Source organism: Chelonia mydas, chromosome 1, assembly GCF_015237465.2.
Source record: "Chelonia mydas isolate rCheMyd1 chromosome 1, rCheMyd1.pri.v2, whole genome shotgun sequence".
Lineage (NCBI taxonomy): Eukaryota > Metazoa > Chordata > Testudines > Cheloniidae > Chelonia > Chelonia mydas.
The window spans coordinates 113,339,288-113,411,376 of NC_057849.1; the positions used below are offsets into that span (position 1 = coordinate 113,339,288).

The window sequence follows — 72,089 nt, forward strand, 5'->3', positions numbered from 1 at the left end:
CTCATAAGAGCCATTACCAGTCTATTCAGCTGACAAAGAGCAGATTGGGCTGGCTGTAAAGTTCCCCTGTGAGGTGGTGGTGAAGGGGATCTAGTGCTAGATTGGAATGTAGACATGAGTCTTGTAACTTGATGCAGCCCAGTAAAGATCCAGGTGTTCATAAGTATATGAGACAGGTTGGCCAAGGGGGAAGATATGGAGTTCACTCCCTCTTTGAGCTTTCACGTCCAGGGTAGTGAAACTCAGCCCTCAACTCCATCTCAAGTGTCTACTGGCCTGAATACTTAGAACTCAGGGAACAAACTAGTGAAACCTTACTACTGCCCTCTGAACCTGAGGACTAGAATGACTAATGCTGCCGCAGCCTGCCCATATGCTGTCTCCGGTCAGTACCGCTGAGGTGCTCAGTATCAGTGTATGGCCAGCCATCGGTACTGAAGGATGTACCTTTATTACTGCAAATAGTGAGGAATCTGGTAGATATCAGTAGGTCTCTGGACTCTATATAGGATTTCGGTACCGAATCAGTTGGTGCTGAAGTCAGACAGGAGGATAGCATTGGTACCAGAGTTGACAGTAGTGGGGATCTTAGTGCTGGGCAACTTTCGCAGTACCAAGAAGTCGGTTTAGAGGCATGGTGACTGCTACCTTTCTGTATGCCAATGGGACCCTTTTGGAACCTTGTACTACCTCTTTCAGATGAGGACTGAAAGGATTTGTGGCTCCTAGAGGAAGGACTTGGTGAAAAACTTAGATTTCTTCTTTTTGTGTACTCGGTGCTCTTTCCTTCCCATCCCCCGAGATTTTATTGGACAAGGAGGATAGATTTTTAGGAGCAACTCTTTTTACATCCCAAGTACAAGAGCTAGCAGGGATGCTTTTTGATGAGAGCTTAGAAGTTTCTGCCCCAGGCATTCTGGGGTGTAAAGAGGGATGCATTGATCTCTCCATCAGGAACATTTTCAGAGAAGACTCAGTAGCTCTCTGGATTCTCTTAGAAAAGGATCTACATACGGCATCTCTCTCTGTTATGTTTCAGAGTAACAGCCACGTTAGTCTGTATCCGCAAAAAGAACAGCTGTAGCCCACGAAAGCTTATGCTCAAATAAATTTGTTAGTCTTGAAGGTGCCACAAGTACTCCTGTTCCCTCTGTTATGTGCTCCACACCCAGGCAAAGTAAGCATCTGGTATGTCCATCATTAAGGGTATGTCTACACAGCAGCTGGGAGCTGTAATTATTTTGGCCTTAAAGTTTCATTTTAGACTCTCAGTTCAGATAAAAAACTTCACAGTTTGCAACTTTTAAAATTTTTTAACAAGTGACTACAACTTAAAAGAAATTAATTTTTTAAAAGAGGAAAACCACAATAATTAGAAACAAAAAAAATTACCAGATATATTTACACAACAGTGATTGTAAAGAAATCATACAGTTGGTGATGTTTTGAAACTGTTGTAACGCATAACTTATAACATCTGCTCCAGTTAGACTTAGCGTTTTTTCCAGGTGAACTTCCTGCGGGCTCCTTCCTGACCAGGCTTCTTTCGTTCCCTGATACGTGGATCAGCTGTCAGTAGTCCAGCTACAGGACAACATGAAGAGAGTCATTTTATGAAGTACAGCATTCACTAATATATTTTGTGAGAGTGTTTTTTTGAGAGAGAGAGAAAGAGAGAGAGAGAGAGAGAAAGAGAGAGAGAGAGAGAGAGAGAGAGAAAGAGAGAGAGAGAGAGAAAGAGAGAGAGAGAGAGAAAGAAAGAAAGAAAAAAGTGGGCTTCACAACAATTGGTGACTTTGCATACCACATGAACTGCAACATCTAGGCCCAAAAGGAGGACAAAGGTACAGCTTGAAACCAACAAAAGGGAATTTAGTCAAACCCCACAGAATTTTAACACTGTTACAGTATTTGAATTTTGTACATTACAATACATTACAAATCTTAAAAAAATCACCCCAGTGATGTAAAGGACATGTTATTTGTTCAAATATTTGAATTCACTTTTAGATAGCTATAAAAATAATATATAACAAATGGAAGAAAGAGGAAAGTTGATAGTAATGAATATAAATCAGAAGTTAGGAACTGTAAAAAACGGGAAAGGGAAGCAAAGGGACACAAGGAGAAATCTATGGCTAGCAGAGTTAAGGACAATAAGAATGAGCTTTTAAATATTTTAGGAACAAAAAGAATCCTGACAACAGTATTGGTCCACTACTAGATGGTATTGGGAGAATTATCAATAATAATATAGAAAAGGCAGAAGTGTTCAATAAATATTTCTGTTCCGTATTTGGAGAAAAACGGATGATGTAGTCTCATCATATAATGATAATACTCCTTCCATTCCACTAGCATCTCTGGAGGATGTTAAACAGAAGCTACTAAAGTTAGACATGTTTACATTAGCAGGTCCAGATAACACGTATCCAAGAGTTTTAAAAGAGCTGGATGAAGAGCTCACTGTACCCCATTAATGTTAATTTTCAATAAGTCTTGGAGAAATGGGGAAGTTCCAGAATACTGGAAGAAAGCTAATGTGTCAATTTTTAAAAAGGGTAAATGGAATGACCTGGATAATTGTAGGCCTGTAAGTTTGACATAGATCCCGGGCAAGATAATAGAGTTGGTGATACGGGACTGGATTAATAAAGAATTAAAGGAGGGTAATGTAATTAATGCAAATCAACATGGGTTTATGAAAACAGATCCTGTCAAACTAACTTGACATCTTTTTTTGATGAGATTACAAGTTTGGCTGATAAAGGCAATAGTGATGATGTAAAATACTTAGACTTCTGTAAGGCGTTTGACTTGGTATCACATGACATTCTGATTAAAAAAACTAGAAGGATGTAAAATTAACATGGCACACATTAAAAGAATTAAAAACTGACTAACTAATAGGTCTCAAAATGTAATTGTAAGTGGGGAATGGTCATTAGGTCGGTATATTTCCAGTGGGGTCCTGTAGGGATTGGTTCGTGGCCCTACACATTTTAATGTTTTTATCAATAACCTGGAAGAAAACAAAATCATCTCTGATAAAAAGTTTGCACACGACAAAAATTGTGGAGTGGTAAATAACGAAGAGGACAATTCACTGATACAGAGAGATTGGGATTGCTTGGAAACCTGGGTGTAAGCAAGCAATATGCATTTTAATATGGCTAAACGTATGTGTATACGTCGAGGAACAAAGAATGCAGGCTGTAGTTAGAGAATGGGGGACTAACCTAGGAAGCAGTGACTTTCACAAACGCCGACTCCGTGGGTGCTCTGGGGCTGGAGCAACCATGGGGAAAAAATGGTGGGTGCCCAGCAGTCGCCCTATCAGAACCTCCCACCAGCGCCTCCTGCCAGCTAGCGGGCCCTGCTGATCAGCACCAACCCCTCCCTCCTTGCGCCTCCCACCTGCTGCAGTCAGCTGTTTCGTGGCACATGGGAGGTGGGGGGGGGGGGGAAGGAGGATGAGTGAGGATGTGGTACGCTCGAGGAAGGGGGCAGAATGGGGCAGGAAGAGGCGGTTGGGGTCTGGGGCAGAGCTGGGGGATCCAGCGCCCCCCCGGCACATTGAAAAGTTGGTACTAGTGGTGACTCAAAAATATTTGGGAGCCATGGGGGATAATCAGCTGAACATGACCTTCCAATGTAATGTTCTGGCCAAAAGAGCTAATGCAATCCTGGGATATATAAACAGGGGTTTCTTGAGTAGGAGTAGAGAGGTTATTTATTTTACCTCTGTATTTGGCACTGGTGAAACCACTGCTGGAATAGTGTCCAGTTCTGATACCCACAATTCAAAAAGGATGTCGATTAATTAGAGAGGGTTCATAGAAGAGCCGTGAGAAAGATTTAAGGATAAGAAAACATGCCTTCTCATGGTAGACTCAAATAGCACAATCTATTTAGCTTAACAAAGAGAAGATTAAGGGGTGACTTGATTACAGTCTGTAAGTACCTACATGGGGAACAAATATTTAACACTGGGCTCTTCAATCTGGCAAAGAAAAGTGTAGCACAATCCAATGGCTGGAAGCTGAAGCTAGACACATTCAGACTGGAAATAAAAGGATAAATTTTTAATGATGGGGGTAATTAACCATGGGAACAATTTATCACGGTTGTGGTTGATTCTCCATCACTGACATTTTTAAAATCAAGATTGGATGTTTTTCTAAAAGAGATGTTCTAGGAATTATTTTGAGGAAGTTTTGTGGCCCGTATTATACAGAGGGTCAAACTAGGTAATCCAAATGGTCCTTTCTGGGTTTAGGAATCTATGAATAAGTAATTCAAAAGTATGTTAAGCAGAGACAAAAGCTTGCTTAGAATTATGCTGCCTTCATTATCAGTAGGAGTTTTCAACATATTTCCCTCCAGTCTATTTAAAAACTCAATGTTTCTAATTCTGCATTGTTGCAATAGTGTGGTATCTTCTACATATAGGAAAATATCAGTTACTGCAGCTACCTAGGGTGGTGGTTGTTTTACTGGTGCCTTCTGAATAAGGGAAAGAGGAGGAACCTCTAATCTGGCCTATTTAAAGTAACCTACTTATACTTATGCTCCTTGTCATCCCTTCAGATCAAGTTGAAATTAATCTACTGGTAGCCCCAACATTTTGGTGATTGAATGCAGGAACAAGAACCTTTAGAATATATGAGATTTGTTTCTATTCAACTGATTAGCAATCTTGGAATCTTTTCCTCCCACAAAATTTGAACTCAAGGTTTTTCTCCGACTTGATATATTACTACATGTTGTGTTTCTGCACTGTTTCTGCACTAAGCAGGGGTTCTCAGGCTGGGATTGTGACCCTAACATCTCATGAACAGGTGCAGAGGCTATTCAAAGAGGAAATACAGTTGGGCCATTTGAAAGATGTCAGGAAGACTGACTATTAAAACTATTCATGACTAAAGTCTGGGTCCTGAAAACACTTATGCACATGAGTAGTCCCACTGATTTCAATGGAACTACTCACTTCTGTGTTTTTGGATAGTCAGGCCCTTAACAATCTTATTAATCTCAGTCAGTTACTGGAAAAGTGTGGAAACACATATTACTGTTGGAATTATGCATTCTTTCCTGCTCATACCTTGCCTCATAAATTCCACTTCATTTTCAGTGATGAAACTACACAGGGCTCTCGCAGAGGCTAAACGGATTGCTCCAGCCTGTGAGGACCTCCCTCCACCAGAGACGGTACAGACCATATCATGTTTTCCAAGTCTATCAAGGAACTGGAAAGGGAACATTAACTGTTCTCTGGAAAAAGATAAGATACACACAGTATTTAATTTTTATAAATTGCAGATTATATACATTGCTAGTTTATTAGAGAGAGTTAAACGATGACCTGACATACATAATCTAAAGAAATGCAAGCTTCCCTGTACTGCTTTGTCAATACGTTAAACCCAGATGTGAAAGGACTATTCTGCATTTAGATTATTGTAATATACAAGGTGTTTGAATTGTATAGTCAACAGGATGAATAAAATAAACCCACATTGGCTTGTTCTAAGGAAACTTTTTATAACTTATGCTCAGAAATCTTGCCAGTGTAACATGAACTGAAATTGTGTGTGCAGTCTGAAATTTTAGGTGAAGTGTCTTGAATTACATTGTTTGTTTGTATGCTACTGATATATGCTGGAGTACGACTGCATGACTACTGCCCCTGGGACTCTCAGGAAACAGATGTATTTCAGGAGTGTACTCCACTAAACCCAAGAGTTTCTCTGATCTGAGCAGATCCCATAACTAAAGAACCAAAATGATCTATGTTCTTATTCTTTGGAACTCTCCTTGAAAAAAGGCAGATGACAGACAGCTCTCAGCCCATACACCTTGAGTTCTTATGATCATGAAGAAAAATGGAAACAAGGTGAAGTCTTCTTAAACTAGATACTTATAAAGGAACAGGAGAATATGTCAGCTTCATAGAACTAAAAGATCCATGCAGAAACATCAAGAAAAAAATCAAGTTACAATAAATAATAATAATTATTAATAATAATCTTAGCCCTTTTTGATGCTTTCAATACCTGAAATGCTCTACCAAAGCATGATGGTTTCTGTTTACGTTGTTAATGTTAAAACAGATACATGGTGCTCTCACCTGTCTTGCATCACTGGAAAATAACATAAATAATCTACTCCGTTCACTGTAATTTTTCCGCTTCCATTGTCATAAACTACTGCAGATGCTCGCGAAGTCTTTCTTTTGCCTTAAAATAAACAAAGCAACCTTTTGTTATTGTGGGTTCATTATTTTTCAGCGTATCAAATGCAAAAAAAGCTAATCAGATCTTTTATTTTCATACAGCAGCAATGATTTTCTTTTTGGAGGTAAAAAAGGGTGTGGGTGTAAAATATAAGCAACATTCAGCATGCTACTGCACTAAATAGATTTGATCATTTTGCTAATGTTCATGGAAATAAGAGAAAAAGGACAAAACCATCAGTATAGCCCATACAGTACGACTTTGAACAGTTTTACTTGAGAAGATGAGAAGCAATATTCTGAACTAAAAAGTAACTGTGAAAGATGATTGAATGCAGTAATGATACATGGAGGTACTAAAGCAGTTTGTCACACTTGTGCATGTTCCGTATCTACCATCTCACATGAAGCATCATCGCAGGAGCTAATAATAAACATATTTTGTGAAAAAAATTAAGATACTTTGTTACAAAAAATGTACAACAGAACATCAGTTTAATAAAGAATGTTCATATGAATCTGTACATACAAATTAATTATACTGGTACGAACAGTGCTGCTACAATTTTTTGTCCACCTTTAGTAAGATTTCATCGTAAACTATCTACAGTTTTATATCTCTGTGAAAACATTAGCTCTGACCTAAAATATGACATACAAAATCTCAGCCCAGAAGAAATAGTCTGGTTTACAACTCTGAGCTCTGGTAATGTTAAAAAGGTTGTTTGATAAATGATTTTTGAAACCTGTTAGACTGTGAAATAGATCTGTGCTTTTGTGTATTTAAAGGGAAAATAAGATAGTTACTGAACTTATGAAAACTGGCTATAATGCCTTTTCTTAAGCAATGTCGAGTACCCATATCTACTAATTTCAACAACTAGTGATTTACTATTATTTTGAAGGCTCTTTTGTAGATCATGTAGATCATTAGATGATGGCATTTGTGCCATACACTTCCATTTCGATACCAAGACATCCATGAAAGAATTGTAAAATATCAGTACAAGTGTATGAAATAAAGAAATGCACCAACCAATACAAGACTTTGCTGAGTGTTGGGGTTACAAAAGAAATTTTGGAGTCTCAGCTGGAGACCTTCACCACTTCAACCAGACAGACAAACTTGAAATTATTACCTTCCCCAGTGCTGAAGGCCACTCCTTGGTCATCATATTGCAGGGGCTCAATCACCACCTTTTTTAATTGTATAGCTAGCTCTTTGCGAAACTTTAGCACATACTCTTCTTCGATGCCACAACATGACAACGTCACTAATCTTTCTAGCAGCTGAATACACATCGAATACTGTAGACAATAAAAATTCATTAAGAGATGCAGGTGAAATTGCATTTGCTAAAACATTCTATTTTTATACACTTGATCTTTCCTTCTTTGCTTTTATTGATGATTTTTGACAAGATGACACTTTTGCATCCACATGCTGCTTCAAAAACAGCATGCAAATGCATCATTTTCTCTGTGACTAAAGACATCTAATCCTTTCTTCAGGCAACAATTAATCTTGAATTCAGACTACACTCAACCTCTTTGTAATACAGGATTATTATATTAGAATTAAGTTCATCTCAATTTTAAAAGAAAACTTCTACTGGGCCTTGGATCTGAATTTTTTTATTAGAATAGAGGAAAAAAAGCTTTCACACTCATTTCCAATATGTCTATATATATTAGAGAGAGAGAGAGAGAAAAAATGGAAATAATTGTATTTTACTAAACTGTACCTCGATGATTATATTTCATAATACATATGGGAAACATATCTCTTCGGCTGTTCAAGCTGAGTTACTTTAATGTTTATGATTTCCTTTAAAACTGAACAATCAAGATATTTAAAAATTCAAGAGATACTTGACTTAAAGGGCAACCTCTTGAAATAAATTATCCTTTGCTCCTGTGTGCTTTTTTCCTAGTTCTTGAGCATGTGATTAGAAAGTAAACACCTCAGCATTAACCCCTTTGTGCTGAAAGCTGGGATCACCTGCTACAAGGCATTACTTGAAGGAGTTTTGAACCAGCAGTAACAAAGAAATATCAGGATGCCATTGTGTATAAGAAAATTTTTTTATACTTTTTTCCTACTCATAGGGTATTTTTAAAATTATTTTTGAGAATTCTTTTTACCTATGCTGTATTCCCAGCATCTTCTGCAGTGGGCTACTTTTTTACAAATAAATTAGCAGTATCAGCAGATATTTTGATATCACTCATAGAAATGCAATGTTTTATTTAAGTCCAATGCTCTAATGCAGATTTCTGTGGCAACGCTTTTTGGAAAAAAAATGACATTAGCATAACACGTATGTGCCAAATGCCTTTAAAAGTGTGTGTGTGTGGGGGGGGGGGGGGGAATCAAATTGTGGAAGCTGTAAATGAGGAAAACCTCCGAGACTTCTTGGAGTATGTAGAAGAAAAAAAAAATCAATTGCTTCCATTTTGTTTAGTACCCTTAATGCAAGCACCACAGAAAGCTTTGCTGCAACAACAAGAAAAGATAAATGGAGCAGGCAAAAGAGTACAGCTAATATCTAAAGGACTCAATACATGCAAACATTTCAATTTGTTTCCAGAGGCTGAGCCTTTGTGCTTTTTTGTATTTATTCACAGGCCAATCCCTAGTATGGTATTTTCTAGCCCACTGATATTTCATAGAAGTGTGAGGTACGGTAGAAAGGCAAGCTGTGAGGAACACTAAAATGTCTCGGTATGCTTGTGAATGCAGAACAATTCGTAGGGCTTTGGGAAAATAAACAGGAAAACCCATACCAACCATCATAGTATTACAAGAGATACTGAAACTGAGGACTGCTTCCATTGCTAGTGAGATGGTCTGTAGTCTGAATCTCTAAGGGATGGTGAAATACACAGCAATGAAGGATGTAGAGGATAAAATATCTAGAATACTTAGACAAAAGGTTGTCAGCCCTGTCTGGTGCAGCCCAATTCAAACTTCAAATTCCACTGGGAAATTAACGTTCCATAGGTAAGACATAACTTAGAGGGTCATACAGGCAGACTGGATCTGGATTTTTGGACCTCTGTTCTTATTTTGAAAACCTCAGTGTAGTTGAAACATCAGCATTATTTCTCACCCATGGAAACCAGATGCAATAGTGGGTTAACGGACTTGTTCTTGGAGATGCAAGCAGTAAGGTGCCAGATTCAGAGTTCTTCAGAATCAATTTCATATGATGCAAGAATATTGCAGATAATGGTCTGTCTTGTCTATAGTAGGCATCACATCAGTTCAACTTCATCAATAATAGTAACATTAGGAGCCCTATAGATGAGCCCTACTCAATGCCAATGGGGTTTTAAGCACTGTGTTAATGAGACCTTCTCTGAGCAGGGTTATATGGCACATCTACACAAGGGCTCCCAAGATGTTACCACTGATAGAAATGGATCATGGTAACAATGGTGGGAACTTTTTGTAGCATGCATAAGGACAGAGATAACACGCCAATATGGCAAACATTTACTGGGGGGGAGGGAGGGAAGGAGTTGGGGGGGGGAAAATGGACAATACTTAAAAAAAAAAAAGCACCTGCCTCCAAGACACACTTTTTCAGGATACTAAATGCAGCCGGAGTCTGTATTCTTAAGATACAGGTCCCTTAAATTAAAAAGATTAATTACTCACATCGTGATCTGACAGTTTTTCCACTAACATTTCTTCCAATTCCTCCTTAATCAGCCATCTGCTGCCAATCAGGTTTCTGTTTAAAATATCACATATATTCTCTTTTTAATTAACCATGCAATTAGAGTTATATCACAAAGGACCACACATACAGTCAGGCTTGGTTTGGAAATGTATTTTCTACTGCAAAACAGTATGATATTCACTACGTGAATGTGATCTATAATGTTTAAGTTAGTTATAAAAGCTCTTTCTTATGAAAGGAATGGTAACTACACTTATTAAATTCACTGCATCAAGAGTTAATTATGAATTTTACTTAAGTGTCACTCATTATTGCTACTGAAGTTAAAAGCCAATCAGCAGTTCCACGATAAGCTAATTTTCCTCAGATTTATAACTCAGTTCTAAAAAACCTGGCCCACACGGTTTCAGCAAAACAAAATGCACATAAAACTAGATTCAAGACAACAACAAGGCCTTGTCTATACTAGATCTTCCCCTGTTAATCCTTGCTCTTACTGGTGCAGCTCTGCTGCTGGCAGCAGTGGTGGGGGTGCTCATATAGGAAGGGAACTAGTAGCTACTGGCATTTTAACCATGTCATCTAGACCTACTCTGAGCTAGGTTAGACAACATGACAGTGCTGGACTCTGTATCAGCACTCCCACTGTCGTTACCAACGGAGGACGTGCGCTAGTGGTAGCAATGGTGGAAATTTTAAAGAAAACAGTCCAGTGTAGCGAAACATCCTTAAGGTCTGAATTAAGTTAAACCAATAAAAGAAAGAAAATTCAAAGCACTGTCCCAAACATGCCCTTTTCATGTAGGTATTATATAAAAAGTATCCAAACACTGGTTGATGAAACAGCATACTTCATATAGTAACGGGGGTGAGATTACAAGGTGACCTAAGGACAAGGCCTTAATTCTTATTTTTTTGCTTTTGTAGATTTGTTAGAAACAATAAATGTCAATTAATATTTTTCGTGGCAAAATTAAAGGCCCCAATTCCAGGAAGCAACATTATTCAGAGCTATACTTAAGCATATACTTAACTTTAGCACATGTTTAAGTGTTTTCCTGAATCCCCCCACTGCCTGACAACGTTACTGTTTTCACTGGCAGCTGAAGTGAGGATCCTGCAAAGATTTCAGTACATGCTTATCTTTATACATGAGTGGCCTCAATGAAGTCAATGGGATTACTCACATGTGTAAAGTTATGTATAACAGCCTGTTTTCAGATGCTCAATTCTCTGAAAAAAGTATTTCTTCATTTTAGAGTTAAACTATCTATGCTTGTCCCAGTGGAAGATAGGCACCTGTTTTTGGAAAACTTGAAAAAAAATCCTTCCAAGCACTTGGCTTTTAGAACATGAAAGAAATTTTGACCACCATTATTCACATGAGTAAATCAATTGACTAAATTTTGGAAGGAATCACATTAAATCAGATTATTTTTCAGCAGCATCCACTATGAACTCCAACCCCATTCTCCCCTTGCCTGCTCAGAAATTAAAGGTATAACTACACAGCATTTTGTAGCTAGCGGGAATGAGCCTTCTGGCCCGGATGGACACACATGGGATAGCAGGGATTCACGCTAGTGCTCTAAAAATAGCCATGTGGACAGTGCTTTGAAGTTGCAGCTTGGGTTGGAGCTTCATATTCCAAGCCACAACTTCAAAGCTTTGTCTACACGGCTATTTTTAGAACGCCAGCCTGATTCTGTCCACCTGGGCAGGAAGGCTCACTCCTGCAGGCTCCAAAAGGCTGTGCAGATATATCCTAAAGGGCCTCTCCTAGAAAGGTATGATGAATAAACTCTACACACCATAGGAAACTTTAATTGTAAAGGAACACGGACTTCAGTCAACTACGAAACCAAGATAAAAAACTGGTGTACCACTGCTAAAGACAAAAGTCTCATGCTAACACAACTGTCCCAGCTGCCAAAATAGAAGAGCATAGCAAGGTACACTGAAGTAGTTATAATCCCAAACCACAGTGCTGAAGAAAAAAAGATATAGGAAGCTATGCACTCTTCACTGCAATTTACCCATAAAAAAATCAACACACAAAATTAACATCTAAAATAGAAAAAATTGCAGATCATCATTATGGAGAATTAGAACACTACATAATGCTAGCTTGAAGACACATAGGAGGTGCATCATGAAAGAACTGCAGCCCTGAAAAAGCAACCATTTAACTGGGAGAAAAAGGAGTGGACCGTGAGAATATGACACAGATTTCTTGGTTTCAGTGGAACCTCTCCAACCTGACAAACCTTCTCTGAATCCTGACTGCCCACTCAGTGTATGGAGGAATTACTATAAAAAATTCTCAACACACAACTGGGCTACTGCATCCTAGTTTCTGGATTCCTCAAAGGAAGTAAACTTATAATATTGATTAATTTCAAAGACTGACAAGCAATCCTGACTGCAGCCATTAAAAAGGCTTGTTAACAGACAAATAACCATTATGGTCTTCCAGGAATTTTCCGTTGACCTTCAATAGAAATGAGTAACCCATAACCCAGTCAGTAAAATCCTCAAGGACAATGGCACTGAACACAGAACCATCTACTGTGAAAACCTTTTGTGGAAAAAAAAAAACTCAGAACACCTTCACCCAACAAGAATATTTAAATATTCTTCTCGATCTGCTTCTAGTCTCAGTTATGTGCTAACCAAAGGTCAGAAGCTAAGAGAGAGTAGAGGGAAATTGTTTCTATTCTTTTCCCTTTTGGAAGAGAAAGAAAAGGGGTAAGGGAAAGTAAAACTACCCAAATACGTTGGCACTGGGAAGAAAAAGAGGAGGATGTTAAAAATGGAATGGTTAATATAAACACAATAAGGAACCTATTAGATTCCTTGAGTGTTGAATTACTTATCCATTAGGAATTATGATCAGAAATGATTGGTCTTATGACTGAAATGTTAACTGTATTGCCAACTCTTATGAATTAATCATGAGTCATGGGATTTTGGCACCTGCAGGACAAGCTCTCATAATATGAGACGCTCCTCCATCCCTGCTATCTCCAGGGCTAAACTCAGAGGCAGAACCTAGTGCAAGAGCTTGTGGGGCTGAGGACACACACCTGGCCTTGCCATTGAGCTCTGCCTTCACAATTGGATGGGTCCCCCACCTCAGCAGCATCTCCTGTCTTTGTAGCTCATATAAATCTTTACTGAACAATAATAGAAACACTTGATCTACAATCAGAATGCTTTGTGTTTCTTGGATGTTCATTGCTTTGTGAGCTCCATTTTATACCCCTTGTACTGGAGGGAATATGCTGTGGAATGTGGGAAACTAAGAAGAAGAGAGACACTATTTTAGGAATGAGGAGAAGCTAAGTGGAGTTTCCATCTGAGCAGTCAGGGAGAGGTGTGCATTTTTTGTGACTTAAGGCTGACGTTCCAACTAGAAATTATGACACACACATTGGCAGAGAAGTGTAAAAAACAAAAAACAAACCAACCCCACCCCTAAAAAACACTTTTTTTTTTTTTAATCATCTCATGTTCTTTTGGGGTCTGACTAATGATTTTTGATCTCCTGAGGTTGGCAATACTGTGTTACTTCACAGGAATTATTTCAAAATGGCCTCTCCAAAAATCAAATAAAAAATGTTTGAAACCAAGATTGTAAGAAATGCTAAAATAATATATTAATGCAATTTAAGAAAATGGATACCAATATTAGTGCAAGCCGGAAACTCACATTTGTTTTCTGTTCTCAGCAAGCAAGCCTTGGCCTCTCAAGTGGTCTTGATATTTCTGAATGTCTAGCAGTTTCCCATATATTTCCTAAAATATATAGAAATATGCATTAAAAGGTACAGATATTTTATTGTTTACATGGTTTTAAATAACAAAATATTCAACCATTACTTATCTATGTAGTGTATTATCCAAACATCCTGAAGAATACAAAAAGATATAGGGATGATTGTAAAAATTGCTACAGTATTTAACAACAGTTACAAGTACATTGCAGGTTCAAAATGTATACAAGACCCTGATCCTGCACTCACTACTGCTCATGGCAGTAAAGTTAAACATGTGTGTAACTGTTTGAAGGATTGGTGCTTAAGTCATTCTCAAAACTAAAAAGGATGTGGACAATATATTTATATCTATATAAAGAACACAATTACTGCCTTGAATTTTGAACTGCCTTTTTAGAAAAAGTATTTATATAGTGTATTCTAAAAAAGTTTACTGCCATGCAACTCTGTTAATCTTGGTGATGATATTTATTATATTTGTATTACAGTAGCACTTAGAGGCCCCACCTGAGATCACGGCTTCCTTGTTCTTGGGGAAGTGCATAAACAAGTCTGCTTTTTAAAAATACTAGTCCGTCAAAAACTCAGCAAGCCACACATACAGTATAGCAAGTACATTTTTGTCACTGGTGTATTTTCAAATATGATGTGTAATAATGAATCTGTTAGAAGTTTAGGTTAGGTATTAATATATGCAAAAAACGGTTCAGTTTCAGTTACTATTTACATAGAATTGAGCCCTTTTGTTTGTTGGAATACTCTATGCTTATCTAGAGATTCCTTGCACAGATAAAATGAGGGATTGAGGATACACATTTAGATAGGTTTTTAACTTTCCTTAATTGATTTCTTACCCATTTAGTAAAACTTCTACATAAGCCCTGTCTACATTAGGAACATTTTGTAAAAAATTCCCACCACTGTTAACACTTGTTCACCTGCAGCAATAGATAGTTTGAGTCAGAGTCCCTTCTCCTTTCTCTCAGTGCATACCGATAGGAGCAGAGTAAAGGTTGCCATAACTGTGCATTTCCATACTTTCAAATGTTAGGGTTAACTTTAATTCTGAATTTCCTGAGTTTCTAGTGCCTGTTTTTTGATTATTATAACATTCTTGTAATTCTTTTTAAACCTAAGGTTATTGGTATGTACTCTCAATCTTAATTGTTTTCTTCAAGAATCTAGCTTTCTGATGAAGCTAAATTACCCACAAGTTTAGTGTTCATGCTAAAAAAACCCATCAAATGCTTTGAGTTACAGCAGCAACTTAATCCTAAGTAGAATAAGTGAAGACTTTGGGCAACAAGTAATATTTATAAGAAAAACAGAAGTGGTGGTACTACAACTAAATACTGCAAATTCCAAAGAACCCACTTAAATTAGCAAGTGCTGACAACAAAAGGCTTATTGATGAGCACTGTGTACTCGCGTCAATTATTTTATGAAATACAATGCGTGCTAATAAAAACCTCAACATTCACAGCCCCAGCTATCTGCAGCATCAACACTATCTTCCCATATTTAGAACAGGAGATACTATAGTGCTGCAATTACTGTGGAGTGGCAAGGATTAAATTTTTACATTTTATATACTACTTTACAAAAAGTACAAAGTTTAAAACAGTGAAACAGATGAAACATAGGAAAGCCTCTGAGCTTAGTAATAACCACTGTATAAAGTGCTAATTGTTAAAATACGTAATATCATAGTTTGAAATAAGTGAACAAAGATGCTGATGCAACACTTAAATATCATTTAACACTTAAAGAACTTCCTTACAGTAGTAAGCACCCACCAATCATGATTTTAAGTTTCTTTATCTATAAATATACATTCCCAGTAGGGTTGCAATAAAAATATACAGATATTTAAAAGTATCAGAATAAGTTAACCATAGGTTTACTGATTTTCTAAAGTAGTTGCACTCACAGCACTTAAATAAATGGTTGTGGAATCAGTTTAAAAGGAATCTGTGATGCAGGCTGGTGCTGAGATTTATAATAATGTAATGAGCAAAATAAATATTTTTGGAACAGCAACTCAAGTGTATAGAACCTCTGAAGTAAAAAAAACAAAAAACCAAGAAAACCCAAATTGGTTTACAAACAGCTCAGATCAGACTGAACTGTAGCGGTAAGCCTTCCAGTAACTTTTTAATTTTGGGTAGGCACAATAGAAATCAACTAAGTATGATCAAATCTGTGTAGAATTTTCTCCCAATCTGTGGCATTTGTGTGTGTCCACTTCTATATTTTAACATCTGATATCCTAAGACACAAGAAACATTATTGAAAGTATCTGTAAGACTAAAATAAACTGCTCCTACATCCCAATACCTTGTGAGATACCTCAGTGTGATTACCTGGTCTGGTCTCTCACTTTGTAGGCTAGTGAGGTATGGAAAATGCTACTCAGAGAGCAAGCATCTCACGTCACTCTGAAGCAACTCTTGCAGTTCAGTTAGGATCAGGGTTAAAAGGCAGTCACCTCAAGAAAAACATTCACAGAGTAGGGTTGGATGGTGTGAGGTTTACCTGAGAATAGATAGAAAATTTTTGCATCTATGGGGTAGAAGTGTCAGACAGAAGCAAGAAAGCTTAGGTTCTTCTCTGGGGCTAAATGTTTTCTTGATAGCAGGTCAGGTGACTGAGGATATCTCTACACTGCAAAGAAAAATGCATGGAACCAAGTCTCAGAGCTTGGGTCAATTGACTCACGGGGCTCAGGCTGTAGGGTTAAAAATAGCAATGTAGACATTCCTGCTTGGGCTGGAGCCCAGACTCCAAGACCCCCTCCCCTCCGCTAGATTCCAGAGCCCAGGCTGCAGCCGAAGTGGGAACATCTACACTGCTATAGCCTCACAGTCTAGGACCCAAGAGCCCAAGTCAATTGACCTGGGCTGTGAGACTCAATGCCATGGTGTTTTCTTTGCAGTGTAGACATACCTTATGAGGCTTGTCTCAATAGCACAGAGGACATGAAGAAGTGGGTTCCTATGAGTGGCTTAAGACTTCTAGAAGTGGAATGAGTAAAGTTGGCAATGCACAAGAGATTTTTGGCCATTGAAAGGTTTGACCTAGATAGAGCTTGGCAATTAGGAAAGGGGCTGGATTGGCAGCCCTTGTAAATATGTGGGAAGGCTGTTTGCTTGACTCCTGACCCGACAGCTTCTTCTCTTCTCCTGTATAGGCATACAGTACCATCTTCCTATCTGGTGAGAAAGCAGATGCACTGAGGCAGCTGGATCACCTATCTACCTCCCTTTCTATCTAATAGTCTGACTATTAGAGCACCACCAGGATTTGGAATGCCTTACTCACTTCACCCTAATGTGCACATAATTTATTGGGAAGGTTAGCAGCTAGTACTAGAATCCTATGCTAACTACAAAGACAATTGGGATGAGAGCTGCTGTAAGGAAAGAAAGGGAGGAAATACAGTTGTAAGTTTCTGTAAACTGGCCTTAGTCTGAAGCGATTTTAAATTGTAATTAAAATTGCTTTGGGTAATATGCAACAAGTGTAGAGGGAGACCTTGAATAGTCATTAGGCTCAGAAGCTCTACTAGGATGAATGGGTACAGTTCATATTTCTTTTGTTTCACTCTGCCTGTTTGTAGACTTGAAGCTCATGGTCACAACTAAAAATCTTTAAAAAAAAAAAAAAAAAGTTGTCTCTAAAGGAAACTTCAAATCTGCATTAAAAAGTAGGGTTTTCCTGAGAATTTTTGGAAATGCCAGTTCCCCTCAATGTAAGAGTTCCTATTTTCTGGAATGCTTTTATCAGAGTTACTTACTGTCTACATGAAAAAAATCTAGACTAGGGAAAAAGTGGAATGCCATAAAAAAAAGTACTTCTACAATCAGTGTACATCTTACGGTAGGAGAGGTCTTCTCATGAAATACAGGTGCCAATACGTTTCGGTTTTGCTTCCAACTTTCATTTCTCTCATGGGATGAAATTTAGGTGACAAAACTTTATGGATAGGAGTAGTTCTACTACTTCATGGGACTACTCATGCATAAAGGTAAGCACATGCATAAGACTTTGCAAGATTCAGGACTTAAGAGGGTAAGATGCAATCATGACGTTAAATGCTATTTTGCAAAATAATCATATATAATGCCAAACAATTACATCTAACAATCCTAATTTTCCCCAAATTATAGGAAACTACTGTAGAGACTCTCTCTTTTCAGAAGATTTTATTAATCACTTCAAGATGCAATAGTCAAACTCATGAATGTACACGTCTGTTGTCTTGTAAACTCAGATATTATGCAAACAAAATACCTGATTTTACAAGACACTAGGCAGCCATAAATGCTCCCATATCTAATGGAAGGATCAAATCCTTAATCTGCACTAGGATGCATTCTTTTAAGAAGGATTTATTCTTATTACTAAATAAATTGACAGGAATGAGTGAACTGGATCTTTGAAAAGTATCCTCAAAGTACAGAGCAGCTTATGAAAAAAAAAATCTAGCTGGGGGCGGGGGGGGGGGGGGGGGGGGGGAGGGGGAGAGCCACGTTTTAAAGGACTGGAGGACTCAGAACATCATGCATTAAAATTCTTTAGGTCACTTGGCTACCCTGAAAGTGAATATTTTTTTTACTTTAATTTATTATTTTTAGTTTTTTAATCAAAACACTCAATATACTTAGAATGCCCTGGGATGTAAATGATTTTCTTTGAATACAATTTTGATAAAGGTAGCATAAGGCCACAATGATGTTTCCATTCACTGAGAATTCTGGAAGAGAATAATAATCAGGACTACTACATAAGCTACAAAATTTGTCCAACAAAAAAAAGTATAAAATAGGCCACTTTGTCTTGTACATCACATTACAAAACCTGACTATATCACTTGCTAACAATACAATTTTCCATTTCGTATTCAAAGTGCAACATTTTGAATGAGATGAATAGCCACAACACATGTGAAGGGGTTAAATTCTCTCAATGTACGTTAGAGTTACATGCAACAAATCCCTTGCACATCAAGAGGTGAATAAACTGCCCCGTCCCCAAGACTAAACTATATTCAACAAGCAGAACAAAGAGAGCAATGTGAATACAAAGGATATTCAAGTTTTATAGAAGCCTTACTTAATATTCAAGTCATACATTCACATATAAGCTGCATCTTATAAGATGTAGGGTGAATGTATGTATTCACTACTTTTAACAGATGTCTAACATTTTTTATTAGCATTATCTAAACAAATGGCACTGCTGTGACTGGCTGTCTCAACTGCAATTAATAAAATCTGAGATCCCTGTCAGTAAATGCAGTTGTGACTGAAACATTTAGGCCAAATAATCATTTCTTTATCCTATTTATCACTCTTTATGTAGCAATTATTTTTTTAAAAAATCCATACAAAGTATTGTCATTCATGCAAATACTACATTAACATGCAATCTTTTCTTTCTCCCAGCTGTATGAATTACAGTTTTGGTAGTTTAAAAGAAATCAATCTATAATTCTTATAGAACATATTTAGCCTGATGAGAGATTAAAACAATGTTAAGCATTGTATACAGATTTCACCTTTTTTTGCAGCTGCTTAACTAAAAGGATGTTAAATCCTGTTTAATTAATTCTGCTTTATATAATTCTATTTAATGGACAAATTTAGAAATGTCCCAAGAACACTCAAGTACTTTAAAATACCCTACAGTAATGAAATTTGTTTGTCAAGCAGATTTCATTTGAAGAAGATTTAATCAAGTGGTATTGTAACAGGATACACACTATCCTTTGGAAGACTATTTCTTAGGCAATCTTACATACCTTTTTTTAAAAGGCTAGGAAGAGCTAAAAATAAAATTGTGCTCCTTGTAAAATTTGTAATTTCTTCATTATGATGGAATGCAACAAAACATCTTGCCCTTGGGTTGCTCTGTTTCAGCCAAAACAAATGCAAATGGCTTGTCAGATGACAGCTGTTTGATAAGGCTCCTCTACAAGACCTGCATGCTTTACTTTTTTCCGTGAAACTTGGGATGAAAGGCAGAAGGCAGGAAGAGAATTAATGTAGCATACAGTCTAAAGGCAATGCTACAACCGTGATTAAGTAGAAAAGTTAAAAGGCACAGATTTTCCACAGCCTCGCTGCGTGCAACCCATCCGTGTAACAAGTTGACAGGCCTAGCGCGTCAGCTCCATCATCCTCTCCGACAGCTAAAACGCAGCATTGCATCCCTTTTCAGAGAAAATTTGCGTCTGCACCATGAAGCGTTGTACATTATTTCTTAGCACTGCAGGGGGCTCAAGTCCATATGGAACCTTCACAAATATTACCACAGATCAAACCAGCGGCGTTTCGAGGCAGATTTGACATACCTATTTAAATGAACAGCAGGGGTCCTCGGGCTGCCTCAGGCTGTGCAGGAGAAAACCTCTGTGGAAAGCCTATGCTGCAGCTCCATTACTCAGCAAAGACACACTCTACATTTATCATTCATTTCATTTCTGCCAGGGCAAGAAGCTCATTTGCCCAAGGTCAACAAAAAACGAAAAAAGGGTTTTTTCCAAGAAATAAATGTACCTGACAGGTGGGGATTTTGTCCTTTGGGTTTGTAGAGCACAAATAAACACCAGATAATTCTCAAAAATAAAGAAAAGCTATGTACAGAATTTGATTTTTGGGAAAAGTCCAATAATGTTGTTATAACTTTTTCAAGAGTGCATAATGAGGAAAACAGAATCTGACAGGAGCATCAAATTGAAAGTATCTGACTACAAAAGTGGGTCTTTTCTGGTCTCACATAACCATGCATTAAAATACTACACATCTCTCTACAAGGCTCTTCTAGGCAGTCAAAGAATTTATGTGCTACCAATGGGCATATTTATAAAAGGGCTCTTCAGAACACACAATAAAGAAGTTGGGACTAGTAGTGTTCTATCAGATGTACCTTTTATCATAAAGGTAAATGGACAGAGATCTCATGGTCTTACAACCATACTAACCTAAGTGCACATTGTTTTTTCATGTAAACTTAATCTTCAAACATTTTAAAAAAATATAAATCTATTGAGCTACTTAATACAAATTTCCTTCACATTAAATGTCAGCACATTTCTGCAATTCTTCTCTTTAAGACGAAAAACATGTATTTTAAAAAGGACAATGAATAATCCTAAATCTGGTCATCTCTGTTGGATGGACATTCACCACCGCTAAGCGTTACTGATACTAAATTAAACTACAGTTTAAAATGAAAAATGTTCAGAATATTCAGACCTAATTCCAAACAAAACAAAAAAAAGGCAAACAAACCATTTGCTTTTAAATTAGGCAACAACTTCTCTCTAAATGAAAGAATAAATATTATGACTTAACAAAACACATTATGTTTCACCTCTAGTAGTGTTACGGTCCATTATGAAATCACTAGGTAAATTCAGAAGCTTCTGAAATGTAGTTCTGAGGTAATGTTTTACTTGGCTTAGAGTTAACATTATTTATCATAGACTATAACATACTTACATGCATTAATGAATAAAATGACTGCTTGCCAGTATAAAAGAGAAAGTGAAATGGACGGTGATCTTCTCCCCATTGGATTGCTAATGAAAAGCAAAATTAGACAAAAAAGCAATAATATACAGCAACTAGATAACTGTATTGAAATTGAAGTTATAAACCTCCTTTATAATACCAATTACCTTTTAAAATACCAGAGAGTAAAGACATTTCATGGGTATTCAACCAGTACGGAAAGCTAATATTTTAACATACCTTGTTATATCCCACCTCAATCTGCTAATATAACCAGATATTTTTAATACAGTATTCTAAATCTCTCATTACATAATGGAAGCCCTGCTGTATATCTTAAATAAAATCTCAAGGAATCTATGTAATAGCAATACAGCAAGAGGTGCCAAATTTAGACTAGACATAAATGCACACTAAAAGATAATTATAAGCTATACCATGATTATGAAAAGTGCCAGATTGACAGCTCCAGAAAATAAAGTCTTCTAGAAACAGCAGTACTATATGGGTAGCCGCTGAATAAACTTTATGACATTGCCCTGATAATATATCTCAACTATATTCCAGAGCGAACAGTGTGCAGAACACAGATATTTTTAGGCAAAACAGTTAAAACAATTTCTTCTGTCTAATCACAGGAGCCAAAACATTTATGTGATGCTTTAGCAATATAAAAATTATGAACAGATTTATAATTTAAAGGATACTTTCATCTAATAAAAATTTCCTTTATTTTAAAATTAAACTTTTCTGTCATTTTACCTCCTACAGTGACACGTCATCTGAATCTACAAATTGAATCTGAAGCAATTACCAGTGCCACTGCTGGGCAGAGAAGATGTACAGAAGATATTATAGTTAGGCTTGGAAGGATTAGATTTTTATGGGTAAATGTCGATTTCACAAACGAACAAAAATATTTTCTTCAAATTGGCAAAGTAAGGAAAATGCAGCCTCAGAACTTAGAGTTTGATTTAAAGATATTTACTTTGTATATTTTGATATGTGATATTGACAATTTGTATTTTAACTATTATAAAGCTTTAACTTTTTGACTCTGAAGGTCTACTTTCATTAAATACTTATTGTCCGACCCACCCATAATTACCTAGAATTGCAAAAATTTTAATAGATAAAAACTAAAAAAGAATGCTTAAAATCCATAATTTTGTGCAGCTGTGGAAAATCAGTCTTCTCCTGATTCAAGTGTCTTCTTAAGTAGCACAACACTATGCTAACTTTACAGAAGAGAACTAAAATGCGCAAGTAACAGGTTCAGAACTATAAGCAGCTTTAGAAAAAATATTTAGTAAAATGCATTTAGCAAATTATTTGTATTAAATTCTGCTGGTTTTAATAGTAGAAATTCAAATCTAACGTGTGTGTGTGTGTATATATATATATATGTGCTACATAGTGTTGTGCTACATATATATATATAGAGAGGGTGAAATCTTTCTAGAGTGGGAACACTCACTGACTTCAACGGAGCCAAGATTTCACTGATACCAAGTTCAAGCACTGACAATATTTATCAGTCATTTTGTGTCAAATATTCTTCAATAGGAGTACATTACTTAGTGAGTTGATTTATTTGAGGTATTAAACCCGGACACCAAAGCTATACCTGGTTTAGGAAACATATTAGATTAATTTAGTAAAGTCAAAGCCAGATTCTTGTAGACATTTGCACACATTACAAAACTTCCAAGTAATTTGGCATGCCCAGTCTATACTCAAAAGAGGCTAAGATGGGAAGCTGCAGATAAAACTGAGGTGAGTAGAAGCTTACTTAATGCTGGCCTGCAATAATAAATCCTATCTTATAAATGGAAACAGCTTTTTTGTTTTTGTTTCCCCTCTGCCCTCACCATGTACATAGAAAAAGCAGCAGGAATAGGAAACTGACATTACTTTTTTATGAATTGAAAAAGTTAATAAATCCCAACCATCTCATCGCCAATGAAGAAGAAACAGTCTGTAGAAGATCAGAGGCAGATGAAAACAAGTTCTGACAGACCTGATAAGCACAATATGCATTACAAAGAAGAGTTAAGGGAGGAAAATGGCAGAGGCACTAGTGGTAGGAAAAGACTAAGCTGGCAAAGACAGAAGGAACACTGGTAAAAACTGCCAAATTCAGACATCACATAAGCAACTGCAACTAAACCCATCAAGTGGCTTCTGTTTTCACCATGGTCAATTTCTTTTAAAACACAGTCAATGTGAGTTAGACTCAACTTTTATTAAAAGATGCAGTTATTGACCACATTTATGATAGCGTTTGTGTATTTCAGTCTGTAAAACTATGAAACTGAAGAAAAAAATAGGGTGAGAAGTAGATGTTCATGTTGCGGCCTGATACTATATTAGCTGGTAATGATATAGCTGCTCAGTGATGACTGCTCAAGGACCATTTTGAAGTACAAATTCGTATTTTTGCACTTCAAAGTTCTTAAAGACATAACTTTTAGAGAATTGAATGACTTCCTTGAAAAATGGTGATCATTACTGATAAGGCTGTTTTTGGCTATAAATACAAATACACCCCACAATCACTAGGATAAGACCAGCGTCTGAAAGAGTTCATAAGTCCTGAAAGCATATGTACTAGTAGCCTAGTGCTGACAATAGGAAATGGCCATCAGACTTTTGAATCACATTTATTATTACCATCTTGCTGCCTCTTCAATTGCAATATGATTTTAGCTTCTATTTCACAATGCACTGAAGTTAGAAATTAATGTTTTATACCATTTGAAAGCTGATGTTCCAAAATTTCAGATGATATAAAAAGTCGGTTTTTAGCTTTAAAGGTTTTCAGGACAGCAGCTGCTAATATATGAGCATTCATATAAGGGAGAAAATAAGATATTACTGAGGATCAGAACTGTGTTCTTTGGGGGACTCAGTGGTTCTGGGGATGCAGAACCTTTCCACACTACAGTGGAGTTGCATCTTACATGGGTGTTATGTTCTAAAGTCAGCGCATAAGGCGAAAATCATGCATAGTGAAAATTACCCTTGAAAATCTCTTACATCACCCATAAAGTACAGTATACTGTACATGGTTTTGTGTATACTGTACAACCCTGTACAGTAATATGTATAAATGTACAGTATATAATAAAGAGTATACATATGCAAAATATAATTACAGTATTTTTACTTACAGTATTTTTAATTACATAAAAGAGAGAAAAAGAATAAAAAAGGAAAACAGTAAACCTAACCACTCATCATTCATCCTGGATATTCTTGCTAGTCTACGACGACAATGATAATGGTGAAGTGGTTGGCTCTGGTTCAGCTCAGGAAGTTGATTGTGTAGGCTCATCTGCTCCTGGTTGTTTTTTCTTGAAAAATATGGTGATCGGCAACTGTCGCTGTTGTCTCTTGAGCTGCTCAAACATTTCTTGATACGGTCTCAAATAGTCCATAATACTATGTGTGATTTTGAGGCTTCGTTCACAGAGGGATCATATTCAGAAATTAAATCATTCAAGTGTTTTGCTGCTTGGAACACTTCAGCAAATTTTTGAAGATTCCAACTTGCTGGATCTTCCTGTTAGTCATCGTCATCTTCGTCTTCTGTAGACGATTTTATCAGTTCCTTTAACTTTTCATTAGTCAATGTTTCTCTATGGCCCTCAAATAATTCTTCAATTTCTTCATCACGGATGTCGACGAAGCCACCACCACCCACTTGCCTGGCCACCTGAATAATGCGTTTCACTTCTTTATCAATGGTCTGGATACCCTTAAAATCATTCACATATTCTTTCCATAGGTTTCACCAACATGCATTGACTGTTTCAGGCTTGACTGCATCCACCGCAAGTTTAATATAAGTGATGCAATCGGAGTGTTGGAAGTCCTTCAACACTGCCATCACATTAAGATTGGGATCAGCATCCATAGCGCTACGTATCCATGAGAACGTAAGCCTCGTGTATGTGGCCTTGAAACAGCGAATCACGCCTTGGTTGCGAGGTTGGTGGTGGTATTGGGGAGGAGAAAGACTATTTCAACGTCATTATGCGCAAACTGGAGTGCCTCAGGGTGGCCAGGAGCATTGTCTACGATCAGCAACACTTTAAATTGAAGTCCTTTCTCTTTGAGGTACTGCTTGACCTCCGGAATGAAACACTTGTAGAATCGATCCAGAAATAATGCTGCCATCACCCAAGCCTTTTTATTTGATTGCCAGAACACAGGCAGGAGATTTTTGTTCTTGCCTTTGAGGGCACAGGGATTTGCATCCCTGTAGAGCAAACCCGGCTTTATTAAATGTCCAGCCGCATTGCCACAAAACAACACAGCCACATCGTCTTTAGCTGCTTTGAAGCCAGGGGTCTATCTTTCTGATTTCGAAGTGTGAGTGTCGTTGGGCATTTTTTTTTTTTTTTTTTTTTTTCCCCAGAAGAGCCCAGTCTCGTCAGCATTAAAAACTTGTTCTGGAAGATAGCCCTTTTCTTCTGTGATTTTAATTGTTTGGGGTAGGCTTTTGCTGCCTCTTCATTGGCAGATGCAGCTTCATCAGTAGTCTGCACGTGTTTGTGATAGAAGCGGTTCCTAAAATTGTTAAGCCAACCTTGGCTGGCTTTGAATTCCTTCTCATCACAAGACTGTCCCTCTTCGGCAGGACGTTTGAACAGGGCGTAGAGGCTAAGAGCCTTTTCTTGCAACGTGTTGCCATCAATAGGCACACGTTTACGGTTCATGTCCTCCTGCCATAAGTTTAATGCTTTTTCAGTCTTCACTAAAGTCTTATCACGCACCTGGCTCATCACCTTATCAGTTACTGGAGCACTTGATGCCATGGCTTGACAAATTTCTCTCTCGAATCTTGATGACACGGATGCTAGATTCGTTGCAGCCATATTTACGCGCCACGTTGGAGACGGACAGACCATCTCTCAATAAGTCCAACACAGCCAGTTTTTCCTCCAGCGTTGGAACAGATTGCTGTTTCTTCGGTTGAGCACCAGATGAAGTAGTTAGCTTGCGTTTAGGGGCCATGTTGTACAAAAAATACAATACGTATCTTTAAACACCAGAATCACATTCAGCATGGCGAGATGCTCACACCATGAGAGGCACGCGGGAACTGAGACCGACTGAGGGAACAGCAGATTCACGTCTCCCATCTCACGCTCACTCCGGGGCATATGCTCATTGAGTAGAATGGTGGGCAGAATCGCCCGCATTACAGTATTTAAAATTGTTTTTTTCTTCTTTTTTGCCCAGCGCATATAGTTGAATTTGCGTAAGTTAAATGCGCATATGATGTGCCTCCACTGTAGTTCACTTCAAGCTTAGGACAGTAGCAACTAAAAGTTGTTGCAATGTTTGTTTAGTGTTCCATATAAAATGATTTTGGTAGTCTAAATTGTTTCCACTGAACAGATGTCCAACGAACAAAAACCGCTACTGGGAACAAGACCAAAGATTGCACAGGCAAAGAAACTGCAGAGTTGATCCTGCCAGATCAAGGGCAGATAACGGTGGAAAGCGTGCATAGTCTGCATGTTCTGTGCCCATGCTTTGGATAAAGAGATCACTTCAGTTTCCAAGGCTGTCAATCTGCTACTTTTCATAAGCACTGAGTTTACCTGAAAGTTTTGGTTTTTTTAATTATATTTTATACCAAATACTAATAAAAAAGTAATGCTTTATAGGTTGATCCAAAGCCAACTGAAGGACTCCCATGGACTTCAGTGGCTCTCGATCAGACTATGTTATTAGAAATGTTTCTCAATGGCAGAACATCTTTTCTTTAAAAAGATCATAGAATCATAGAATCATAGAATATCAGGGTTGGAAGGGACCCCAGAAGGTCATCTAGTCCAACCCCCTGCTCAAAGCAGGACCAAGTCCCAGTTATATCATCCCAGCCAGGGCTTTGTCAAGCCTGACCTTAAAAACCTGTAAGGAAGGAGATTCTACCACCTCCCTAGGTAACGCATTCCAGTGTTTCACCACCCTCTTAGTGAAAAAGTTTTTCCTAATATCCAATCTAAACCTCCCCCATTGCAACTTGAGACCATTACTCCTCGTTCTGTCATCTGCTACCATTGAGAACAGTCTAGAGCCATCCTCTTTGGAACCCCCTTTCAGGTAGTTGAAAGCAGCTATCAAATCCCCCCTCATTCTTCTCTTCTGCAGACTAAACAATCCCAGCTCCCTCAGCCTCTCCTCATAAGTCATGTGCTCTAGACCCCTAATCATTTTTGTTGCCCTTCGCTGGACTCTTTCCAATTTATCCACATCCTTCTTGTAGTGTGGGGCCCAAAACTGGACACAGTACTCCAGATGAGGCCTCACCAGTGTCGAATAGAGGGGAACGATCACGTCCCTCGATCTACTCGCTATGCCCCTACTTATACATCCCAAAATGCCATTGGCCTTCTTGGCAACAAGGGCACACTGCTGACTCATATCCAGCTTCTCGTCCACTGTCACCCCTAGGTCCTTTTCCGCAGAACTGCTGCCTAGCCATTCGGTCCCTAGTCTGTAGCGGTGCATTGGGTTCTTCCGTCCTAAGTGCAGGACCCTGCACTTATCCTTATTGAACCTCATCAGATTTCTTTTGGCCCAATCCTCCAATTTGTCTAGGTCCTTCTGTATCCTATCCCTCCCCTCCAGCGTATCTACCACTCCTCCCAGTTTAGTATCATCCGCAAATTTGCTGAGAGTGCAATCCACACCATCCTCCAGATCATTTATGAAGATATTGAACAAAACCGGCCCCAGGACCGACCCCTGGGGCACTCCACTTGACACCGGCTGCCAACTAGACATGGAGCCATTGATCACTACCCGTTGAGCCCGACAATCTAGCCAGCTTTCTACCCACCTTATAGTGCATTCATCCAGCCCATACTTCCTTAACTTGCTGACAAGAATGCTGTGGGAGACCGTGTCAAAAGCTTTGCTAAAGTCAAGAAACAATACATCCACTGCTTTCCCTTCATCCACAGAACCAGTAATCTCATCATAAAAGGCGATTAGATTAGTCAGGCATGACCTTCCCTTGGTGAATCCATGCTGACTGTTCCTGATCACTTTCCTCTCCTCTAAGTGCTTCAGGATTGATTCTTTGAGGACCTGCTCCATGATTTTTCCAGGGACTGAGGTGAGGCTGACTGGCCTGTAGTTCCCAGGATCCTCCTTCTTCCCTTTTTTAAAGATGGGCACTACATTAGCCTTTTTCCAGTCATCCGGGACTTCCCCCGTTCGCCACGAGTTTTCAAAGATAATGGCCAAGGGCTCTGCAATCACAGCCGCCAATTCCTTCAGCACTCTCGGATGCAATTCGTCCGGCCCCATGGACTTGTGCACGTCCAGCTTTTCTAAATAGTCCCTAACCACCTCTATCTCTACAGAGGGCTGGCCATCTCTTCCCCATTTTGTGATGCCCAGCGCAGCAGTCTGGGAGCTGACCTTGTTAGTGAAAACAGAGGCAAAAAAAGCATTGAGTACATTAGCTTTTTCCACATCCTCTGTCACTAGGTTGCCTCCCTCATTCAGTAAGGGGCCCACACTTTCCTTGGCTTTCTTCTTGTTGCCAACATACCTGAAGAAACCCTTCTTGTTACTCTTGACATCTCTTGCTAGCTGCAGCTCCAGGTGCGATTTGGCCCTCCTGATATCTTTCCTACATGCCCGAGCAATATTTTTATACTCTTCCCTGGTCATATGTCCAACCTTCCACTTCTTGTAAGCTTCTTTTTTATGTTTAAGATCCGCTAGGATTTCACCATTAAGCCAAGCTGGTCGCCTGATCACTGGTCCCCTGGGGTATGTCTACACGGCAATTAAAAATCCTTGGCCACAGACTTGGGCTCGTGCTATGGGGCTAACTGCAGTGTAAACATCCAGGCCTGAGCTGGAGCCCAGGCTCTGGAGGGTTCCAGAGCTCAGGCTGTAGTCCAAGTTGGAATGTCTACACTGCAATTCAACAGTGCTGCAGCCCGAGCCCAAGTCAGCTGGCACAGGCCAACCATCGGTTTCCAATTGCAATGTAGACATACCCTCACTCTAGCAGTACTTTTTGTCACTGGTGCAGGACCTCAGATCAATAAAATTTCATATTATATTTGAAAGGTTTGTGTTTTTATTACTCAGGTGCCTCATTAGCAGCTATAAAAATATTAATAAAGGAAATGTAAATGGGTTGCAGGAAAGAAAAACAACATAGAGGCTCATAATAAAAACTTTGATATAGCCTGGAAAAAATAGCTATGTACACTTACCTCTTTGTTTTGGAAAAATTTCAGTGGGATGCTATAGAAAAACAACAAAAAAAAAAGTTAGTATGCCATGCTAAAAGTACTCCGAAAATTCACTGAACATTGTTCTTACCTTCATTATAGGCCTGGCCCTTTTCTCAAATAAGCCAGAGGGAAAGAGGTAGGCAATAGCTTTCTGCAAACAAACACACAAAGATCAGATACATATTTGTTCTGTAACAACAACAAAATAATCAAATTCCTTACAGATATTTTTACTATGAGCATGCTATAAAAACCTAGACAGCACAGAGAGACAGACAAATCAACAAAAAACGGCATGTGCCTATATGATGTTCTGAGAATAAAAGCAGCTGTAAATATCTCAGGATTCTTTAGAGAGAATGAAAGAAGAAGAACCACCTAATTCTGAAGTCTGTAATCTAGTGGGTTTAGAATGAGTGAATTGTTTTCTTTACTTTAAAGATTAACTTTAAATTCAGACAGACAATTACAGGAAATACTCAGTTGCCAGGTTCAAGTAATATACAACCTCCATTTTATTTAATCTAAACACTGATTTTTAAAGAGTAATTCTCACTTATCTCCTCAAAAATACCTAATGCTGTAACTTAGAATGGATTTCACATTTCATTTATCATTTTTTAAATTTTCTTCCTGCAAATATTAGTGTTTGTGAAAGGTGCCTGCTTGACAGTTCTTGAGAATAAGTTCTCTATTTTTTCCAAAGATTACTACTCCTGGAGGAATTCTGCACCAAAAAATTAAAAATTCTGCATATTTTATTTGTCAAAATAATACAATACAATCACACCAGTTTCAATAATTTTGGTAATGTATTTCAAAATACCTGTCAGCAAGTATGTCTGTAACAATACAGACAATGAAAAAAATTCAGGAAATGTTTCTATCGAATAGATTCCTTACTAGGCACGTAAATACAGAACTTTGAGTAATTCATTTAAACTACTATACAGAAATATATTTCCTGCACCCCTCAGTGCAGGGCAAAGGCTTGGGGGAGTCAGGGTAAAGGAGGAGCTGAGGGAAAGGGAGGAGGGGAGGATCCTGGGAATGAACCTGGAGGGCTCTTGGATGTGGGTGGGAAAAATATGGAATAGGTTTTTTGAGGGGGCCAGAGAGGGATTGTTAGGGAGCCTCCCCCATGCAGACCCTGACTGACCCCAGCCTCTCCCATTTAGTCAGGTACACCTGTCCCCCTTTATCCCTGCACCCTCAGACACCCACTCCCCCCATTCCCATGTGTCCCTGCACATCCCCATCCACCTCCTCCCCCCATCCCCATGGGTTCCTCCACCTCCCTCCCCGTCCCCATGTTTCTCTGTGCCCCCACTCAGCCACCCCGATTCCCCCATGTGGCCCTGCACCCACTTCCCCAGTCCCCATGTGTGTCTGTGTCCCCTCAGTCACCCCTCTTTCCCCATCGCCATGTGGCCCAGCGCCTCCACTCCCATTCAGCTGCTGCCCCAGTCTGTCCCTCCCCAATAGCCATTAGGAACCCCAGTCTGTGACCCGCCAGCCCCATGCTGTCTGTCCCTACATATCCTGTCTCCTGACCAGGCCCCACAGGTACAGTACTGCCAGGCAGACCACCTCTTCCCTTTCTTATTGGCAGTTGGGGCTGCTCCCACCTGGGAGTGGCTGCTCTGTTTTAGTGTCACAGCAACCCCTCGTGGGCAAAAGGCGGAACTGCAGCAACTTTCTGGCAGAAGTTATTTTCTGCGGAAAAAAAATTGTGCGCGGCACATTAATTATGCGTGCACACAGTGGCGCAGAATTCCCCCACGAATAGAATACAGACAAAATGGACAGAGACAGCACAAGCTTCCCCACACTATTTTGCCACAGAGTACCAATCTGCACAGGAGATAACTATGGCTTTGCAGACCACTGAGAATCTCCATTCGACCTAGATCCAGCACTTTTTCAGGATTGTCAAGAGTGATGATTGTTGTCATGGAAATTTATATACAAAGGCTTCTGAACAACTATCACATGGGAACAACTGGTGGTCACTACAACCTAAGCTCAATTTGAACCAGCAACCTGTAGGTGAAAATCTCTATTCCAATTACTAAACCTTAAACAATGAAGTCTCCCTTTAAAAGTCTGTCAATAAGACACTTACGAGTTAGGAAACCATTAGAATGTGCATTTTTTCAAATGATGGTTTATCATCAAGATTATTGCTATATGCAGTACATGATACTTATTCTTCATCCACTCAACCAATATTTTAATGTGGTGTGTGTTCCCTGTTAATAACTAACATCATTTACTCTTGCAAACAGATTAAAGACTATAAACCATTTCTGGAATTACTGTAAGACACAGTAGCTTGTAGTAATAGTAAATCCAACCGGATGTAATTCCTATTCAGCAATTTATTACTATGGCATTTTTTTTCCAAAATGGTTGAAAAAATGTTGATTAATGAAGCAAAAATAATGTATTAGATCAGAAACCCAATTTTTCCAAATTAAAAAAAAAAAAATGTTTTGGTAAATGTGGCTCTAAATATGGCCAATTTCAGTCATGACACAAAATTAACAAAAGCATGAGCCTAGTGATTTTAGAAAGAGATACAATATATTTGTACAACAGCACTAATAACAGAACAAAATACTGCAGTAGACTTGCTTTCATTTTTAGTGGACAGAGAAGAAAAATGAAATTACAAGAATTTTAGTTAAAATCATCTCTCAAGAACTATGCTTCTTTTTTGGTTTGGTTACCTTTAGGCTATTACTTGCCGATAAACCAATCCATGTCCATGGAAAAAATTATCAGTGCTTCAACCTACTTAATATGCATGGAGTGTAAAAAGACCTAACCTATTATTTTCATTAATCCCCTACTGGTATTCCAAACAGAAATTTTGAGAATTCTGAAGCAAACAAAAGGATTAACTTGATTTTATGAAATGGTAATTTTGTTTCTCTTAGTGACTGCTGAATTCCCATTTGTTAGTCGATGGGCATTTTGTGCACACAGAGAGTAGGTGAACACCTATTTATGAACAAATGGGGATTAATTACAATGACAATAGAGAAATCTGCTGTGAGCCAACTGTGGTTAAACAAACACCTTATACTATAACATATTAAAGGAATATATTATGGACTACTGAGACTGAAAGTGTGTGTACTTAAAAGGTATCCTGTATCTTAGCTCTCAAAGATTTGATTCAACCAGTATTTATTAGTGTGACACTAAAAACCGCAATGTAAACGTGACATTCTGTCTTGCTGCAACTTCAGAGGTTTTGAAATTTGTTTTCCTTCTAATGTGAATAAAACCAATCCATGTTGCATGTTTTCATTAAAAATGGAATTAAGTCAGGGGGAAGATGTGTGTCTATCTCTATCACCTAGTAGTAGTAGTTAGGGTATTGGCCTGGGACAATGCTTGACTGAGAGCAGAATTTCTCATCACAGTTCAATCCAAATTAGACAGAGACCCAAACCTGAGTCTCCCACATCCCATGCCAGCATCCTAACCATCCAGCTACAGAATCTCTCACCCTCTCTGTAAGTTTCAAAAAACATCTTCACAAAATGTTTCAGTTTTGGTGAAACAGCATATTTTGGGGAAAATGTTCTGATCAGCTCTTGCTCTCAAATTCATATGTTATTAGTAACACAAACAGAAGGTGGACCAGCCTCTAGACCACCATGAGTAACAACTCTCTCTAAAAACTGAAACTAGAGCATTTTAGTGTAGTGCAAGAGAAGGCTTCATTAACTTAATATGGATTTCCTTCAAACTTCCAACACTGGATTTCAATGCAAGAATCCCTTCAGGAATCAGACCAAGATCTAGAAGACAATTATATTCGGTATATCCCTGAAAACATAAAAGCAAACCAATGACCTCTAAAATATTCCATTACCAAACCCGAAATAGTTGTGGTAGAGAGAGCACTGACACATGAAAGACTCCATACAGACTTTTCCAGACTGAATTGCAAAGTTTTCTTTAGGACTGGGATTCTCAAGTTGAGGGTCGTGAACAGGTATTTGGGAGTCATATCCACTCTGTCCTTCCCCTAATGCTAAATCAGAGGGGATGACTGACTGGATGGGAAGGGAAATCCAGTGGGAAGTGGAGCCCCGTATGAATAAGGCTGAGAACAGTGTCTTGAGGATAACATCAGAGTCTAGTAACAAATATGTTGAGATATCTGATACACCCCCACCACCGAACTTCAGTAGAGAGCAGGTATATATTTCACAACCCTATTAAATTTTCCTTGGGAACAGGCCTTATAATTATCCCTGGGAATAGACTACAGCTCTCTAATATGACAGATGAAGTTTCATCCCCCTCAACCACATTACTTTTCAAAATAACTGCACCCCAAGAATCCTGAAACACAACATCCCACTTCTGTCTCACAATAATTCTGTAACCCACTGCCAAAGAGACTCTAGAGAGAACTCCATATAGAGGATAACAGCCTTCTTCTGGTATGAGTTACTCTTTTAGCTCAAGTTACAGAGAGGTCTCTCTTGTGGATCTGAGTGTCCTGGGTTCAAACTGCTGATGGCCCATGTGGGAAAAAATGTGATCACATAATTAAAGAATAAATCATAATGCATATACTCAAGAGTTGCATTTAATTCTAGCATTTCTTAAAAAGAGTGCTTGAGTTGGTAACCCTATTGTTCCTTCAGCATACTTATATATGGGACCCACTTTTAAAGTTATCACTTGAGGAGGTACTGGGTACGTTTGAACATTGCTAGTGGGCTTTTCACAAGTAGGTTGTCAGTTTGAATCCACCCTAGCTCAAAAGGGACTGAAACTTGTTCTCATCATACCCAGTAGATGTTTGGTAGCCCCTCAAACCAATTACCTGCAAAAATGCAGAATAACTCAGACATGGAGCTGCACAAAGATTCTTGTCCCTTCATTTTCCCAAAGGCCAGAGAAAATCTGGCCTCAATTTTAACCTCAGATGGCCCAGTTTATTGCCATCTGATGCACATTTAATTGTATCTTCAGGCATTTAGAAATCCATTACCTTAATTCAAACTGGATTGGCAAAAAAATATTAGGTCAGACTCATAAGTCAGCAAAGGGAGAGAGGGGAGGCATTTTGTGTCTGCTGTCTTCAGGATCTTTTATAAAGCCAGTGGAGCTTCCCAGCACAGGCCAGGGAGCCCTTACACTGTCCTCCTGCTTCAATGGTCCTATGGAGATTTGTTACGGTGCAAGTCCACCCTGGCCATGTTTCCTCCTGCTCCGATTCACCCACACCTCGCCTCCATTACAGCCATGGCCTACACTGGAAGGCTTCCTGTGCTTAAACCATTTATGGAGGTGGCACAGGGCTAGCGGAGAAGCCTCCAGCAATGGGGGTATTTTCTAGGGGAGTCTTAAATCTTCCCTATGGCTTCTTTGCTACAGCACCGTTGGTACAAAAGGTCCCTAAGCACATTGAAGAATTGGACATAATGATGCTTATGCTCTACTTTTATATACATAAAGCTTTAAGCACTGAGTACTAAACCAGTTCAGCTCTGAGACTATACTTCAGGGCATAACATTTGAAACACTTCAGTAGGACCCCTGGCTCCCTAGATGATGTTACTGAATCAGCTCCCTCAGCCTGATTCCAACTTCCCTTTCCAACTCTGTTATGCTGGGAAATCTCTAGTTCTTGAACTAGACTCCAATACCAACTCCAGCTCAGACAGTTTTCAATACTACATTCTTTGAGCTATAATGTTTAATGGAATTGTTGCTCTCACTGAGTCATCAATGACTAAGAACGTTAATAATGCTGGTGTATTCCAATATCTTTTAAAAAAGAACTTCCACACAAGTTTTTTTTAGTGGAGATTTATGTGAAGTGAAAGTTTGAAGTGTTAAATAAAATCCATTTTAAAAAGTTACCAATCCCTTCAAAAAACAAAAATATCCCAGCCGTTTGGTCAAATCCAAGTGGACTTCTCTATCCAAGTGGGGATTTTGCTTAAGCAAGGAAAATCTGACTCCCTTGGGACTAGCATTTTACACAGAATAGCACTCACAGTTTTTAAGAGTTTCTTTAGGTAAAATCTGAATATCCTTTAAAAAGTGAAATGTGCTGGGTTGTTTTTAAAAACCAATCCAACTGCAACATATATTTTTCACTATTATAGGACTAAAAATGTCTTACTGCTTACCCAGAGGAGAACTTATGTGGCACACAAATAGCATATTATTGTGAGCCAGGGGTTTCTCATTTAATCAAGATGCTTTAGGCCACAAAATTCTTTGTGGGGAACAACTCTCCTAATACCCTTGTACAAAGACATTTGCAAGTGAAACTAGTTTCCTTAAAACATTTGTTTTACATTTAAACATAAGTCAGTCTGTATGTCAATTATCATTTAAGACCTATGCCCTACTCACCAAAAGATGCTTAACATTTATCTAGAGATCAAATACAAGACCTGCTCTACATTTTTTTTTTAAACTAACTCTACTGAAAGACAGCAGCTTTATATTGTGCTCAGATATCTGGAACAGCATTTAGCAAGTCCATAAAAGGAAAAATAAGAATACTAGGATATAAATAGATCACAGGGTTTAAGGTGTTTTTCTTGTATTAATCTTGCCTAGATTTTTGACTTTAAACTAGAATATTAGTGATCTGAAAGTTTGAAATGAAGGCAGACTGTTTACTATGTCTGTAAGTTAAAGGTAAATCACAAAATAAAAGGATTACAGACTCGACCAGGGAAAAAGCACCGGGTCAGGACTGCAATCTCTATTAATCAGGTATCCCAGCTGGGCAGTGGGTATGCAGCTGTTAACTTGATCAATGACTTACCTAAATGTCATCTCTACTGATTCGCTTATAAATTACCAGCAAGTGAGACTAATGTACAGGTGCTAATTTATTTAAACTGTTCACTGCAGTTCTACATAGCTTTATAAACTGCATCTGGCACCTAATGTTAGCTGTCAGTTGTACTTAGACATGCCTGTCCTAACGACTCTGTTCATTAGAAATGAGCACAAATTATGAAATATTGTGAAAAATGATACATCAAATGGAATGGGCAAAGCAAATCAATTAGAGAAACTTCATACCACATATTCACACATAGGAGAATAAAATATCCTGGTTCCAGAGCAAGGTCTATAATACCAATTAAAAAGCAATTGGTAGACTTCTGCAGTTATATATCAATTTGCTGGACTTTTCCCCCCCAGTAATTTAGTTGTAATATACAGCTTAACTTTCCATTTCTAAATAAAAGCATCAGTAAGAGGCAATTCTGCATCCAAAAATCCAGCAAGAGGATTAAAACATGGTAAACTTATTTCCCTGTAGCACCTGTTCTAAAATTCACAAGGTTTAACTTTTAATAAAATACACATAAAATGCCAATGAAAGACAATCTCATGTCTACTTTTGAAATGCACTGTACAGACTGATTAACAGTAGAAGACATGGAGGTACGTAAGCACTCATCAAAAGGAATTATTACTATTCAAAGTGTAAAGCCTTATAATTCTGCTGCCAGTGCTAAGCAGCTTTTATAACAGAAATTTAATTATGCATAGCAGACATTACGCATTCAAAGTATTTTCAACACCTGATGGTATGTGAGCAAGTTAAACATGAACGGTAGATACTCTGTAATACTAAATAAAATGCTGCGCTTTTGTTTTTTCACCTTTTCAGAAATAAAATCTGTGAACTGGTCCCATACTTGTCACGTGCACTTCAGTAAGGAAAAGTGTAATGCCGACAGACCCCGGTTGTCAGCAGGCAGCATTGAACCGGGGATCTCTGGAGCTTAGTGCACAAGCCTCTACCGCATGAGCTAAAAGCCAACTGGCTCTTAGCTAAGGCTGTAGAGCAAACTCATTTTAACTCTCCCTCTAAGTGGTCGCAGTGCAACTAGATGGGACAGAACACCACACCCAGAAGGTGTGTGGGTTACAAAAGCTCATTTCCAGAATGAGCCCATTTTTCTTTCTAGTGGGGAGCTCAGTCATTTTGTACAAATGGCCAGAATATCCCTTGGGGATCTGTGTGCAGAGGGATCTTCCATCTTCTACATGCGTATTTATGGCATATATGCATGCACGGGAAGAGAACCCACGCCCCAAACAGTCCTGCTGCCCACTTCCTGAGCTCCTATAGAGGCCTGTCCTCGAGAAACAGGCCCATGTGTGGAAAGAAAACCTGGACTGCAGGGAGGGAGCTGAATTGTGGGTGAACATACAGCCTCCTACTACCAACCCTTGCAGGAAATCAACACAGAAGTTAATACAATCTCCACACTGTGTGAGCTTACCAACAGTTTTTTTACTAGTTTGTGCAAGCACGTCATGCAAATAAACAAAGACAAGCTCCGTTACAGGTGAAGAGAACATTTGCCAAATTGAGATAAAATATTTAGGGAAAGAAAATTTTATCATTTAATAAAAGCCAGAACAAGCAAAGTAAAGTAAGTAATTTGTTAATCACTAAGGCCTCAGTCCTGCAAATTGATTCACCAGTGCACATCTTTACCTCAACAGAGTCCTACCGAAGTCAATGAGACTACATACAGGTGACAGGTGTAAGGGTCTGCAATGGTGTTTCTATCTCCAGTGGTACTATCAGGACATCAATATCGAAACATGCCTACCACTGCTTCAAATGCAAATAAAATGTAAACTATAAAAATAAATACAAATGTTAAATTCTCACTGTCTCAAATCTAAGCCTCAATATGGATTCAGAGTACTAGTGTCCTTAAAAAAATAAAAAGGGCTGTAGGCATATGACTGCTCAGAGCTCAAGACTTTTAACCTTACTGGCAAGGAGTAAGTCCCCTTTGTTTGCTCAGGCCTTTGCCTGAGGTGAGCTGGATGTGAAGAGTGTGGTGTCCAAGAGATTAGCTAGGAACATTGCTTTTTGAGTTTGTGATCTTTATAATAAAAGTCGGAAAGCAAAGGATTGTCATTTGTTAAGAGAACCAACTGTTGGCAGCATGCTGTTCATTTTTATATTAATTGTTTTTACTGAGGAAAATTCATACAGAGAATCAAGCACTGGGTGCATATTTTTTTATAAATATAAATTAAAATAAGTGAAAGCTATTGTATGTCTTGTGTGAAAATCACCTATTGCATAAACAGCAGCTTATTTTACCAGGCATGCAATGAGTGAGCAAAATCAAGTTTAAAATAAATGGGACTAGAATTTATTTGGCAAGATGTTCTAATTAATATCTTTTTGAACATAAAATTTGTCTAGTATTGGATTTTAACTTGTTGGAAGATTAAAAGGTTTGACTATTCTTTGTTGGTTGCAACTACTTGTAAATCTAGTCATTTGTTTACACAGAAAACTTTTTTTTTTATGATTAAGAAGTCAAAAACAGTTCCCAATCTTTTACAATACACTTAGCACCCATAGCAGCCTAAACAGTTTATATTAGCAGAGAAGAGGTAAGAAAATATCCAACCAAATATTTTAACCATCTCAACCTGAAGGACAGAAAAAGCTGCTTAACCTTAAGTCTACCTGATTCCCACCTGCAAGTCGTTACAGGTAAAGCAGTAGGCATTTCCTCAAAAACCATTGTATTTCCCTGGTCCCACAGTGGCCATAATGCAGTGAGCTCAATTTTCTCTTCTTTGGTTCCATGACACACTGCTCAGTCATGAGACTTCATGGGAGAAGGGGGAGGGTGTGTGTGTGTAAAAATTACTAAGTAAAATTGAACCAAAGTGTTGATTGTGAAATATCCTGTAAAATTTAAATTTGCATCATCAACTGCTGTGGTATCATGCAGGAAAACCTGACCTAAATATACAAAGCAGGTCAAATGATGAGTATATGTTTTCAAGTGCTATATAAACCTTTAGAGTGGTTCTTATGGCCTCAGATCAAGGGGATTATCCATTAGTAGCTTTAAAGAGAACCTACTGTGCTTTAGCAAGATATGGGTATACAGTTATATACTGCCATGTCTGACCTCACACACATAGCAGGGGTAGAATCTCTATTCACAGCCACAATTGCAATGTTTGCAATGTATAGTAGTATTCTTTCTTATTCTGACAGTTTGATTAAAATTCACGGAGAGCTGAGGGGCTCATGCTGAAGTAAAGTGCTTTCAATATCTGAAACTCTATAGTAAATGACTTCTCCAACAGAGCAACTGTACTTACATCAATATCCTCTTGGGTAAAAGTTTCTGGATCTTCCCCCATCATGTTGGCTAAATGTCTTTTTCCTAGGTTGAACTCTTCAGTCTGGTTTTTAATAAAAGCCTCTGTATACTTTTCAGGTCCTGAGGCTGCAATGTTTCTCTTCTGCACTGCTGTAGTGGTATAGATTAGTCTTAATGTCTAACGAAAAAAAAAAAAGAATATTAAAGAATTGGTACAGCAAACTCTAAGCAAAATTATTGGCATAAAAAGGGAAATGTGCTTTGTGCACAGTAGTGCAGAAACTAAGAAAAGGCACTTTTATTCAGAAAGTTGATTTCTTCTAGTTGCCAAAGACCCTTTTACAGATGTGTTCAAACAGTTTAATCTTTTTATATGAGAAAATAAATTGTGAACAATGGATTGTCTTTTTATCAAATGTATGTACCTATGTTTAAAAATGTTAAATCAATTTCAAACAGTTTGTTTTCTGTGACATACACTCAGATTTTACTAATAGAATGAAATGTAATTTTACATGTGACGAAGTCTCTGATGAAAACAAAACAACAAATTTTAGGCAAATAAACCGCTTAGGCACTGTAAGTAAACAGTGACTGTATTCTTTTATCTCTCTGCACACAAATAATCTCAAAGGGTTTATATATATTTATATATATGTTCACAAAGAGAGAACTTCTAAATGAAGCATGAATAGAACTGCAGACTTAATTCTGCTATCCCAAGTGCAATACAACAGCGTAATTGAACTACTAAGGTATCAAGTTTCCATGTTGCCCTGTTAAAGAAACAAAGAAAAGGAAATTAGGCACAATGCATTTTTGGGACAGTGAAATAGCCTAGGATCCTTTCTTGCACTGAGAACCATACAGGGGCACCCCGGAGCCCACCAGTTACTTTAATTTTACACACATAGGCTTAGGGGTGCACTCATGTGTTTTTCAATGTTGGAGTGGAGTTAAAGTCTGTGTCCTACAGAACTCTTTCTTGTCCTAGTGTTGATAACAGAATTGAAGAGTTCATAGTCTGTACAAGACCACATCTTTATTGTGTTTCTCTACAACACCCAGCACAACTGGGTCCCAACCCAAACTGGAGCTTCTGTGCGCTACTGTAATACAAATGTTAAATGTTGATATTAGTATTACAAATGTCAAACATACTTGGTCTTGTCCCTTCCCTACAACAGGGATATGCAGATATGAAGGCAGATGAAGCAATATTTCAAGCACATATTAGAACTGTTTGATGCAATGGGCTTTATACTGGAGACTAGAAAGTTACTAAAGTCTTCGGTTTCTCCCCTCACTTTCAGACAAAAATCTTTATAACATCTAGAAGAGAAAACCTTTACACTATCCTAACGGGTAATTGTAGTCTGCCTACCAAAAAATCTAGCTGCAGTTTCAACTGGATATCCTGTTATCTTCTGTGCTAAACCTTTGTGCAGTGTTGCTGTGTGATGCAAAATAGCTACTGCAATTGGTATGGTATCACTCCATATAAACCGGTTACTTTGGAACCATTCAGTCTCTTCATTATACCCATCCCATATCTCCCCCCTGAACACAAAAAACATGGCATGAGGTGACTGCTATTGCAATCCTTATCCTTAAACCTAGTGTCCATAGACCTAGATGGAGTTTAACAGTAGATCAGTTTAACAGTTCACCATCTACAGAATGCTATCACAAAAGAGTACATCCATGGAGCTGAATCAGTACTCAGGCACACAATGTACGTCCTAATGCACCATATAGGACAAGAATTATGCTAAGAACACTAAAATGAATTTTTAGGTATAGTCAGCCATCATTCTAGAGGCAAAAAGCTACTAAATTCATTAATTTACACAAGGTTGCTGTTTTGATTAAAATAAAATAAAAATGAATATTCAAAGTCTGTAGAGCAGTGTTACTCAAAGTGACGGTCCATGGACCGGTGCTGGTCCGCGAACCATCGGCTGCCAGTCTGCTTGCACGTTGGGGGGAAAAAAAAATGCCGGTCCCCACACCAGATAGCTTGAGAAGCACTGCTGTAGAGGACATTGCTTCCCATCGTAAGATATTATCTGCACTTCCTAAGAAATCTTATTAGGACTTTTTGGATATTTAGGTTTAAACACTGACCATATTTTGACTGAGCAATTCATCCCTTTGCCTCTTACAACCCTCTAGGGGAATTCCTATCAACAAATACTAGAGAACTTGGTTCCAGCTCAGAACTCATAATCCAAGGAACACTTGTCTTTGGCTTTTGTGGAAGACTATAAGATATGGCTAGACTGATTTGTTTTTCTTTCACCAAGATAATCAGTGGGTAAGACAACTGTAATTTCAATCAAGCACTCTGCCAGAGAAACAGAAGCATCATTGACAGAGCAGTAATGTCCCAATTTTGGCTTAATGCCAGTTTTTATGTACTACTTTATGTGTCTTATGTCAGTATTAACAAAGCCTCGCTGCAGTCAAATTATTCCATAAACCAAACTGAGAATTGATGACTGGAGTTGTCTATGGGGGAAGAAAGAAGTCACAAGAATAAAAGAGCAGAGAAAGGAACATTTTGGAATGGAGAAAATATCAGAGTTCTATTCAACAGGCCATGCTCAACAGTGACCTGAAGCAGTTATCATCTGACGTCTGGTCAATTGCCTACTGTGTGAACTTGTGGTCTCACTGTACCTTCTGGTGTCTATGTGACCACATTAAAAAAATAATAAGCAAACTAACAAAAATTTAAAGGTAGCTAATTAGCAGCCTTATTGCCAGCTGTAGAAGAGAAACCAAAGACTAAACGGATTTGTCCTCTTGCTTCTTGGAGTGTTCTCTTCAGGTCAGGATTTAAAAATCTATATTTAAATTCAGCATTTTGAGTTAAAAACATATATGAACTAGAAAATATATGACTAGATACAGCTTAAACATTTCAGATATAACTGGCAACTACAAACTATACACCCAACACAAACATATGTGTGTAGTCCCACTGAAGTAATAAGACTACATACATACATTTATTTGCAAAATTGGAACCTAAAGCCTATTCTAGCTTTCACTGGCTGCTAATGGCAGCAACAGGCTGAAACTACAAATGGTTATTGGCATGAAGTAGGGATCTACTAGTCATGTTCCTTTTCTGCTGGCCATACCACTTTTCCCTGCCATGCTGACAGCAGGAAGTGGGATTGGAATAGGAGCATCTATACCAGCTCAATACCGCTTTGCATTGGAGTAGTGCTCACAGGATCATACGGTGCTAGCAGTGTGGTACAAAATACTGCACCAGATAGAAGAATCTGTCCTTCTGTTACATTTTTTGCAGCACTGTTAACCCAAGCCAAATTCTAACTAGGGTAATTACAGTCTGCCTACCCAAAATCTACCTGCAATTTTAACTGGATATAGTATTCTTTATTTCCTGAGCTAAACCTTTGCGTAGTGTTACTGTGTGATTCAAAATAGCTACCGCAATTCAGCCCAGGTCCAATAAAATAGGTCAGTGGTTCTCAAACTGTGGGTTGCGACGCTGTTTTAATAGGGTTGCCAGGGCTGGCTTAGACTTGCTAGGGCCAGGGGCCAAAGCCAAAGCCCCACTGTTTGGGGCCGAAGCTTGAGGGCTTCAGCCTTGGGCAGTGGGACTGAGATTACAGGCCCCCTGGCCTGGGGCTGAAGCTCTTTGGCTTTGGCACCCCCACGCGGGGTGGCAGGGATCGGGCGGGCTCAAAATTTAGTCCCACCTCCTGGGATCATGTAGTAATTTTTGTTGTCAGAAGGGGGTCGTGGTGCAATGAAGCTTGAGAACCCCTGAAGTAGGTGAATTAATCTTTGTATATACTGCATGAGATGAAAAGGATGATATGAATGTAAGTATTTGGTTGTTTTTTAAACTGAGGTATATGAACATGGTCTCTAATAAAATCTCTGCCAACAATAAGATGATAAAACAGGAGTTTGAGACAAGCCTTGAATTTTAGTACTGGAAATCCCGCTTATTCCCAGTTTCTGCTGTATGTTTCAAGCTCTAGTGAATGTCTGGGAGAGAGAAACGCTGAAGTAGCTCTAGACATTATCTCCTAGACACTTACTTCAGGAGAAAATGCTATTCACTCAGTCTTACTTTCCATGCATACAACGAGTTATTTGTAATTCTTTTTAATGAACATAAGAATCCTCATTACTAGGCCCAAGATTGCTTTCTCTCTGCCATACGTTAAACAGGATACTTTTGTATTACGCCTGTCATTTTTTATTGTAATTTTCCCATTTTTTTCTTTTCCCCTCAAGCTATTCATATTCTTCTTGTTTAAGTTCATCACTAATCAAAAGTCCCTGGACACAAAACTGTTCATAATTAGAAAACAGCCTCTTATGCAAATTAATATCTATTGTATAGAGTACCTCTTCTGGGATAAGAGTACAATTTCATGGGTCATATGGGTAAGAACTACAAAGTGAAGTTGAATGCTTCTCGTATTTAAGCCAAACTAGAAAATACTACTCTAAAATAAAGGAAATTAGAGGCTTGTATTTATTATATACTTCATAAAGTGTTCTTGCAGATAGTATTCTTACCATTTTTAAAAACAACTCTTGTTAAGAAACTCCTGAAACAACAGAATATTCCACCAGAAAAGAAACAGCCTTTCCTCCAGCCTACCACAATTCCTTAACACTCAGAAACTAATTGCTTTTAGATTATTTTCCTTTCAAAAGTAATAGCATAGAGGTCTAAGTATCAGGTTTGAAATACCTATGGCCTGTTTATTTACTGTTACATCAATTTTCACCTATCGAACTCTACTCAAGTCAGTGAGGATAAATGGGCATAAAACTAGTGATTAATACTGAGTAGAGAATCAGATCCTCTGAACTCCCTGGAACATGGTCAGGGTTGACTTACTCCACCATACTTCAGAAGTCAATTCTGCCCATTTTACCAGAGTGTCTGTGGGGGTATCAATACAAAAGCTTTGTTTCTGATATGTATTTTGTGAAGCACTTTAGGATCCTTCACAATGAATCAACAACAAATAAATAATTTTATATTTATTTTCACATTGGCTGTTCCAAACCACTTCACAGGAAGCAGTATTTACTTAAGTGAAGTGCTTCTCTGAAAGGTGACTAAAAATGGTACCCAGTCTATCTGCTCCTTGTGTGTATTTTGTCACAACTGCTTAAGTCAGTGAGAAAAGAAAAAAAATATTACTTTTCATTACTGTCAGCCCTTTGGAAACAACACACCACTGAAGTGAATTGTTTTTTTTCTCCAAACAGAACTGTTAACTAAGTTCCAATTAGAGGGCTACCTAGACAACAACAATTGACACCTGGGTTGTGCAACCAGTGGTTGTGAATCCTACTCCCCATGTCCTATATTCAGTTAGTCCATGTACATATATGTATGTCTGTAATGGGCAATTAGTTAATGGTTGGCTTCAGCAATAAGGCAGAAGGGTTTATATTCCTTATACCTTTTTAACTTATCAAAGGTAATGGAAGATTGGGATCACATAAATATCAGAGTCTTTTTTTTGATCCTGATAAGCTTTTGGACTCACCATCTTGTGTCAGGTTACTTTAAAATAATTATATACTGTGGGGGGTGGTGGTGGTGTTAATTTAAATGCACTGCTTCTCATTTTCACACATGGTCTTCTCATTCTCGTATTAAGAGAAAGAGTAAATAGGAGCACCACTTATGTTTTTTATATTACTGACTGGGCTGCATCCTTAGCTCGCTTCGCTCCACCAAAATCAGTTGTGTTATGTCAACTTACATAGGGATCTGACCCATTATTTCTGTGCTGATATCAGATACTTTCTTCAAGCCCCACTCTAACTAAACAGTCCTAATCTTTTCAATCTCTCCTCATACATAAGTCTATCCAGTCCTCTGATTATTCTCAGTACCTGTCACTTGGCCCTTCTACATTTTTGAGATGGGCTGACCAGCACCAGACACTATTTTCAAACTAAGAGTCTGCAATCATTATAATAGTGTTACAATATTCTGAGTATTATTTTTATTCCATTCTCTGTACTGTACACCTTAATATTTTATGTTTCTAACTACCGCTGCACACTGAAGTGTCCACAAGGACACCAAGTCTTTTTCCTGAATGGATACGGCTAATTTAGAAACCAGCAATGTGTGTAAATAGATCCAACTGCTCTTTTCCAATGTACATTATCTTGGATTTGCCTACTCTGAATCATCCGCCATCTGTCGCCTAATTGCTTGGCTTTGTTAGGTCACTCAGGAGTTCCTCAGTTTTCACCATCCTAAATTATTTTGTCATTTAAAAATTGTCACTTCCACCCTCTTTCTAGATCATTAGTGAACATATTATATGTTTTAATATATTTATAATACAGTATTCAACATCAGTGCTAAAACAGATCTCAAGGTTGATTTACACTTGCTTTTCAAACTGGAAATGCAAATTAGAAATAAGTCAACTTTTTAACAATGAAAAGATTCTCAACTCATCCTTGAAGTCTTTCAATCAAAGATTCTGGAGTCTTTAAAGAGATGTTCTAGTTTGCCCCAACTTCTTGGCCTGGTCAGCAGTCGCTTACATAATAGAGAAGAATAACTCCGTCTCCACTGCATGAAACCCTGGGTGAAGCGCTTTGGCCCACACTTTGCAGGAAGCCAAACCAGATCATCACACTAGTCTTTCCAGACTTAAAATCAACAGTCTTAGGCTATGTCTACACTAGGGACCTTACAGCGGCTGTACCGCTATAAGGTCTTCCATGTAGCCGCTCTTTGCCAGCAGAAAAGAGCTCTCCTACTAGCATAATTAAACCATCCCCCACAAGAGGCATTAGTCATGTTGCCAGGAGAGACTCTCCTGCTGACATAGTGCTGTCCACACCAGCACAGTTGTGGGGTGTGTTTTTTTACCTACAAAAGTGGTAGCCTAAGGCTTTGTCTGTACTATGTCTACACTGTTCACCTTACAAGGTGCGGCTGTGACGCTACAGCCGCAACACTGTAAAGTAAGCGGTGTAGGCGCTCTTTGTCGCGAGGAATGAGCTCTTCTGACAACAAAATAAAAACACCCCCACCGAGGCGTGGTAGCTTCGTTGCCGGAAGAGCGTCTCCCACAAAGCACTGTCCACACCGTGCTTTTCATCATTAAAAGTTTTGTCATTCAGGGTGGGTCTTTTGTGGTTTTTTTTTTTTTTTTTGCACTGCTGAGCAATGGACCGGTTTATACGGAATTACTCAAACCAGCGCAACTGTTCTGCACGCCCCTATTAGTTTAAAGCAACTGGTTTAAATGTCCAGACGCAAGCCAAGGCCACTATGGGCACTACAGCGGCACAGTGACTGCACGGTGCGGCTCCCTATGACGGATATCTCCTACAGCAACAGGAGCAGTTCTGCCGTGGCTAGACTCAATCCACCCGTCCACACGGCAGTTGCTAGGTCGACAGAGGAATCCCTAGGGGCCGGGGCTACACCAGGGGGTTAGGGTGGCCTAACCACGGCGCTCAGCGATGCGAACGGTTCACACACGCCCCAGCCGGGCGGATCCAACTGCTCCGTGTATCCCGGGGCTGGGCCGGCCTGAAGCCGGAGAGCCCCCGCCCCAGCGAACCTGATGCTGGGACCGCCCTCCGGACACACGGCGATCCCCGCCCAAGGGCCCAAAACAGCTGCCAGGCCGGCTGCCCTCCGGCCAGAGCCCAGCGTCCCCCCGGCACCCGGGAGCAGCGATGCCGCTCGCAGGGGGGGCCGGGCAGCGGCGGGGTCCGACGGCTCCTGCACCCGCCCCCCGCGCAGAGCAGGCCGGCGCGGCGCGGCCTGGCCCGGCTCCCCCCGCAAGGCTGGGTCTGGCGAAGGCGAGCCAAACACGGGCCCCTGCGCTCGCGTTTCAACGGCCCGGTGGGCGGGGCCGCTCGGTTCCTCCCTCCCCTCCCGCGCTCTCACCTGTGCGCGCGGCGCCTCTGGGGCTCTGAGCGCCGCGCTCCAGCCGCGGCTCGCTCGCAGCACGCGCCTAACGGCAGCCGCCATGTTTGCGGCTCGAGACTGTCAGCGTCCCTGAGCCAGGCTGATCGGGGTGGGGAGGAGCCGCGGGAAGCGGAGAGAAAACAGCTGGGATTGGCGCAAGCGCACTGTTGCCACTTGACGCTTGTAAGGGGAGGCGCTTGGCCAAGAAACGGCCGCCCTCGCGCTGAGGATTGTTGGCGAAAGGCGGGATTTGTTAGTCTCACGTGATCCTGGCGGGACAGCGGGCGAGGGGGCGCGCGCCTGTGGGCGAGTTTCCTTTTGTCGGGCGCTGTGTCGCTCTCAAGCCGCCTTGTTCATTCCAAATGGAATGTGCGCGCGCAATGTGGGCTGGGCTTTAAAAGGGCAGGGTCAAGGTTAATGCTCCCTGCGGAGCCTCTGCTGCACAGTTCACCTCGCTCTCCTTGAAGTAACAGGCCTGGCTGGGGTGCCGGAGTGGGAGAGAGGGTACCACCTGGTGCATTGTTGCTTGCCCCTTGTTTTATCTCCAGCCCTATATCTGGTGCTTGATGTCCTACCTCAACAGGCATCATGTGGAGAGTCCCATGAGTTGTACACGGTAACATTCACCTTACTTACTCATTCCTCTAGGCTTTCCCAGTTCCAGTGATTAGGCCCCCAATCCTGCAAACAGGTAGCATATAACTACTCTTGACACAAGGGGATTTGGGCATAAAGTTACTCCTGTGCATAAATCTGCTCAGGATTGTGGTCTCACATTGCAAAGGCCCTATGGCAAGGATTCTCTTCATCTTTGCCTTGCATGGTATGGAGCATGCTGTAAGTGCTTCACAAACAATTATAACCTGCTGTCATGACCATAAGAACGGCCATAGTGGGTTAGACTAAAGGTCCATCTAGCTCAGTATCCTGTCCTCCGGCAGTGGGCAATGCCAGGCGCTTCAGAGGGAATGAACAGAACAGGCAATCATCAAGTGATCCATCTTTCTGGCAAACAGAGGCTAGGGAAACCATTCGTGGCTAATAGCCATTGATGGACCTATCCTCCATGAACTTATCTAGTTCTGTTTTGAACCCTGGTTCAGAAGGTATTGGCCCTTGGCCTTCACAACACCCTCTGGAAAGGAGTTCCACAGGTTGACTGTACATTTTGTGAAAAAATACTTCCTTTTGTTTGTTTTAAACCAATTAATTTCATTTGGTGACCCCTAGTTCTTGTGTTATGAGAAGGACAAGGATAAATAACACTTCCTTATTTACTTTCTCCAAACTAGTCATGATTTTATAGACTTCTATCATATCCCCCCTTAGTCGTCTCTTTTCCAAGCTGAAAAGTCCCAGTCTTTTTAATCTTTCCTCTTATGGAAACTCTTCCATAAACCTAATCATTTTTGTTGTCCTTTTCTGAACCTTTTCCAATTCCAATATATCTTTTTTTGAGATGGAGCGACCATAAGATTATATAGTTTTGCACCAAAAGTTTAAACATGAACATTTTTGGCATGCAGAAGTTCTCCTGTATTTAGAGTTGTTATAGTCTTCTGCTGAACAGGGTTTCATAATTAATATTGTCACCACCTCTGTATATAGGTGGCAAGTCTTCAGAGCTAAGAGGAGCTCATCACATACATACACATATATATAAAGCTAGAGCTGGTCAGAGAATTTTGACAATAACATTTTGCCAAAACAAAAGAGGGGGAAATGACATTTTCAGCATTTTTCAAAAACTTTTATCATTTTCCAACCAGCTCTTAAACAGACCTCTCAAGGCCTCGTTTTTAGGAGCACTCTCTGCTTGAGACGGATTATTGAAAGTGCACCTCCACTCCCCATCATGTTTATGCTCCCATTCCGTCATCATCATGACAAATCCAAAAGGAACGTAGCCTAAGATGGCCACTCACATGTTCCTGGGATACCAGACATTCTTGTACTTCTGGGAACAGTGTGGGCCCACCCATGCTGAGATGACCTTGACACAAGGAGGCGCCAGTTTGAAGAGCGTGGTGCTGTGGTCCCACCGGTGTGACCTTGCACAAACTCTATGTGCGAGATCATGCCAGTGGGGTTGGAGCAGTGCACTTTTCAAAATGGCATTCCCCATCCCATACTGGACAAAATTACATCCAGTTTGGTCTCAGTACCGGGCAGGGGACAAACCACCCAAAAAGAGGACTTAAAGGTTTTAAACCAGACAAGTGGCCACCCTAAGGTAGCCTCCTTGCAGATTGAGCACCACCCAGATCAATTTCTAGCAAGATCCTTAAGGTGGTCTGGCTGGATATTCAGTTTATTTCCATTACTGTACTAGCAATCTTATCACTCCACCAAAGCTTTTGGTGACCAAGTGACCGCTGGTCATATACCAGCATTCCTTGGTAAACACACTTCAGAGTTTGCTGGTCTTCCAACCTAATAATATGCCTGTACCAAGAAAGGCACCAAAGCTGAAGCAGTGCTGATGGAGGCAGTTGATGGATTCAGCTTCAAATATCCAAATTTCTGATCTTGTTCTGACATTTACAGCTGACCAAGACAACGAGAATCAAAACTGTCACTCCGGTGCTCTTCAGCCTTCCTCTCGTGCACCCATTTGCTACCCATCAGATGGTAGCTGGCTACAGCCTCCTCCTACCCAGTCGTAGCTGCACATGGTGGAGGGATAGCTCAGTGGTTTCAGCATTAGCCTGCTAAACCCAGGGTTGTGAGTTCAATCCTTAAGGGGGCCATTTAGGGATCTGGGGAAAAACTTGGGAATTGGTCCTGCTTTGAGCAGGGGGTTGGACTAGATGACCTCCTGAGGTCCCTTCCAACCCTGATATTCTATGATTCTATGATTCTATGTGGTCCCCTTCACAGGACATACAAGCAGCTGAGAAGATGGAAGAAAGAACTGGTGAGGGACAAGGGAAAGCAGGCAGCCAAGCAGGGGAAGGGGTTAGTGAAAGCCCTCTGGAAAGACACATTTATTATTATGGTAAGAGTTGACAGATTGGTGATGTGTGAAAAAGTTGCACATTCAGTATTGTTTTCTTGATCATAGAATCATAGAATCTCAGGGTTGGAAGGGACGTCAGGAGATCATTTAGTCCAACCCCTTGCTCAAAGCAGGACCAGTCCCCAACTAAATCATCCCAGCCAGGGCTTTCTCAAGCCTGACCTTACAAATATCTAAGGAAGGAGATTCCACCACCTCCCTAGGTAACGCATTCCAGTGCTTCACCACCCTCCTAGTGAAAAAGTTTTTCCTAATATCCAACCTAAACCTCCCCTACTGCAACTTGAGACCATTACTCCTTGTTCTGTCATCTGCTACCACTGAGAGCAGTCTAGATACATCCTCTTTGGAACCCCCTTTCAGGTAGTTGAAAGCAGCTATCAAATCCCCCCTCATTCTTCTCTTCCGCAGACTAAACAATCCCAGTTCCCTCAGCCTCTCATCATAACTCATGTGTTCCAGTCTCCTAATCATTTTTTGTTGCCCTCCGCTGGACTCTTTCCAATTTTTCCACATCCTTCTTGTAGTGTGGCCCCAAAACTGGACACAATACTCCAGATGAGGCCTCACCAATGTCGAATAGAGGGGAACGATCACGTCCCTCGATCTCCTGGCAATGCCCCTACATATACATCCCAAAATGCCATTGGCCTTCTTGGCAACAAGGGCACACTGTTGACTCATATCCAGCTTCTCGTCCACTGTAACCCCTAGGTCCTTTTCTGCAGAACTGCTGCCGAGCCATTCAGTCCCTAGTCTGTAGTGGTACATTGGGTTCTTCTGTCCTAAGTGCAGGACCCTGCACTTGTCCTTGTTGAACCTCATCAGATTTCTTTTGGCCCAATCCTCTAATTTGTCTAGGGCCCTCTGTATCGTATCCTATCCCTACCCTCCAGCATATCTACCTCTCCTCCCAGTTTAGTGTCATCTGCAAACTTGCTGAGGGTGCAATCCACACCATCCTCCAGATCATTTATGAAGATATTGAACAAAACCGGTCCGAGGACCAACCCTTGGGGCACTCCACTTGATACCGGCTGCCAACTAGACATGGAGCCATTGATCACTACCCATTGAGCCCGACAATCTAGCCAATTTTCTATCCACCTTATAGTCCATTCATCCAGCCCATACTTCTTTAACTTGCTGGCAAGAATACTGTGGGAGACCGTGTCAAAAGCTTTGCTAAAGTCAAGGAACAACACGTCCACCGCTTTCCCCTCATCCATAGAGCCAGTTATCTCGTCATAGAAGGCAATTAGATTAGTCAGGCATGACTTGCCCTTGGTGAATCCATGCTGACTGTTCCTGATCACTTTCCTCTCCTCTAAGTGCTTCAGAATTGATTCCTTGAGGACCTGCTCCATGATTTTTCCAGGGACTGAGGTGAGGCTGACTGGCCTGTAGTTCCCAGGATCCTCCTTCTTCCCTTTTTTAAAGATGGGCACTACATTAGCCTTTTTCCAGTCGTCCGGGACTTCCCCAGATCGCCAGGAGTTAAGTTGATATGGAGATATGAATAGATTAAGCCAAATTTATAGGTTCTACACATTTATTGCAGTGAGGAAAGGGGGAAGAGAGCCCCAATGGCTCCTCTTATTGCACACTTGACCAAGGACGGGGCATTGTGGTAGCCCTTGCATTCACAGTGTTCAAGGACTACATTTGGCTAGCACCTGTGCTTGTCCAGTGCTGATTCTCCAAAGGGGAAGCTAAGGGGTGGAGGTCATAGCCCCACTGACTTACCTCCTGCCCATGCCAGCAGAGCTGGCTGGGCATAGAAAGGAATAGACCCTACAACTTCTTCAAGGCCTTATTACTCCTATGCTCCCTGAAACTCTGTAAAGCACTGTGCCCACTAGGAAGTGCATCTCCATGCACCTTAACACAGGACATTTCTTTAGGGCATGATAGAAACCTTTGTGTTTTCAGAAGTTGGTAGGTGTGCATGTAAGAAAAAGAATACATGTTAAATGGAGAGGAATGTAGGGAATTTAGCAGTAACAAACTCTGTTCCACTGAGGCATTTTCCAAACATTTTACAACATATGTGTACCTTTTGGCATACAAACTGTTCTGTACTGATTATTTTCTCATGATTATTAAAAGGACTGTATTTATTATAGCCCACAAGTTATATCATCCCAACAATGCTCATACAACACACAGTATATTAATCTGCTTTGTAACAAATAATTAGAACAACTATCTTCCTCCATTGGGTCTCACTGTCTTCAAATGTGGACCATACAATACTATTTGCAGGCTGCACATGCTAGGGTTGTCAGTTATGTCTGCTATAAAAGGCTCAGCACTTGGGGGGTTGTCAATCAAGTCTGTTGTGAGCGAGATTTCAAGAATCATTACTCCAACAGTACTTATCAAATACAAAAATAAAACAAATTTACATAAAAACACCATAGGCAGACTGATCGCATCATTTTATTTTATGGTGAAGGTGTTTTGATATGAGCACATAAACTATAAAGGCGAATCAAACAGGCCCAGAGGTCTGTAGAAACATCTTACTAGAAAGAGTGCTCTCTTTTGTGTGTTCCCTCACACAGCTTTTCCTCCTCATCAAGTTTGTGACCCAAAGCCCATTGAAATCAATGCAAATCTTTGGATCAGGCCCATAATCTCAATCTCATTTTTTTCAAAATATCTTTTCCCCTGTCTATATTTTCCAATACTTTTTAATGCTGTAAATCGCTTGGGGATAGTAATAATTTTTTCAGGACTAGGTCCCCAGGACTGCACATGTTTATGCACATGGGTTGTCCTGTCTGAACCCATGAAGTCCATAAAAATGAGAATTTGCAGATATACAGGGAAAATCTGCTGTTATTTGAAGTCATTTGCTGTGCTTCACACAGATCCAAATGCAGTATCTGGGCCTTATTTTAGAAAGTGAGCACTTTGGGGTTATGGAATTTGGCTCTTCTTCAGTTGTCTGCCCTAAACTTCTCCCCCCATACATTTATGACAATTGCTATTGCTGGTGCAGATCTACCAGTGGTAGCAACAGTTGGAGCTCTAGCATAGACAAAAGATTTGCACCAGAGTTTCGCAAGGGTGTAGCTAGACTGTCATAGCAGCACCGGTGCCAACTCCTGGTGTAGATATGCTGCAGTGGTGTAAAAGGGATTTGCACCAATGTGACTTACCCTATTTTTAACCCAGTGGAGTGCATGTATGGTAGGGGTTTCCAACTGTGCGGCACTGGAGGAGGTTCATTAGTATAGTCACACAAGTGCAAAAATCCGTACTGAGACAAGCCTAAGGTGCGAGTGATGGCTGGTATTATTACTAGACCTGTTCTGAAACGGATTAGATAAGACAATCATTAAAATCCTGTTCAGTGACCTTGCTTGGAACAGGTCTAGATGACCTGTTGGTAAGAACACCAAATCAGAATGGCAATGTTTTACATCCACTTGCACTGGTGTAAATGATGGCACAACATGTGGGGCAACCATAAATCTGGACCAACAGCAGCTAGAAGGCTGTAAGAAAGAAAGTGGGGAGTAACTTGATCAAGAAGACAGTGAAAGCCCCAGATGACAGAGTAGTTAGACATGTGCATACACACACAGCTCTCAACAAGTATTTGATTCTCTCTTATTTTAAAACCTGTTCCATTTGCTTGCTATTCACTTTTCTTCATCAGCTCCTAATTAAAACATGCTAGCAAAGTGCATCTGATATAGTGGAGGTTTCCTTTGAGTACACACATAAATTATATTTTAAATGAAGTGTTTTTGAATCCTGATTTTAGTATCTATGAAATTTTGACTTGTCCACTTCAAAGCATTGGGGTAAAACATTCATTTGTTTAAATTGTACAATAAGTTTGAATACAATATCATTTACATATTTTAAAAAGGTGCTGCTGAAGCATGGGGGCATTTTGTTTTGTCTTCCGATATTTTAAGTTTTGGATTTGGAAGTATTGCCATTTGGGGAATGCTGTGTCAGACTTGGCTGCATTACTGCTCTGTCCCAACTCCAGCTAAGCCCTAATGTGCACTGATTCTGTCATGCAAACCTCCCTAGTTAACCAAGTCAGAGAGGAAGCACTGCTTAGTGGTGAGAGCAGAAGACCAAGACTTAGCAGCTCCAAATTCTGCTCTTGGCTCTGGAATTAGCTTGCTGTGTATTGTTGAGCATGTCAGTTAATCTATCTGTGCCTCTCAATTACCATCACTGTAAAAAGGAAGTAATAATACTTACCTACTATTTAGGACATATAAAATTAATTAATGATTATAGAGTGCTTGGAGATCCTAGGAAGAAAAATGCCAAATAAATCAAGAGCATTATTAAGGTCACTGAATTTCCCATTTCCTTCTTGTTGTTGGTTTTTCTCATTTAGATTTGGTTCTATAACTTCTGATGTTACCTGCACAGTTTAGGGCTCTCACTCCCCTACTCTTTCTTTTTGGTACTCAGGAAGTGAGGGATCCAACATGACCCCCTCCATGGGCTCAGGGCTAATACCCCTTCCTGGTGGACTCAGGGCTCTATGGGTCTGCGGGACCCTTTCCCAATGAAAGAGCCTAAGCCCTGGTCTACACTAGGACTTTAGGTCGAATTTAGCAGCGTTAAATCGATGTAAACCTGTCCACACGATGAAGCCCTTTTTTTCGACTTAAAGGGCACTTAAAATTGATTTCCTTACTCCACCCCTGACAAGTGAATTAGCGCTTAAATCGGCCTTGCCAGGTCGAATTTGGGGTACTGTGGACACAATTCGACGGTATTGGCCTCCAGGAGCTATCCCAGAGTGCTCCATTGTGACCGCTCTGGACAGCACTCTCAACTCAGATGCACTGGCCAGGTAGACAGGAAAAGAACCGTGAACTTTTGAATCTCATTTCCGGAGACTGCGGGAACTGTGGGATAGCTACCCACAGTGCAACACTCCGGAAGTCGACGCTTGCCTCGGTACTGTGGAAGCACTCCGCCGAGTTAATGCACTTAAAGAAAGGAGTACTTGTGGCACCTTAGAGACTAACCAATTTATTTGAGCATAAGCTTTCGTGAGCTACAGACGAAAGCTTATGCTCAAATAAATTGGTTAGTCTCTAAGGTACCACAAGTACTCCTTTTCTTTTTGCGAATACAGACTAACACGGCTGTTACTCTGAAACCTGTCTTAATGCACTTAGAGCATTTTCTGTGGGAACACACACGCTCGAATATATAAAAACGATTTCTAAAAAACCGACTTCTATAAATTCGACCTAATTTCGTAGTGGAGACATACCCTTACACAGTAATATCCTTAACCTACATTTATGAACAATTAATCATCAGAAAACACATGCTAAGCATACAATGCTCAGCACTCCCAATAAAGCAGATAAACTTCTCTTGATGACCCATCAAGATTAGATCATCTGGGGACTCTGGCTTCTGCATGTTATGGTTGGCAGGGTGTTGAGGTCTGGCAGCTTTGATCTTGGGCTGTGTCCCAGAGTTAGGTTTCAAAGATCTTCCTTTTGGACCCCAGTTTATATAGTTAAAACTTGGGTCCTACTTAGCTATACCTTAACCAATCATTTTAAACTAAAGTATTACGAAACAGTATTTTTAACCAATCTTAGCACATTACGAAACAATTCTTTAACCAATCCTAAAACATTATGCAACAATTCTTTAACCAATCATGCCCCACCACCGTAATTGATTCAAATCTTGCAAAATTAGTTATTCAACAGACAGAAACAATTAAAGAATCAGAGAGAGGCCATACAGATAAACAATAGAGAAGAAGAACCATAAAGGCAAAACAACACAGTAGGATAGATTTTACAATCACAACTGTTGATAGGTGGTTTGTTGCCAGACAGAATGTTATCATACAAAGTTTTCTTCAGACATCTTGAGATCTGTTTCTTTATCTGGTGATGGTGGGTACTATTAGGACAGGAGTGTCTTCTTAATAGCCAGATATTACACTATTTCGGTGCAATTTAGATGGAAGCGAGGATGTGACTCTCTGCAACTTAGCTCATGGCTGCTGTTTTTACTGCAAAAAGGCCTCAGACCTTACTGGGGGAAAAATAACCTCTCACTTTGATACTCAGACCAGTAGTAGGTTTATCTCTTTATCACACAGAGAGCAGTTTATCGCTATTCCTTTATTGAATCTATTCAAATTTATAAACTTTTCCTTATTGATTTAAAAGTATTGGAGACATGCATACATTCAGTGTAAAAAGGAAGGAAACAGTACTTTTTCACATACTGTGTTCACTTCCAGATAATTGTTTATCGATATGGAGTAGTCATTGTAAGCACTGTAAACAACAAATTCACTTAACCATAAAAGACAGTTCAGAGTGTGCCCTGCCCTCTGCATAGCAAACCCATTCATAATTTTGAATACTTTTTATATTCCCTTCAGAATAGATTAAGGCTATGCATGGCCTAGATTGATAAAATGCATGGGCCCCTAAGACCATTCTCTATAAATCATGTTGCTGATGCACGTGGGGGAAAAAAAAGCCAGGAGTGATGGGAGAGAAAGGAGTGGTGCTGCTGGACAATGACAGCTCAGAGGAAATGGAGTGCTACTGGGACTCAGAAATTCACATATTTATTCAGTAAGTGGAGGATTTTTGCTTCGTAACATTTTACATCCTTTTAGGGCTCACTCTGCTGTAATCTGCCACTAATCAACTCAAGCAGTTTTTTCCCCAGTGAATGTAAATGTAAACTATGTAGATTTCTCCTTAGATATCCGTAATAAATTGTGAAGCTAAAATATGATCAACAGACATACGAGTGATGAGGTATATTGACTCTTTTGCTGGCCGTTGTATTTTCATGAGGACTGTTAGTAAAGGAAGTAAGATGAGTATTTGGCCCTAATTACCTACTGGCTTGCACATTGTGAAGTAATTTATAATTCTGTAAGAAATAGTTTACGGTAGTTTACAAATAGCAATAATAATAGTCTGTGTAAAATGGGTGAAAAATGCTCTATCTTGTGAATGTGAGTGGAGAATTGTAACATTTTGCATCCTTTTTTGTTTCACTCTGCCCGGGTTTAAATAATTGTGCAAGGAGAGTTAGGCCCCTTTTGTTCTTGAAATTAGAATTATGACAAAATAGGGACACAGATCAAGGTTCACTGAAATCAAGAAGAGTCTTCTCTTTGATTTTAATAGGCTTTGGATTAGTTCCTAAAACAATAAGGCAGAAGAAGGTGTGACTTGAAAGATTTGGGAGTATAAAACAACAGCAGCAGCATTGCTTGAGCTCTCAGCAATTCCAAAGTAACATTTTTTATAAAAATATTAAAGTGTAACACATCTTCCAGGGATACGGCAAGTGAAGGTGAACAACAAATATTAACATGAGATGTGTACCAAAAAAGCTTGTGAGTAAGGCAGCAAGAAATTCTTTGCCATTGAGAACTAAACTCAAAATTAAAAAAAAATCTGTCCAATTTTCCACTGCAGAAGCCTATGCAATGAAGCCAGATAGTGGGATTTTATTGAATCTGGGTAAAATATTTTGGGAGTATTAATTTTCCTTTTTGATATCACAGTTAAATAAGGGAGACAATTATTTTGTTATATCTGCTTCCTTATTATATTTTAGCTACTGAGTCTTTGAATGTAAAAGCTTTAAAGCATCCAGCAACTACTATACTTAACATGAAGAGAGATTTTTTCCTCAGCTGGTCTGATAGAAGGTGATGCTGTTTGCCTTCTACAATATTATATCAACACAGCACTACTTGCAATCTACCCGACAGGTGCCAGTGCCAACATCTGAAGAAATGATCCACATGACACATGGAAGTGATCCTTTCCCATGGCTCTACTACTTAAAACTAAGGGCTAAACTTTGGTTTGTTCTGTGAGGATGTGCAAAGGGGTGAAGAAAGCACAGGAACCCTCTTTCCTCTGCATTGATGCATCTGTGCAGGTGCTAGGTCAAATGCTGATCTAGTGCTCCACATTAGCTAGGAGTTGTCTAAGGTACCTGGTGGCAACTAACATCCCTGGGAAGGCACAGTCAGCCAGGTGGAGTGTGTGGCCAGGTCCCTGCCTTACCTGCCTCCAGGAGCTGGTCCTTGTGGACAGTATGCAGCACTTTTCTCCAGCAGCATTTAGGTCTGCTGTTGAGTGCATTCTCCTCAGGCCCCATATGCAGAAAAAGTCTGAAAACCTCTGCATGGCTTCTACAGATTTTATTCCTCTCACCACCAACCAGAGCAGTTCAGAGGGTAAATGACTGAATTTGATTCTAACACCTGACATAAACTATGTAAATTAGATGTCTCAATAGAAATTGTCTGAAACATCACTCCCTCTAGAGGTGGGAAGCTGGTGATGCATGACAACCAGAACATGCACACCAACCGTGCGCGCACACACACAGTAGGAGCAGGCATCTGCATCTCCCTACATTGTGATAGAAGTTTTTCAAACTTGATGGGGTAAAAAAATAACACACACACAAAAGAAAAATTAAAAAAACAAAACAGAGTTTGGGGAAAAAGAAAAAAAATGAAAGAATTTATAATTTCTGCAAGCACTGGCAAACTGACTGACCTGATGACACAAGGCTTGAGTGATTTGTAATGTACTACTAAGCATATAATTGAATGTGGAGAGATGAAAATACATTATCTAGAGTCCAGCAGAGATAGCTAGGCGCCATCTTTCTGTAAGGGATGCCAGACAGTTTGTCTCTTTGGCCAAGCTTCCCATATCATTTATCATTTGGAAAGGTCAACTATACTTAGATTTAAAATACAGTTAAAATAAATCACATTAAACCATTTTAGTTTATTTAAATACAGAACTATAAAGCATTTCCTAGGAGAGCATTTCACAAGGCCTCAGTAAGCGAGATGTGATGGCCAAGTTGTCAACTCACTTTCTCAGCTTCCACTCTTCTCAAACCATTGGACAGAGCAGAGTCAAAAAGGTGTCTCTGGTGGTTCCAACAGGGGACCATGGGTTCTCAACTCTGTAAAATAATATATGTGAAGAAACTTTTGTTTCACAAAAGAAAATTCTGGACAATACATTGTTTAATACAATTTTATAGATTTAAACATTCTAAATACTAAAAAGCAAGGTAAGAGCCAGCTAACTGTAATTTTTCTCCAATCCCAGCTTACTGGGTAGAGAACATTTACTTTTTGCCACCCTCTATGTTTTGAACATGAATCACATATCCCTCTGTTCCCACCCACACTCCATATCCCCATATCCCCTAACCATGAGCCAGTGCTCAACCCTCCTCCATCCCACTCTATAGGTCAGAGACATTTTACCCTTCACATAGTCCAAGAACAACTTCCCTGTGGGTTTGATCAAACTCCTATTGAAATTAATGGAACGCCTCCCCTTGATTTCAATGGGCATTGGATCAGGTCCTATGTGGAATGACTTTCATATGTTCACTTTTCTTAGACTTTTGCCCTGTCAGAATCAGAGAACAGAAAAGAAGATGTGGTCTTGAGATGTTTAGCCTTTACTGGATCACTGCCCAAAGGGCAGGATTCCACACTCACAGCTGCTGGCAAATATCACTCCGTACATACGAACTAAACAATAGAATTATTAAGGATGGTTATTTTTATTTAAAAAGTGCTATCCTGCCAAGATGCTGAGGTTGCTTCACAACCATTTAAAATAAAATACAATTAAAAACATATAAAAATAGGTGGCTACCAGTACCCACATATGATAGTACAGTTAAAATATGTGTAGGGTTCTTTATAGGGACCCTAACATTACAACAGGAAATAACACTGTAGAAATAGTATTTTTAGCTTTTTTTTTTTAACGTGGGGAGGGATGAGCTGAAGCAGGTGTCTGAGGGGATTAAGTTCCACAACTAGAAATTGGTTCAGTAGAAGCAGGATCACTGACTGACCTCAGGCACAATGTTGCGCTCATAGGTGGCTGATGCTGCAAGAGGTTAGATACCGCTTAAGACAAGACTCAAGGAGGAAGTCAAATTTGGTGCAGGAAAAATAGTAAGTTTTAGCTTCCACCATGGTTTTATTAAAACTAACTAAATAAATGAGTTTCAAGAATGTGAAGACAACTTCTCCCCTGCACTTTAACAAATGTTGTGGAACCTTGTGTATGTACTGTATATCCATGTACTGATTTGTACTGGGAGTGATTCGAGTTATTGATTTTGAAATGTTCCTCATGCACAGCCTGATCCTGCAAACACTCGGTGATGATCTGTATACCTTGTGTTCACCTCTTGCATGCTATTGTAATAATTTTTATGCAAAGTATGCCTTGTGAGGTATCACTTGAAAAATCATAATATGCTGGTCAATATTGTCCTGATAAAATGTGTGTGGCAAGACTGTATGTGAAGTTATAAGATTCCACTACATGGTGTTATTAACACATGTTCCAAACCACAGCCCTGCCCAAACAGAAGTTGGCAAACAGCTCTGTCTCAAACAAAAGAATGTGTGGCCCGCTTAATTTGCATTGAAGCAGTAAGCAGAGTTATCAAGCACACAGGGAGTTCCAACATGTGGGAAAACGAGCAGGAGATATCCTCCCATGTAAACTTTTTATCTCCTGAATTCAGCTGGAAATGTTTTCCAAGAGAGGGACTGACACTATAAAAATCAGAGACAAACACCCCATTGGACCCTTCCTCATCCTCTCTCTCTCTCTGTCCATCTATTGATTGCAAGGCCGGCTCTACGGTTTTTGCCACCCCAAGCGGTGAAAAAAACTGCCGTCACGGCCTGCAAAGAAGCTGCCGCTGAATCGCCGCTGCGGCCGGAGGAACTGCTGCCCCTTTCAAACTACTGCCCCAAGCACCTGCTTGGAACGCTGGGGCCTGGAACCGGCCCTGATTGATTGCACCAGATGGAACAAAGGAAGCAGCCGTTACTCAGAAGAAGGTGTCTTGGCCTAGAAGTTTGGCCAGTAAGACTATTGAGAGCATGTGGTGAGAGAATCATAGAATCATAGAATCATAGAATATCAGGGTTGGAAGGGACCTCAGGAGGTCATCTAGTCCAACCCTCTGCTCAAAGCAGGACCAATCCCCAATCAAATCATCCCAGCCAAGGCTTTGTCAAGCCTGACCTTAAAAACTTCCAAGGAAGGAGATTCTACCACCTCCCTAGGTAACGCATTCCAGTGTTTCACCACCCTCCTAGTGAAAAAGTTTTTCCTAATATCCAACCTAAACCTCCCCCACTGCAACTTGAGACCATTACTCCTTGTCCTGTCCTCTTCTACCACTGAGAATAGTCTAGAACCATCCTCTCTGGAACCACCTCTCAGGTAGTTGAAAGCAGCTATCAAATCCCCCCTCATTCTTCTCTTCCGCAGACTAAACAATCCCAGTTCCCTCAGCCTCTCCTCATAAGTCATGTGTTCCAGACCCCTAATCATTTTTGTTGCCCTTCGCTGGACTCTCTCCAATTTATCCACATCCTTCTTGTAGTGTGGGGCCCAAAACTGGACACAGTACTCCAGATGAGGCCTCACCAATGTCGAATAGAGGGGAACGATCACGTCCCTCGATCTGCTCGCTATGCCCCTACTTATACATCCCAAAATGCCATTGGCCTTCTTGGCAACAAGGGCATACTGCTGACTCATATCCAGCTTCTCGTCCACTGTCACCCCTAGGTCCTTTTCCGCAGAACTGCTGCCTAGCCATTCGGTCCCTAGTCTGTAGCTGTGCATTGGGTTCTTCCGTCCTAAGTGCAGGACCCTGCACTTATCCTTATTGAACCTCATCAGGTTTCTTTTGGCCCAGTCCTCCAATTTGTCTAGGTCCCTCTGTATCCTATCCCTGCCCTCCAGCGTATCTACCACTCCTCCCAGTTTAGTATCATCCGCAAATTTGCTGAGAGTGCAATCCACACCATCCTCCAGATCATTTATGAAGATATTGAACAAAACCGGCCCCAGGACCGACCCCTGGGGCACTCCACTTGACACCGGCTGCCAACTAGACATGGAGCCATTGATCACTACCCGTTGAGCACGACAATCTAGCCAACTTTCTACCCACCTTATAGTGCATTCATCCAGCCCATACTTCTTTAACTTGCTGACAAGAATACTGTGGGAGACCGTGTCAAAAGCTTGGCTAAAGTCAAGAAACAATACATCCACTGCTTTCCCTTCATCCACAGAATCAGTAATCTCATCATAGAAGGCGATTAGATTAGTCAGGCATGACCTTCCCTTGGTGAATCCATGCTGACTGTTCCTGATCACTTTCCTCTCGTGTAAGTGCTTCAGGATTGATTCCTTGAGGACCTGCTCCATGATTTTTCCGGGGACTGAGGTGAGGCTGACTGGCCTGTAGTTCCCAGGATCCTCCTTCTTCCCTTTTTTAAAGATGGGCACTACATTAGCCTTTTTCCAGTCATCTGGGACTTCCCCCGTTCGCCACGAGTTTTCAAAGATAATGGCCAATGGCTCTGCAATCACATCCGCCAATTCCTTTAGCACTCTCGGATGCAACTCGTCCGGCCCCATGGACTTGTGCACGTCCAGCTTTTCTAAATAGTCCCTAACCACCTCTTTCTCCACAGAGGGCTGGCCATCTACTCCCCATGTTGCGATGCCCAGCGCAGCAGTCTGGGAGCTGTCCTTGTTAGTGAAGACAGAGGCAAAAAAAGCATTGAGCACATTAGCTTTTTCCACATCCTCTGTCACTAGGTTGCCTCCCTCATTCAGTAAGGGGCCCACACTTTCCTTGGCTTTCTTCTTGTTGCCAACATACCTGAAGAAACCCTTCTTGTTACTCTTGACATCTCTTGCTAGCTGCAGCTCCAGGTGCGATTTGGCCCTCCTGATTTCATTCCTACATGCCTGAGCAATATTTTTATACTCTTCCCTGGTCATATGTCCAACCTTCCACCTCTTGTAAGCTTCTTTTTTATGTTTAAGATCCGCTAGGATTTCACCATTAAGCCAAGCCGGTTGCCTGCCATATTTACTATTCTTTCGACTCATCGGGATGGTTTGTCCCTGTAACCTCAACAGGGATTCCTTGAAATACAGCCAGCTCTCCTGGACTCCTTTCCCCTTCATGTTAGTCCCCCAGGGGATCCTACCCATCCGCTCCCTGAGGGAGTCGAAGTCTGCTTTCCTGAAGTCCAGGGTCCGTATCCTGCTGCTTACCTTTCTTCCCTGTGTCAGGATCCTGAACTCAACCAACTCATGGTCACTGCCTCCCAGATTCCCATCCACTTTTGCTTCCCCCACTAATTCTTCCCTGTTTGTGAGCAGCAGGTCAAGAAAAGCTCCCCCCCTAGTTGGCTCGTCTAGCACTTGCACCAGGAAATTGTCCCCTACGCTATCCAAAAACTTCCAGGATTGTCTATGCACCGCTGTATTGCTCTCCCAGCAAATATCAGGAAAATTAAAGTCACCCATGAGAACCAGGGCGTGCGATCTAGTAGCTTCTGCGAGTTGCCGGAAGAAAGCCTCATCCACATCATCCCCATGGTCCGGTGGTCTATAGCAGACTCCCACCACTACATCACTCTTGTTACTCACACTTCTAAACTTAATTCAGAGACACTCAGAAACTTTGCTTTGAATTTAACACACTTTGTTAAATTAGGCATTAGCTGTGTTTTATCTTTATTTCTCTTGTAACCACCTCTGACTTTTATGCCTCATTACTTCTATTCACTTCAAATCCCTCTCTTTGGAGTGAATAAACTTGTTTCATTGTTTTATCTAAACCAGTGTGCTTGGGTTGAAGTCTTTGGGAAACTCCATTTGGATAACAGGATTTGTGCATACCGTTTTCTATTAATAAAATGACAGACTTTCTATGAGCTTGTATTGTCCAGGACAGGACTGGGCAGTACAAGCCATATATTTCTGAGGAAAAGTCTGGGACTAGGAGTGTGCTGGAGTCACCCTGCAGTGTAATTCAGGCTAGTGGCAAGCTGCAGCTCATATACAGACATAGCTGGGATTGATTTACATGCTGGAGGCTGCTTGTGAGCCATCCAGACTGCAGGCTACAGCAGCAAAGCAGTGCAAAGGGCACCCCACGTAAGAGGGCTGGGATGACACAGCCCTTCATCAGTCTAGATCTGTACCCTGGGTATGTCACACAGTCAAGCATGTAACTTTATTCCTGTGAGTAGTTCCACTGAAAAGTGTTTGCAGGACTGGGCCCTTAGGTGTTTCTCCCACATTAGAAGTGCTTTTGCTTGACATTTGAGTAAGGACTGAGCTGTGTACTCAGTATGGATATTCCCTACACGTCCCCACCTATCCTATTCTCACCACATTTCTTGATAGGGCTATTACTCTTGTCTTGATATGGGCATTTTCCCTCCTACCTTGGCAGGGCTATTCCTTCATCTTTACCTGATGATATCTCTTGCTCAAGCTGATATAGTGTTTACGTTTAAAAAATACAGATGTGTACTTTACTCATAAATCAGAAACTGGTCTATAGTAGCACTTTGTCCCAGTGCCATTTCATCCATTGGGGCTAGACACTGGAGTGAATTAAGTTAAACTGATGATTAATTTGGCCAAATGTTTTTGAAGTGTGGACACTGCTTCTGGACACATTTTTATAAGTTCTGACTCTGAAAATAGTGGGTATTATGGAAACTAGAGTTATGGAAGGGAGATTAATTATGCCTTTTTCTGTTTGAAATTTGTCTACAAAAAGATCACCGTTTTCTATAGTTTATCTGTTATTTGAAATTATTGGCTCTCTAGATACAGGGTTGCCAACTTTTTAATTGCTGAAAACTGAACACTCTTGCTCAGCCTCTGTGCTGCCTCTTCCCCTGAGGCCCCACGCCTGCTCGCTCCTCTCCTCCCTCCCTCCGTTGCTCACTCTCCACACCACCCCCACTCACTTCCCCCTCCCCTGGGACTCACCTACGGTCTGCAGAGCCAGGCTGGGAGGAGCTGACACAGAGCCTGCCTGCCTGCTCAATTGGGGTACAGCAGGAGTCAGTCCCCACGGCAAGGGGGCCGTCGGGGCAAGGCGTGGCAAAAAGGGGGGCGGACAGGATTCCCAACCCCGCAGGCAGCAGCACCTACGTCTTGGAGCCTGGTCCAAAAGCCAGCCACTGCTCTGTCAGGTGTAAACAGCTGAGCAGAGCACAGCTCCTCCATGTGGCTCCAGCTGCTGCTCTTCTCGCCCCCCAGAGGTGAAGTCCAGTTAGTGTGGCCAACCAGACGTTTAGCATCCAGTCGGATGTGCAGACTGGACACTGCCAGGTCCCCTTTCGAGTGGACGTTCCAGTAGAAAACCAGACACCTGGGAACCCTAGATATTTATACATCCATCACTGTAGTACCTTGTATTTGTTCCTTAACATTTTTTGCAATTATATCTTAGTCTTTAGATTTTTTGTGATAAGTTTGCTGCAAATATTTGATGTTCAAAATTTGAGCCATTGGAAAATACTTGTAGCAAGCATATTTTTAATTTGTAAATATGAGTGTTCATGCTAGAAACTGATCATCAAGTCTAGGAACAGAAACATAACCCATGAACTGCCGGTCCAGACAAAACTAATCAACACAACTGAGAGATTAATCAGTCCATTTTCAAATATTAGAAGTAACATCACCAGTTTCACTATTTTTTCTTTGCAATCTTCAGTAAAATATATCAACTGATCAAAGTCATAAAATATACGAATTATTATTATATGAAACTAAGCATCAGTATGGGTAGGAGAGATTGTAACGAGCATTGAATAAGTGTATTGTAATTAAATGTAGTCTATGTCAGGGGTTCTCAACCTTTTTCTTTCTGAGGCCCCACCCAGCATGCTATAAAAACTCCATGGTCCACCTGAGCCACAAAAAATGTTTTTCTGCACATCCAGTAGATTAAAAGCCAGGGCTCACGTTATGGGATAGCAAGCAGGGCAATTGTCCAAAGCCCCATGCCACAGGGGGCTCCACAAAGCTAAGATGGCTTCATCCCCATGCTGCAGGGTTCAGGCTTCAGCTTTGGCCCTAGGCAGTGGGGCTTAGGCTTCGGCTTTCTTCCGTGGGCCCCAGTGCCTCTAACCCCAACTCTGCTTTCTGGTTTATTTTGGCAGACCCCCTGAAACCTGCTCGTGGCCCCCCAGGGGGCCTCATACCCCTGGTTGAGAACCACTGGTCTATGTGATATCTAGAAAAACATGCATTTTATCTCCCTTTAAAAGAGAATCTGAATGTTGATAAGACAAATTAGATAGCTTGAATGTCCAATGGGAGAGTAGAACAAAACTGACTGTAATCAACAAAATGTGTTTTTGAACAGGAAGATCTGAATTGTGAACAGAAACAGAAGCACAGTTACCTCCTGTGAGAGAAACTAATACAGGCAGAGAATAATTATGTTATATATGTATATTGCAAAATGTGGAGATATTTTTTTCTATTTCTGAACTTTCTTTTAGATGTGTACTAAGGGCTATATTCTGATACCATTTCTCAAATTAAATAACACCTTACTTGGTGGACAGTCCCATTGACTTCAGTGGAACTACTTGTGAAGTAAGATGCTACTCAGTGCAAGACAATTTCAGAATTTGGCTTTAAACATTTCAAGAAACAATGTATGATTTAATTTGCCCCAAAGGAATATTGAGAGATGTAGATAATGAAGTTTTAAATATCTTAAATCCCCCTCAGTTTTCTACACATGTAGAAAAATGCAGCATCAACATGAATGATATTAGATGACTGAACCTGTGGAGATGCAATCTTATATTTCACTATTTTTTCCTTGAAGAAAACATACTGATTTGTCCACATCAGAAACTCTTGTCTCAAGACCATTACAATTGATTTATATTTCCTTAAACTTTCTCCATCCTACCAAGAGAAATAGTCATAGATTTTAATTGTTACTAAAATAAAACAGGCTTAATAATAATAATTGTTATCACCATCATACACAGAATCAGTGTTATCGTCATTTTACAGCCAGGGAAGCTGAGGCACACAAAGGTTAGTTGTGGTGTGTAGTGTAGGGTGTAGGGTAGCTGTGGAAATGGTAAAGTGTGTGCTGTGGGTGAAGTAGAAGAGGATAGATACTGTTAGTTGCCTTAATTTTTTATTGCCTTGCAAATTGTGGGTTTGAGTTAGATATATGGTATGTTTAGCAGGCCTAACGCCTTTACAACCAAGTTTTTGTAGATCAATTTCCAAGGTTTTTTTAATTCTTAAGTGGGGGCTTGATTTTAAATGAAGGTAGGGGACCTATGGAGTGAAGGTAAGTGCAGCTGCACATGAACTTTTATGTATCAGAGGGGTAGCCGTGTTAGTCTGGATCTGTAAAAGCGGCAAAGAGTCCTGTGGCACCTGATAGGCTAACAGACGTATTGGAGCATGAGCTTTCGTGGGTGAATACCCACTTCGTCAGATGCATGTAGTGGAAATTCCCAGAGGCAGGTATAAATATGCAAGCAAGAATCAGGTTAGGGATAACGAGGTTAGTTCAATCAGGGAGGATGAGGCCCTCCTCTAGCAGTTGAGGTGTGAACACCAAGGGAGGAGAAACTGCTTTTGTAGCTGGCTAGCCATTCACAGTCTTTGTTTAATCCTGAGCTGATGGTGTCAAATTTGCAAATGAACTGAAGCTCAGCAGTTTCTCTTTGAAGTCTGGTCCTGAAGTTTTTTTTGCTGCCGGATGGCTACCTTTAAATCTGCTATTGTGTGTCCAGGGAGACTGAAGTGTTCTCCCACAGGTTTTTGTATATTGCCATGAACTTTTATGTGCAAGAAGCTTCAAATAAAATCTTTCTTTGTTATATGTAGAAGCTGTGCATGAATTTTTATGCAATGACAGCTTCACATAAGTGCCATATAACGTTTATGCACAGCTGCAAATAACATTTATGTGCAACTGCGCAATGTTTTTGCACACGGTACATAAACAGCACATCAATCCATACATCCAATTTTTTAAAAGACCTACCTGTTGCACCATCTCTACTCAAGATACACCTCTCTATCAAGTTTTATGTAGATACACAATGCTTTCTAAGAGGCATCAATCAACAGTGGTCCGACTGCCAAGGAATTTCAAACTCTCCCTGTTCAAAAATTATGAAGAGAAATCAAACCACAACTGCACAGAAAATTCAAAGTGCCTAAAAACTAACCTTTGTGAAATAACACACCAAAGGAGTGCATGTTTTTAGAGAAAAACAGGAATTTGTGCACCATTTTAAGTCCATTTTAGAACACAGCCCTCACTATGGGGTTGCTATCGGGGTGCTCTAGATTTAACATTATAAGAATTGGCAATTTCAGATGTCAAATAGTAACACATTTCCTAAGGTCCCAACAATACCCCAATACCATGATCTCCCAACAGAAATGTCACTGGAGAAAAAGTATTTTCCTTGAATGTTTTCCTTGTGTTGCATCCCACTCTTCCCTTCCTTTATTCATTATAATTTTAGACTGTAAACTTTTCAGGACAGGGAATGCAGTAGAAGTCCAAAGTAGTAATATTTTAGATCTGTGCATTTAAAAATATTTTCAAAATCTCAGTAAATATTATTGGAATTAAAATGTATTTCACCTATTATGGGCTTAATTTCACTCAGGTATGTGAGCATACATCACAGCATAGCTGACAGTTACTACATTGATGGGAGCATTAGAAGTACCTAGATTAGACAGATTAATTAGATCTGATAGTACCTGTGCATTTGCAAGACAGTACTGAATTTTTCAAAATATACTGCACATGTCTGACATGTACTTGACAACAGTATCAAGCCCTTTGTGCCCATTGGGAAAAGCTCCTTTAAAATATTTTAGACAATTATGTTACTTTACATTATTTATACTCAAACTATAGTTATAAACAGGTCACCAATATATGATCACTAACACTGATTCTGGAAATATAATCTAATGCAATCTAAAATTACCTTTGAATCTTGATCTGTTTTATTTGAATTTTGTTTCTTTTCAGAATATTAATTATGTCTGTGTGCAAAGTGTGCAAAATATTTGAAGATATTAGCATATACTTTCCTGTTTCTGTGATAGGATAGCAAAAGTATCCAGCAGACAGCACTCAGAAAAAAACATCCGTTTAAGACACAGGCATGTAGGCTAAGGTTGGTGAGTTCAAAAGCATAGCTGCTCACCACATTATTAGAAATGCTCTTTCCTATAATCTGCTGGAAAATGTCATCCAATAATTTTCAGCTTTCTACTTATAAATGTGATGTTTTATACCAACGATAAATGTCTATCAAAACTAAGATCACATCAGTGAAATCAAAGTAGAAAACCAGAAAAAAGGGACATTAATTAATACATCCCTGTACACATGCTCTACATAATCCATAATTTGTAGCAAATGGAAGGGAAATATTTTCAAAGCATCAAAAGGATTCTTATATGAAAACTTTCCATGTTTTCTAAACAACTTCTCAGCACATTGCCAACTGTAAGTATATCTTTTTATCCATAGAAGTATGGTCATAGGGGTAGCATAATGTTCCTGGATAGATCAAAGGGAATCCACATCTTCTGAACTTTCCTGTATACCCACTACCTGAATATTCTTAACTCTGGTGTTAATTTCTAACATTCTCAATTTTTAAATTTAGCTTTGTTTTCTGAATATTAATATCTTAGAAACAGCCATAAGTTTCTTCATCTCTAGTTTCAATGTTTCAGGGTCTTACTCACTGTAGAATTTTTTGACATAACTGCAGTATCCTAGAACAAAGTCTGATTTTTAAAATTACAGATTTTATTGCTGTAAAATACAAACATTATGAATAAATCTAAGAAAACACATTAAGTTTTTTTTCCTCATTTTTGAACCATACCATAATGCGTAAAGTAGTATGAAAAGAAACAAAAAAGAGAGAAGATAGAGAAATAAAAGAAATAGTAAGAATAAAGTAGAGGAGATCAGAAAGTTGTTTAACTAGGTTTTCTCTTAAATAAGCATTCCAAATTGCAGTCTTAAGAGTAGAGAATGAGGGTAATACAAGAAAAAAAGGTAAGGAATAGTTGGCACAAAAAGACGATCAGAAAAGAAAGGGGTGTGGGAAGCAGAGAAAAGGAAAGAGAACAATAAAACTTTTTTATCTGTTAAGTATAGAATAGATGTATTATTCTTCACAATATTTATATGAACAATATTTACGGGGGAAATCTCTTATTTATATTGGGACCTGGATAATTTCACAAATATCTCCAGTAGATTATTTAGCCAGAATTTTAATATATCTGTCAAAAGAAGAACTAAAATACAGATGAACTTGATGTAATTCACAGCAAAAAACAAAATCAAACATCTTCTGGAGGTCAGATTGCCTTAAGAGCTCTAGCAACAAAGAAAGTCTGTTTTACCCTCTGGTCTTTTCTCTGTTAAGCATCTAGCATAATCTCCAAAGAAATCCCAGTGGAATCACCACTTTCAGAAGTGGACTTCCCTGAATAACTCACTTGCCAGTAAGGAGGGTTACGAAAAGCTGCAGAGAAACCAAATCATTCAGTTCTTTCTCTGAAAGCACCAGTACCTGAGCTAAAGGTTAATAGTCAATGAGTTTCGGTTGCTGAGAGTACTCCTGGGATGTTACAGTGTCATTGCAACATGCAAAGGTCCAACCACTTAAAAATGAATAACTAGAAAAAAGAAACCAAACTGTGCCTGCAGGCAGAACTACTTCCCTCAAAGTTCTCACAGATATATCATAGCAGCCATGTAAGAAGTACTCACAGAAACATCTGCTGTGACCTTTTTAATCTGGGGTGTCTGTTATCACCTTCTTTAAGCACCAGTAGGGATATGGCTCTGTGGGCCAGCCAACATACTTGATGAGAAAGTGTCTGGCAGATAACAGTGAAGAGCATAAGGTTATTTTTACCTTAGTACAGTAGAAAAGTGTCTGGTGTCATAATTCAATGTCTCAAAAATGAGATGCAAAAATATATGGAAATGTAATACTCATGTTGCAGAGTTAAAATAAAAAGTCAGACAATGTTAATGAGAAGATCGCAATGGCAATCTTAAGTTGTCCACATAGGCACATCATGTATACTTTACATTTTACATTTTATGACACCAAAAGTTAAATGCATAATGTATAATATGAGATTCTCAGAAGCTAAAATATACTGTAATTGGGATAATTAAAGGTATTTCTCCTCAGGGAGATAGATAGATCTAACAGTCCAGGAGTAACTATTCTGATTTGGAAAAAAAAATCTCCCTATGTCTGAATTAAATAAAAGACAAATCAGGGAGTTATATTCACATAGTGGGTAGTACAGAGAATTCTCAGACTGTACTTATTTATAGGTACCAAAGTATATATTTATTAGCTGACAAACAAATTTACTTACTGTAACGGGACCCTGCCCTTCCACCCAAAACTTTAAAAGCACGGAAGTAAGATGTTTAGTGGGAAGACTTGTGCATTCCT

The 72,089-nt window shown here is 39.9% G+C and overlaps 1 protein-coding gene across 2 annotated transcripts; it reads right to left on the reverse strand.

Moving 5' to 3' along the window:
- Positions 1-1,298: 1,298 nt before the first annotated feature.
- Positions 1,299-48,000, reverse strand: MRPS9 (mitochondrial ribosomal protein S9). 2 transcript variants are annotated; one of them, XM_037897901.2, is made up of 11 exons: positions 47,614-48,000; positions 39,667-39,846; positions 29,588-29,650; positions 29,479-29,509; positions 21,209-21,288; positions 13,637-13,722; positions 9,900-9,975; positions 7,375-7,543; positions 6,131-6,239; positions 5,105-5,274; positions 1,299-1,584 (listed from the first exon to the last, which is right to left on the reverse strand). In XM_037897901.2, the coding sequence occupies exons 1-11, from the start codon at positions 47,695-47,697 to the stop codon at positions 1,493-1,495; spliced, it is 1,140 nt and encodes a 379-aa protein (XP_037753829.1). In that variant the 5' UTR covers positions 47,698-48,000; the 3' UTR covers positions 1,299-1,492. The 2 variants fall into 2 exon arrangements, with proteins under 2 accessions (XP_037753829.1, XP_043392506.1); XM_043536571.1 differs by having other exon boundaries at positions 1,299-1,630.
- Between the last annotated feature and the right edge of the window lie 24,089 nt (positions 48,001-72,089).

Bases quoted from the DNA above. Each gene is read 5' to 3' on its own strand.
- MRPS9 (XM_037897901.2), bottom strand. From the start codon at position 47,697: ATGGCGGCTGCCGTTAGGCGCGTGCTGCGAGCGAGCCGCGGCTGGAGC. The intron at 39,847-47,613 runs GTGAGAGCGCGG...TTTTTTCGTTAG, and splicing joins CAGAGGCGCCGCGCGCACAG to ACATTAAGACTAATCTATAC. The intron at 5,275-6,130 runs GTGAGAGCACCA...ATCTTTTTCCAG, and splicing joins TTTCCAGTGATGCAAGACAG to AGAACAGTTAATGTTCCCTT.